Raw genomic sequence first — 72,089 nt, 5'->3', positions numbered from 1 at the left:
CAAAGTCCAAACTACCAACCCCAAATTCCCCAACTCAATGCACCACTCATCCAACCCATCCAAGAAATCCAAGCACCGCCTCCACCTCCACAACAAGCACCTCAAGTCAACCATGGAAACCAAGGGCGAGCTTTTATGATGAATGCAAATCAAGGTCAAGTGGAAAACGATGTCGTGAACGGTATGTTTTTGGTGATATATCATTTGGCTTCTATTTTATTTGATACCGGTGCCGATAGAAGTTTTATATCTTTGAAATTTGAGTCGAAACTTGCTATGCCTCGAACTAAGCTTTCCGGACCGTTTTCTGTTGAAGTCGCCAATGGCAATTCTATTACCATCAATTACGTCGTTCGCAATTGTACTCTCATCCTTTCCAAGCACAAATTCTCCATCGATCTCATCCCGATGCAAATGGGAAGTTTCGATGTCATAGTAGGCATGGATTGGTTATCTTTGCACCGTGACGAAGTCGTTTGCTTTGATAAATTCATTCGCATTCCTCTCATCAACCGTAAAATTCTTAAAGTCTTCGGCAACACTACTTCTAGAAGGCTTAATCTCATGTCGTGCGATCAATCGCAAAAGTACTTACGCCAAAAGTATGTTTCGTTTCTAGCTCTCGTAGTGACAAAAGACAAAAAGGAAAGGAAAATCCAAGATATTTCCATCATTCGTGATTTCCTCGACGTCTTTCCCGATGATGTCACCGATCTCCTGCCCGTTCGTTCGATTGAATTCCGTATCGATTTTGTGCCCGGCGCGATGCCCGTGGCCAAGGCTCCTTATCGTCTATCCCAGTCGGAAATGCAAGAATTATCAAACCAACTTGAAGAACTTTCCGATAAAGGCTTCATTCGTCCAAGCTCTTCTCCTTGGGGCGCTCCCGTTCTCTTCATGAAAAAGAAGGATGGATCGTTTCGTATGTGCATCGATTACCGAGAGCTTAACAAACTCACCATCAAAAATCGTTATCCCTTGCCACGAATCGACGACCTATTCGACCAACTTCAAGGCGCAACTTTTTTCTCCAAAATTGATCTTCAATCGGGTTACCATCAATTGCGTGTTCGCGAAGAAGACATTCCAAAAACCGCTTTCTGTACTCGATATGGACATTTCGAATTTTTGGTTATGCCCTTCGGGTTAACAAATGCACCCGCGGTATTTATGGACCTCATGAACCGCATTTGCAAACCATTCCTTGATAAATTCGTTATTGTCTTTATTGATGACATCTTTATCTTTTCTAAATCTAAAGCCGAACATGAACATCATTTGCGTTCCATTCTCGAGCTCCTTAGAAACGAACAACTCTATTCCAAGTTCTCCAAATGTGAATTTTGGCTCAAGGAAGTTCAATTCTTGGGACATATCGTAGACGAAAAAGGTATTCATGTTGATCCCGCAAAAATTGAGGCCCTTAAGGATTGGAAAACTCCAATGAATCCCACGGAAATTCGATCCTTACTCGGTTTAGCCGGATATTATTGACATTTCATTCGGAATTTTTCCAAGATCTCTTTGCCTCTTACCTCCCTCACTCATAAAGGGAAACCATTCGATTGGGGTTCGAAGCAAGAGGAAGCCTTTTGTACTCTCAAGGACATGCTTTGCAATGCTTCAATTCTAACCCTTCCCGATGGAAACGACGATTTTGTTATATTTTGTGATGCATCCCATCAAGGTCTTGGTTGTGTTCTCATGCAACGAGGTCAAGTCATCGCTTACGCATCAAGGCAACTAAAGGTCAACCAGAAGAACTATACGACTCACGATCTCGAACTTGGTGCCGTCGTTTTCGCTCTCAAAATCTGGAGACATTACCTTTATGGTACGAAATGAGTGGTTTTTACTGATCATAAAAGCCTTCAACATATTTTTGACCAAAAAGATCTCAACATGAGACAATGATGATGGGCCGAATTAGTTAGTGATTATGATTGCGAGATTCTCTACCATCCCGGTAAAGCGAATGTTGTCGTTGACGCCCTAAGTTGAAAGGTTAATGTTAAATCTGTTCTGCTTCTAAGCGTTATTGTTCAAACCGATCTCTAAATCCGTATCTTCCAAGCTCAACGTACCTCCGTTGAAGAAGGTAATATGTACGACGAAATGTCATGTGGAGCCGAGCTTCAACTCGAATCTAAACCCAATGGTCTTTTGTACTTTCTCAATCGTTTGTGGGTTCCCGATCGCGATGAACTTCGTACTTGTCTACTCAACGAATCTCACAACTCGCGGTATTCCGTTCTTCCCGATGCGGATAAAATATATTTCGATCTTCGTGCTACCTTTTGGTGGCCGGGTATGAAAAAGGACGTAGCGTTGTATGTATCTAAATGTCTTACATGCTCAAAAGTCAAAGCCGAACATCAAAGACCTTTTGGTTTACTCGAGAAACCACCAATTCCCGTTTGGAAATGGGAAGACATTGCTATGGACTTTATCACCAAATTACCCAACACCCAAAAAGGAAACGATAGTATTTGGGTGATCATCGATCGATTGACCAAATCTGCTCATTTCAATCCGATCTGTGAGAAGTATTTTGTCAAGCAGGTTGCTCAAATCTATGTTCGGGAAATTGTGTGTCGACACGGTTTACTATTGACTATCATCTCTGATCGCAATGCCCGTTTTACCTCCCATTTTTGGCGTTCACGTCAAGAAACTTTGTGAACACGTCTCGATCTTAGCACCGCTTATCATCCTCAAACGGACGGTCAGTCTAAACGTATGATTCAAACACTCGAGGATATGCTATGAGCGTGTGTTCTTGACTTCAGTGGGCATTGGGATTCTCACATTCCGTTCATCGAGTTTTCCTATAACAATAGCTACCATTCTAGCATTGATATGGATCATTTTCAAGTTCTTTACGGTCGTATATGTCGATCTCCGATTAGTTGGAATGAAATTGATGAAGCTCATATCACGGGACCCGAAATGGTCCAAGAAGTTACCGATGTGATCAATCAAATCCGTAAGAACCTCCTAGCCGCTAGAAGTCGTCAAAAGAGTTACGCCGACAAATGGCGAAAACCGATCGAATTTAATGTTGACGATCTTGTCCTTCTAAAAGTATCTCCTTGGAAGGGGGTAGTCTGTTTCGGAAAGAAGGGTAAGCTAGCTCCTCGTTTCGTTGGTCCTTTCAAAATTATTGAACGTGTTGGGAAAGTATCCTATCGACTCGAACTACCGCAAGAACTTGCCGGTGTTCATCCCAAATTTCATGTTTCGAATCTCAAAAGTGCTTAGCCGAGGGTAATCTCCATATACCTCTCGACGAAGTACATGTCGATGAGTCGATGATCATGGTTGAATGACCCGTTGAGATCATGGATCGCAACGAGAAGAAAACCAAGCGTAGTCATATTCGGTTAGTCAAAGTAGGATGAGAATCGCGGCGTGGCGCGGAATTTACTTGGGAACAAGAAGACGCAATGAAAGAGAAGTATCCACATTTGTTTGCATCATCATCTTCATCTTAATTTCGGGACGAAATTCCCAAAAGTAGGGGATACTGTGACATTTGTCAATTTCGGGTCTCGATTGTATTCGTATTTGTACTGTTTTATGTTGTAAACCGACCCGGTTTTGTAAACCGAAACTCATGATATATAAAATATTGGATTTTTATGTTACCAAATCATTCCCATTTGTTTAATTTGAAAAACCCCTTTTACGGATTCGAAAACGCATTTAAAACGAGCAAAATACAAAAATAACGAACTTCTGGACGTGAAACGAACCACGCTAGACGAGCTGGACTAGCCCCCCTGGGCACGCCGCGCCACGCGGCCAGGGTATGGGAGGCCGTTGCACGGTGCCTAGACCCATCTGCACATGTTATGGATTTTGTTTGTTGTTTTGTGCTTTGCTTGTTTGTTTAACCAATATATTTTCATGCAAACATAAAAGAGAACCTTGCAAAAATCTTTGACCCTTACCCTATATATACACACCCGTATCCTTCATTTTTACACTTGCTCTCACTCCAAATTCTCTCTCAATTCTCCATAGATTCAAGGTTGTTATTTATATGTTCTTGAAGGTTTGACTTCCAAATGTCAAACCAAGTTTAATCTTTCATTCTAATTAGTTTATATAATCTTATTAATACTTAAATATGGTGGTACAACATATATATAATACACACCCCTTGTTACCTTTGGTAGTTACTTCTCCGACTCCGGTTGGTTAAGTTTCGGACTTCGTAAGGCAAGGCTTCATGTAGAACTTTCGTGGTCCTTGATATATATACACTTATATAACTTGTTTGCACATATTAATCTTGTTTAACTTAGGGTTTTTTTAGTTTGTTTGCCATATTTATGAAGTTCCATGGTGTGGGTTTGTAGAGACTAACCTCGGTTTAACCGTAAATTGTCCAAACCGTAAACCGAACTTATTTACTAGTTTTGTTAAATAATTGTTTTAAACATACTTTATGTTAGATTTAAGTTTCTAAAATCATTTTTACAAGTTATTTAATATTTGGGCATGTGGAACCCATCAAGGAACATATTGTGAGATGGATCCCGAACCAAACCAAACTTTCGTTTAAAAGACTTTCTTGTTAACTTTTTGGTTGTAAAGCTTAAGTTTCATCATTTATAAATTATTACACAAGTTCTTTAATATTTGGGCATATGGAAACCATCAAGGAACATATTGTGAGATGGAAACCGAACCAATCCTATTTTTACTCGCTTAAGACACACAAGTGTGTTTTTAGCTATAAAGACTTGTATATTTCTTTAAAAATCATTTATAAACCGATTTTAATTATTTTCTTAACTACTTGGAAATGTTGGATCCAACTTGATCTCATAACAAAGTTTGGACCGACAAAACCGAATACTCGCTTAACGTGCGTTGTTAGTTCTAAAACAATAGAACTACAAACTTGGTTAAGTCTTATTAAGTTTTATTGAGTTATCTCATAACATTTATTATTTTGGAAAGTTGACTTGGGTTTGACCAATTATCAAGACCCGAACCAACAACCCGAACACTCGTGAAAGACCCGTTTTAGTATATTTATCCCAAAGGAACTTGCATCTTTGCATTTTTCCCACCTTATTACTTAACATAGGTTAAGTAAATATTGAGGTTAGATACTTTAACCCAGTTTCGAGCAAACTTACATTTTAAAGTGTTATTATTATAAATTCTTAAATAGTTACATTTTAAACCTTGAACTTTAATTGTTTACTTTTTGCAACAATTATTTTATTTAAAGATCTTCAATACAACCTTTCTAAATCCAAGACTTTCTTTTATTTAGGCATACGTTAAACCCATCATCCCGGCAAATCTCCAAATTAACATCTTTCAAGTTTATTACTTGAACGTGAGTACTTCATACCCCGTTTTCCATCTTTTATTTTGGGTTGACATTTCATACTTATCTAAACTAAATGCTTTATACTTGAGTCTTAAACCACAAACGTTATTGTATACTTTACTTAAATAATTGCTCGATTTGGTGTTCTATGATTATATGCCTATGTTTTTATCGCTTTTGGTTGGTGGAACTATAAATCCTAGTTTTTTTGGCATCCCCTTATAGCAAGGTGTCGTTAACATAATGCAATTAACGATAACTATAAAATCCTAGACTATTTGACATCTCCTTATAGCAAGGTGTCGCTAACGTAATTCTATTACGATTTATCTATTTATCCAAGTTATTGCTTTTATTTATTGTTTCGTAAACAAGTTTTGTTGCTTTTCTTACTATATATATATGTGTTCAAACTTATGAATTGCTCACCAACCTTAGTGTTGACAAACTTTATTTTATGAAATGTTACAGGTTTGCATCTATGTTGATTATGGAGTTTGGAGAAGAAAACGTCACAAATACCTCTAGGATATTAGCAAAAAAAATGAACAATATTTGAATTGCTATATTTTGATATATTTTGTTGTATTTGTCTTTGGAATATTGTTATGTGACATTTTGATGTTGTGAAATGAAATGAGTTTGTTAAATATTGTCGTTTTAAATAGTGTCATGTGCTTATGAGCAACCATTACACCCCGACATGTTTCGCCGCCTTTGGTCAGGGTGTGACAGCTATGGATATTGTTATGCAATTAAACTTTTGTAACAAAAGATTTAGAGACATCAGTGATATGATTAAGGTTCAATTAAGCACATAATATCAGAACATGATCAGTTTCTAATCTTGATTAAGGCTTATTTTCATTTTTACCATATCACCCCAATTTGACTTAAACCTTAGAACCAGCATATCAAAACTTTTTAAACTATTTTAACTTTTGGCGATTATAGAATTGGCTATCCACAACAAGGCATACCCCCGTTATCATGCAACACACCAAGCTTCCTTTGCCAAGGATGAGTATGCACGATTTCATCTGTCGGCTTACATACATCGTATTCCCTTGGGGTCCGTTTCTTAATGGTATTAAGACGCGCGCAAGGGAGTAACAAATGTATGGCTAACATTTTTTTATCAAGTTAGTAGTGAAATTTTGTACTTTTGTACATAGCGATCAAGTTTAATGACTTATCAAGGGTTCGCCCGCTTGAGCAGGATTTGAAATATTCTTTCGAATACCTAGATGAAAACCGCAAAATGACCTCATGGCTCCAGAAACCTAATGCATCGCATCAATACAGGATTGAAGGCCATAAAACCGTACAACAGTGAAGTGTAGACCATGTACCTGACGCTTAAAACACTTTATTAACAATTTATTTTTGCTATCTACTGAAACAAATGGCTTGATTATGACAGGCTATTACATTTCTGCCTTCATTATTAAGACTTTTGCTAGAATACTAACCCATCTTTCAACATGGCAATTTATGTTTATATCACTTATTCCCTTACTTGTTTGTTCAAAAGCCTACCCATACACCAAACATTAAGAAATAGACTTTTATTTTTCAATTTACCGGATCTGAAACAAGACAATCAATGTACTATCGTTTTTCTTTTATGCTTCAAACTCATTTTGAGGAGCAAATTTTTATTGTTTTGTATTTTTTCACAATTTTCAATGTTTTTGAAAATTTTACCAAATGCCCTAGTTAATTTCCATTCTCAGGTAAATGGCTCTCCCGAATATTTACAAGTAAATAATATCAGGACCAAAACATATACAAGTATATGTCCTTTGAATATGAGAAACTGACATAATTTTCAGCGAGATGTTATATTTGAATGTTTTTGGTTTTACTCTATACAAACTGAAATCACAATCTTTTTGTATTTTTCCCAACCCTATTTCTCCCCCTAAAATCAAAAACAATTTAAAGAAACTATTTACAAATAAATTTTGACTCTGTGAACGGTTACTCAAAGGTCGGAATCCATAACCTCGGTATCACTCACTTTCCCACCGCCCATAGACTTTATACCATTAAGCCCCAATAAATACAAAAATCTGTTTTTATCAAAAGCTTTAGTAAAAAGATCAGATTTTTGCTCATCGGTGTGAATTTTATCGACGACAATCAACTTCTTCTCGTAACAGTCACGGATGAAGTGATACCATATATCAATATGTTTTGTTTTTTAGTGACTTACCGGCTTCTTAGTTATGGAAATGGCAGAGTATTATCTACAAAAATAGGAGTAGTAAGAAAAATCAAACCGTAGTCGCGCATTTGTTGTTGTATCCACAAAACTTGGGAACAACAGCTGGAACCAGCTACATATTCGGCTTCATAGGTGGATAGCGACACAGTCGTCTGCTTCTTACACTACCATGTCACCAGCCTACTACCAAAGAATTGACAGCCGGTGGTGGTAGATTTGGCGTTCAGCTTGCAGCTACCATAGTCAGAATCAGAATATGCTCTCAGCTCAAATACATCGTCTCGAGGATACCAAAGACCGACCCATGGATTCCCCTTAAGATACCGAAGTATCCGCTTCACCAACGTTAGGTGAGAGACCCTGGACTGATTGATATCGGGCACAAAAACAAGTCAGATACATGATGTCTGGCCTAGAAGCAGTAAGATACATGAGGGAACCAATCATAGAACGGTAGAGTGTTTCATCGACCTTCTCCCGGGTAGGATCAAGACCAATTCCATGATTAACCGGTATAGGCATGCTATTTGGCGATGAGTCAGCCATGTTGAATTTTTCAAGGATATCATTGACTTATTTTGTCTGGTGAATAAAGATCCCATCAGACTCTTGTTCGACTTGCAGTCCTAAGAAAAACTTCAACTCGCTCATAACTCTCATTTCGAATTTTGACTTCATAACCTCCTCAAAATCTTTGCACAGAACATCATTCGTTGACCCAAAAATGATATCGTCTACATAGACCTGGACTATCAGAAGATGACCATCCACTTCCTTAGTGAAGAGTGTACAATCCACGGTGCCATGAGAAAAGTTATTGTCTAAAAGATGTTGAGACAATGTGTCATACCAAGCTCTCAGGGCTTGATGTATACCATAAAGAGCTTTTTTGAGCAAGTACACTTTGTCTTTGTTAATCGGATCGAAAAACCCTGGTGGGTGTCCTACAAAGACTTCTTCACCCAGTTTTCCGTTCAGGAAAGCAGATTTAACATCCAACTGGTAGACCTTGAATCCCTTCCAATATGCAAAGGCTAAGAAAATTCTAATTGCCTCAAGTCTAGAAATAGGAGCATAGACTTCGTTGAAATCAATTCCTTCTCTTTGATTATAGCCCAGAACCACTAATCGAGCTTTGTTTCTGACAATTATACCATTTTCGTCCCTTTTGCACTTGAAAACTCACTTGGTATTAATGCATCGTTTGTTATCTGGTAGATTAACAAGCTTCCATACCCCCAAGTTTTTCAAATTGCAATAGTTCTTCTTGCATTGCATTGACCCAACTCTCTTCAGTCAAAGCTTGTTTGTATATCTTTGGTTCAATTTGAGAAATGAAACATTTAAATGAGAACCGATTCTGAAGAGGAGCAACTTGAGAATAGTAACAACTCAGGCTTTGATCAATTTGGCTTCGAGTACGAACAACATAATTTAGGTCTCCAATAATATTATCTTCCGGATGATATGATAAAGTTCGAGGCATAACTTCATCTGAAACTATCACATAGTTCGGAAGATTCGTGACGTTTTCATCAGGAAAGCACCACATCAGAAAGCACAGAATCAGTAGCAACAGGATCAGAAATAACATAATCAGGTGTTGGTTGAATTACCGATTCAATCACATCAGTATGATCTTCACCATCATCGTCAAAAGAAGGTGTTGTCGGAGTATCATACACATGAGCATCATCATCTAAAATCGGATCTTTATTATAGATTGAAACTTCTTGTTCACCATTTTCTTGATAAATTTCTCCAGAATATTGTTGAAAACGCAATGTGGCCATTTCATCAGAAATTTCTTCTTCAAGAAATGAGAAGCAATTCCACAAACTATCATAGTCAAACATCCATGAATCACCCTTTCTTTGAATTGGAGTTGCATATCTTTGACAATCCACATGTTGTACTTGCACAATACGGTTGATGCTAGGTCAAAATACTCTTCTTTAATGACTAGCATAACCCACAAAGAAACCATCCACAGACTTTGCACCGAATTTACCATCAGGATCCAGAACAGTGCATTAGGATCCAAACGGCTCAAGCCACTTCAAGGTAGGCTTACGTCTATTAAGTAGCTCAAAACAGGTTTTACCATACTTTTTTACAATCAGGACACGGTTAAGAGTGTAACAAGCTGAAGCAACAGCTTCAGACCAGAAACTCACAGGTAGCTTCGAATCTGCAACATTGCTCTAGCTGTTTCAATCAGAGTATGATTCTTTCGTTCAGCAACACATTTTGTTGTGGTGTATAAGGAGCGCTAAACTCATGAAGAATACCCCGGTCATTACAGTATTGAAGCATACGGTTGTTTCTGAACTCGGTACCATTGTCGCTTCTAATTCTTCAGATTGGCAAGTTGTATAACATTTCAAGCTTTTTGAATAAAATCATCAAATTGTCAAACGTTTTATCCTTCGACTCAAGAAACATTACCCATGAGAAACGTGAATAATCATCAGTGACCACCAAGCAGTACAATTCCTCAGTGATACTTTTAACATTCACATGCCCAAATAGATCCATATGAACCCTCTCAAACGGTAAATTGATTGCATTGACAACTTTTGTCGGATGTGACTTTTTCTTTTGTTTACCTTTCTTGCAACTCAAACATTCTGAACTCAAATGAAAACCTTTAATATTCACTCCATCAACCAAATGATTGTGAACAAGAAAGTTTATTTTCCGAACATTGATGTGACCCATGCGATGATGCCGTATAATTGATTTCTTTTCAGATGCTTTGGTTACAAAACACTGAACAATGCCTTGTGCCGATGAAGCAACATTCATATTAAGCACGTAAAGATCATTTTCTCTTGGTGCTTTCATCAAGATCCACTCTTCTGGAATCTTATACCTAGGCTTGAGTATTAAACAATCTTGATTTGTGAAATGAGTTGAAAAGCCTTTGTCACAAATTTGAGATATGCTCAGTAAGTTGTTCTCCAGCTCAGTGACGTAGTTCACATTTTCAAACATTACTTTCCCAGTCGTTAACGTCCTTCTCCAACAATTTGTCCTCCTTGATTTCGGGAAAACCCCACATACCCTCCTCGAATAGATTGAACATTTTTACTAAATGAAGAGTTCCAGTCATGTGTCGAGAAGTTCCACTATCCATTATCCAACGTGAATCATTAGATCTTGAGAGCCCCTATAAAATTAAGCAGTTCAGTGAAACAAGGAAACCCAAGCATTCTTGGTCTTGGGTTGTTTCATTTTTTCATTCAAAACATCCTTTAAATCATCATATTCATAATCAGACAATGAATCATCATACGAACATAAACTCGATGAAACAACTTGTTTATCAAGATGATTTACAACCATATTTAAAGACTCAACAGATTATTCATCAACTTGATCAATTAACGATTCAGAAACTTGTTTATCAGGTGAATTAACAACTAGTTCATCAGGTGGCTTAACAACCCGTTCATTAGTTTTGCCCATTGCCACCCACCAACAGAACATTTATTTCTATAAAAACTATCATTTTTCTTAAGATTTGAAGTTTCACCAACTTCAAAGATCTTTTTGACCAATTCCTTGTCTACACCTCTCTTTAAAATTTTAACAGGTGGAGGTGTAGGTTTAACCACATAAACTTTTTATTCACCACATGTTTACCTTCTTGACAAAATATTTTAGGACACGAATAGAACAAGTGCCCTTCCTCATTGCAACAAAAACACTTTCTCTTATCAACAAATTTGTTAAGAAGATGACCATGATTCCCTTGACTTTCTCTTTCAGCTTTAAGTCTATAAACTCATCATTTGATTTCCTTGTAAAGATAGCCTCTTTTTGAGCCTCAGAGGTCTCACCTTTCACAAACACAACCTTTTGAAAACCATTTTGTGGTTTTTCAGATTTTTGATTATTCTCTTTGAAACCAATACCCTTTCGTTTATAATAAAAACTGGTTTTAGCAAATCTTGAATTTTGATTATCATTTCTACCAGTTTTACCATTTGATTTGGGTTTTGTTTTTTCAGATTGATTACCACTTTTAATACTATCTTTAGATGAACTTTCAGATTCATCCAGCACAAATTCAGCAGTTTTCTTACCAGTCTCACTATCACACTCAGAACTATGAACAGATTGAACACCAGGTTCATCACAAATAGTATCATGTTGTGGTGAATCAGACACCACATTCAACGCCTTGATGAATCCTTCGGGTTCTTTTGGAACATAAGAACTCCGGATAGGAGGCGGAACAACATGATATTTTGGAATCTCTTTTGGAATAATGTGATCCAAAACATATCTAGAAGCTGAATAACTTGTCATTTTTGTTTCATTACGTTCAACTTCATTTTTAATCAATTCCAATTCCCTTTTTAATTCAGCTTTTTTCATCTACGTGTCTATTAATGGAAATTTGCTTGTCATTAACAGTGTGAGTGAGCATTGTAATAGTTTTTTCATCTTGCAACAATTTTGTTCCACAAATTTTTCTCACACTTTTGAAGCTTGTCATAAGCCTCTTTCACATTTTGAAAATCAAGAAACATTTTGTTATAATCATTTTTAAGCAAGTTAAAATCTGTTATTAACGAACTAATAACAAATTCTTTTTCTTCGTGTGATTTACAAATGCGTTGAATTTCATCAGAAGAAAATTTTACCTGATTGGCAATGTTAGCTTGAAGTACAGAAGCATCATTCTCAACATGAAATCCTTCTTGATAAATCATTTCAGATTTGTCACTTGATTCACTCTTTGATGAAAAATCAGTCTCACTAGTTTCTTCCTCTAGTTCATCATCACTTCCAAAATCTATCTTCCCATGAGGCACTTCTTGGCCATTGAACCAACCTGCAAAACTTTCAAAGACATCAGGTGGTAAATATGATTTAAAGAATCTATTGAGAATAGATTCAAAGCTTTTTGGAGACTTCTTAGAAGAAATTTCTTCTTTAGTATCCTTCATTCCTTCAATGAAACCTCCAATTTCTTCTTCAATTTTGTCCTCTTGTTTTTTAGAACATTCACCAACAATTTCTGTCACATTAGCTTTGTGAACCACCGAATTTTAGTTAAATCCCTCATCAAGTTGAGCATGACAAGCCTTTGAAGAAGCAGCTTCTTGTTTCTTTTCAGCTTATGTTGGTGAGCTTTGATGATAAATTTCTTGTCGGTTGTAGTCTCGGTTAAACGGATTAAGTGTTGAATCACTAACTTCAGGATTGGTACACTCCCTCTTGAAATGTCATTTTTCTTTGCATCTAAAGCATCTAACTTTTGACTTGTCAAAACCCAGCTTAGCAGTAGTTCCATCCAAACAATTTTTCCCAGTTATTTCCCTAAACCTGTGAGCCCTCCTAACCACACTCGCCATGCACCAACGGATGTCCAGCATCTCCATCTCTTCTGGGTCAATTTGGTTATAATCTTTTTTTATCAAATTATAGTTGCCAATACGACCAGCAATTAAGCATTCATATGACTCCAAAATAGAACCCAAAAATGTCGTGTGCTCTTGACTCCAAAACGACCACCAATTAAGCATTCATATGACTCCAAAACAAAACCCAAAAGTGTCGTGTCCAGCATCTCCATCTCTTCTGGGTCAATTTGGTTATAATCTTTTTTGTCATATTATAGTTGCCAATACGACCAACAATTAAGCATTCATATGACTCTAAAACAAAACCCAAAAATGTTGTGTGCTCTTGAACATTTTCCATAATAAGTCCATTGTTGTTTTTAATATTCATAGTGATATTGCAATGTACAACATCAGAAGATGGACTCGTGGTCTTTGATGATTGTTCAGGAACATCGGTTGAAGCATTGGTAACAACATAAGATCACTAACTTTAGGGATGGTACACTCCCTTTTGAAATTCCTTTTTTCTTTGCATCTAAAGCATCTAACATTTGTTTTGTCAAAACCTAGCTTAGCAGTAGTTCCATCCGGCCAAACAATTTTTTCCAGTTATTTCCATAAATCTCTGAGCCCTCCTAACCACACTCGCCATGCACCAACGGATGTCCAGCATCTCCATCCCTTCTGGATTAATTTGGCCATAATCTTCTTTTGTCATATTATAGTTGCCAATACGACCAACAATTAAACATTCATATGACTCCAAAACAGAACCCAAAAATGCCATGTGCTCTTGAAAATTCTCCACAGTAAGTCCATTGTTGTTTTTAATATTCACAGTGATATTGCATTGTACAACATCATAATATGGACTCGTTGTCTTTAATGATTGTTCAGAAACATCAGTTAAGCATTGGTACCAACATAAGAACTTGTGAAATGAGGAATGTTGGTTTGACGAGAACTTCCACCAAAACTGCTATTAGTCACATACGCAGTTTGAATCTTTTGACTTGGTGCAATCACAGATTGTGAAGAATTGGAATACAGACCAATGTCTTGAACAGTAGATGAATTCTTCATTTTTTGTTTCTTTCTCAACTCAAGTTTGTGTGCCTCCAGTTTCTCAATGAATCGAGCCAACGTGAGTCTTGCATAAGCTACTGGATTTGATTGTTGAATCATGATAAAAGACTCCAGTCATCAGGCAAAGCATCAGCTAGCTTATCAATATACTCAAAATCTTCTTTGTTAATTCCTAATCTCTTAATCGCGTTCACTAGATGACAATATCTTTCAATCATTTGAGGCATTGTTTCACCTTTGACCATGGTGAAAATGTCAAACTTCTTTTTGATCAAATTCATCTTTGATTTTCTCATGTTAGCATTACCACGGTCTTTGTTCATAAGAGCCTCCCATATTGAATAACAAGATCCATAATGTTGCAGGAGTTGAAAAATCTCAGATTTGATAGATTGTTAAAATAGGTTCATCATCTTTTTCTCACGCATGAAACTAGTCTTGTTCTCCACCAGAAATTTATGATAACCTATGACATGTGCCATTTTCATTCTTCGGTATGATGTACTCAACTTCAACGGCCTCCCATACATCATAGTTCACGGCTTGCATATACATTTCAAACTTATTGGCCCAGTTAGGATAATCTTCCATTCTAACAAACGCGTTTAAATCTTCCATTTTTGAAAAATCAAACGTATAACCCCTTTTGTCCGTATAACCTTGAATTACCGTATAACCTTGATCAAACGTATAACACTTGCCAAACGTGTACCCTCAAACGTGTAACCTAAAACAACGTATAACCTAGAACCAACATGTAACCTAAAAACTGCGAGTAACCAGAAACAGATAACATCTTATGCCCCATAACAACTTATGTGTTGTACTACCTAATGCGTTCAAACTTATATGTACGTGTAACTGCCTAACAAAATACGTATACGCCAGACGGAAATGTTGACCATGTTTGAAACTGAAAATTGATTTTAAATCACAGATAAGCTAATTCACTCTTGCAGAAACATCAAGTCTATAATTACGATCACAATGACCAATCGAATTTCAAAATTCTTCCAATAATCGGTGAATAATTGATGAATTAGTGTTTGGTAAGCTCGTTGAATTTGAAAACTTCAAAAATTCATCAATTTGACCTCGAATGTGCTGTAATCAGTAGTAAATATGAGCCAAATGCTCTGATACCACTTGAAAAGTCGTTATATGGATCGACATTACGAAATGTTTACTCTACGATGATCAATGGCGGAATCACTAATCAAAGGGATAAACACATGAAATTCACACAAAGATTCTCTATTATTGATATGGACATGAAAGCTCTCAAGATTACAAGATATGACTCACTAGGATTATAAATGAATGGATGACAAATATGACATGAAAGTCTCCCATTTATACTAAAACTCTATGGGCCGTATAAGTGGGTGTGGCGTATAAGCTTATACGCCCGTATAAGCTTATACGTTTACCACTTATGCGTTCCTTACAATATATCTAATAATAATAGCTCGTTTAACCAATCCATGACCTAGCGATAGACAAAAAATGTTCTAACATTATCGTTAGTTTCGTTAAGTTTCATCGTTAGTTAAGTTAGTTTTAATTAAATAAGATAAAGAAATATATTATTGAGGCAGGACTTAGTTTAGGGTTTGGTATTTGAGCCACCTCACGTGTCTTTGTGTTCGACTTCCGGACTTCCAATAGACTGTGCTACTACGCGACCGGTACACTTGTCTTTTGTGTGAAGCTTAGTTAGGATTGTTTGGTTTTATTTATTAATATTTATATATAGCTTTTCACACATCATGAGGATATGAGGGAGCATTAATATCCTAACCGAAGGAGCACGTGCAACAAATGAAGCAGTTGCAGCTGGTGCTACACGTATTTAGTGGAAATCAAACATCGGTTGGGTTTATTATTTATTTTTATAAATATGCATCAGTATTTTATAAGGTTTGAAATACCTTATATATGTAGATCGAGAAACTCATCAGTCTCATCTACAATCACCTCCTCTATTGATCTACAAAGTTACATCATACCACATAAATCATTGATACTTTTAAATAATTATAGGAATAATAATAGTAACAATTATTATTACCTCTGTGCTTTTTGCAAAAGCTCCAGTCATGTATCGAGTTTGGCATGAGGCAACATTCGTGGGATAAAAGCCTAAAACCAACTAAACTTTATTAATAACCGGCAATATTTATATTTAGTAATCTTCATGGCATGACATAAACCTCGTATTGGAAGGTATGAAAAATAACTGAATATTAAAAATTATATTATGCACTTAAAAATAGTTTGAAAAAAAATAGAGTCTCACACATTATATTACATAAAGAAATGAAAATTAATTGAATAAAACAGAAACTTACACAAAGACCATATGATCGATATGTTAAAAATGATTCTTTAATACATTATAAATCATTATTCGAAATTTGACTATAGACCCAATTGGTCTGGGCCATATTTAAACTAAAATGCATACTAATTATTTATAACTATTAGTGTTTGAACAATTTTTCAATGTCTACATCACAGGAGCAAATAAACATATTTGTTTGCAAGTGTTTACTAGCCCTATTAATATTGTAGTGAGCAGAGTATTAAGTTTGTTTAGATAGTAAGCTCATGCTATTAAAATAATGCATACACAGTGTATGTTTCACAAATCACTTTATCATTCAACATCTTTTTTTATAATAAATCTGTAATGCATTTTTTTATAATGAATTTGTAAATCATTTAAAGATCAAACAAACCCAAATCATATATCAAGGTTGACTTTAAAAGTCAAACTACTTGGATGTCTAAAACAATTAATGCATACCATTTTTCAAAATTGACACAAGTAGCATCAACGGTTGACCGAATTTCTCCTACACAACCATCTATCATGTCATACGGGCTTACAACATCTGCTCCAGCACAAGCGTATAAAAAAATGCATATCTTCACAAATAAGCTTAGAAACACTTTGTAAGACATATAACACATCACAAATGAAAATGCAGATAACTCATAAAATATTTTTCAGAAATATTCAACATTAGTAACCACGAACTACTTTCTAAGGCTTATACTGAGAGGCCCAACTCTAGATTTACGATAACAACCTTGATAGTGATAACAAAAGGATCGAGAAAAGAAAGTTGGGAAAGCTATATATAAAAGTCAACTGTCATAACTTGATTGAAAATTTTGAATTTATGGATTTGTACTAGTGTAGATATAAGAAAATTTAACAAATGGTGAAAATAATTAAATGCTATCAGACCATCACCTCTATAATCTTTAAAGTTAACTAATGCGTTGAACACTTTTATTTTTCAACTTTTTCAACACATGGTTGTATGGTACACGCTATAATCTACACATAAATGAATTGTGTCAAAATATAAACAATTTTCATTTAAATTATGAGAAACATTTATACGTGGTGCTTACAACAAAATACGAGAGTATCAGCAAGATGACTATGCATAAAATGTGTTCATATTAAAATTAGGGAAATTAGCACTAATTACAATACAATAATATACATTGAAGACCACCTAATATTCGTCAATTGCACAGAACAGGAGGGAGATATACTTGATTCTTCAATTGAACTATGGAAAAGAATTCCACATCACAAAATTTAGAATTCTGTTGGAGCAAATCAAAACAGATTTGAAACAAAAGGGTGAATCACATAAACTTCGTTAACGATGACGAAGAGTGAAGGGTTTGTAGAGGAGAATAGTAACCTTAACAAACTAAAGATTCATATGTACTTTTGACGATTTACAAAATCAATTGAAGATGAGCTGATAAAAATGGTGATATCGGGTGTTTCGGGGATCGGGGAAGAGGCCATGAAAAAGAATGATGTATAAGCTGTATTTGAAAATCAGATCTTGATTTCAAATTTTAAACGAATATACCTTTGTTCATAAGACTACATTTATTGGCAACCTCATTTGAGACGGGTTGCCATGTGGCACAAAAAACAAAAAAGAAAACTAATTTTTTTATTGTTGATGCACGTAACCTATAGCAACCTAGGTTGTAACTCATTTACATGACACGTGACATATAATTATTGAGTCATTTATTTATTTATCTTTTCTAGTTGTTCTTTCACATAAAATTTAATTTTTGTTTATTAGTTTATAATATTTAACTTTTTTCAATAAAATCTTAAACGATAATCTTGTTTAGATTTCCCTTTTTAACATTCTGATATGCATTGTTTTTATTAAAAACAGATTTCTTTAAAAAAAATAAGTGTTTTCGTACGAGTTTAGAAAATTTTATTTTTGGTTCAAAGTTATAAATAGTTTATTAGAAATGAAATAATTATTGTAACGTTTTAATGAAATAAAATAATCATAAATCATATGTAGATAATAAAAGATCGGTTTGGATTAGGTTGTGAATAAAAGTGAAAAGTTGGGTTACGTTATGTTTTGTTGGTGGAAGAGAAAGAAATTAGTTTTTTTTAATTAAAAAGTTGGGTTGTGAATAAAGTTAGTCTAAAATTTTTAGGGGAAGACTTGTCAACTCACCACATGCTTTCTATACTTGGCACATCAGTTTGAGTCGTGGCGTGAAATGGGGAGGGGGGGGAGGCGGTGTACACTGGTCTTGTGCAGGGGGTCTGGTTGCCACGTAGGATGCGTGAGGGCCTCCACCGGTGTATACCGGTTAGACTTAGAACATCTACAATTTTGAAGGTTTTTATTTTCAAATCACCCCTCTCCTCCTCCTCCTCCTCCTCTCTCTCTCTCTCTCTCTCTCTATATATATATATATATATATATATATATATATATCTCACACACACACATTTCTCTCTCCTCTCTCTTACTTTTACCTCACAAAACTTTTCTTCACTTTTCTTCTCATGTATTTCAAAGCCCTTTTATAATCTTTCCATTAGAGATGCTATAGCACATAATAGTATAAGACATCAAATTTTGATTTTTTACGCTGACTTACACACTCATGCTATATGAAACATATTCTTGTTTGTCCATATTGTTTGTTTATTAGTTTGTTGTCTTAGTCATACATTTTTAATACACTACATCTTTCATGTCTAATGCCGATATGATATACAACTTTAAAAATTTGATACAAATACTGCATTACTTGCATATGTGAGGAAACTTCCCTTAATGCTTCAAACACAAATTTTGGTACATAATAGGTCAATTCACATTGCTTTAAACTGACGTGGATTTAAAATTTAACAAGTGTATGAAACTCAAATTAAAACTTTGACATGTGCTATTTCTCCGGTGATGAAACCTCAACCAATAATCCATCTCCATATGATTCACCAATATTATTCTTATAAAACATGGCATGGTCCTATTAGACTACCTTATGAAATGGTGTTTTTGTGATTGTCACTTGGTCAAGTGGAGAGCACCGTTATCAAGTCGATTTACAGAACCAAAATCTAGCAACTCGTATTATGATTAATGGCATGTCTATGTGGGGTTAGGGAGTGCCCAGGATACCCCTTAACTTTCCTGGTGAAGCGTAATTTTTATGTATTGTATATCACAAAACTTTTAAGATCGTCACATGAACATGTAACAAAACTCTTTGGTGATATGATTTTTTTTTTTTTTTTAATTAGGATACCTCTGGATTTTTTTTCAGGTCCGTCACTTGTTAGAAAGGTCAAATGGGTGAGAACAGTTTGTGGGCTCAAGCAATCCGAGTGCAAGAAGATATATTAAAAAACGCATGCATCTTCGTTGAAGTTGTTAGTTGTCAATCATCAATTAGGAGTTAGGGCCATTAAAGCGTAATGCTCAAAGTCTTTATTAAATTGTGATAAATTATCAAATTAAAAATAGATTGTACGAAAAACCAAATTGATACTTTATGTTGCCTTTAATCATTAATAAACCACGGTTGAGGGAAAAATATAATATGTATAATAACTAATTAAGAAACTGTAAAAAAATGTGATTTTAGTGCAGAAAAATAAACGTGACGTTAAGTTTAAGACTTTTAATATTTTACAAAGTCAGAAGTATCAAAGGAGTCACAAGAAATAACTTTAAAAAAAAATATCTCGCGTGAAAGTATATCAACGTGGTCAACACAATATTGTTTTTATAAAAGTAGACCTGCTCTCAAGTGATTTTTCTCTTCTTGCATTCAATCAATATTTAATTGTTTATATTATATATATATATATATATATGTGTGTGGACTCGGTCATAGACACAATGAGTTTATTTCTAGACTATAGTCTTTACTGCATATTCATTGACAACCCTATCTTAAACATTTTAGTCACTAGTCACACATAATTTAACCGTGTACAGATTAGTATACATGTTTACGGACGGTATGATTAGATTTTTTAGCCGTAAATATGGGTCTATGGTATTATAAGAAACTTACCCGAACTAGTAAAAACTAAAAAGGGTTCAAATTTAGTGGTATGGGTGGATCTTTTTTTTAAAAGATTGTAGTAATATTAGATATTTAAAACTGAAGTAAGTCCGTAAACTACCAGTCAAAAAGATACCAAGCATTTTACCTTTAAAAAACAAAGGTTTTAAGAAAGGAAAAAAAAGTTATAAAAAAAGGTTGAGACATGGAATCGATTAACTTAATAATCTATATGTATTGTAAATAAAAATACCACATTTATTAAGTATTATAGTTAAATTCATATACATGAGAAAAAAAAAATACTCCTTTTGTTTTATACTAAACATAATTACATTAAAATATGTTTCTTCATACTAGTATCTTGACCAGTTTATTTTATGCGCTGAAACATGTTTGGTTTACCTTGTTGGTTAAGCTTGTAACCGAATGTTGTTGATTTTCTCTTGAACGCACAACAAAAGAAATAAATTAAAAAAACACACACACACACACACCAAGAAGCTTTGAAGTATAACCGCAAATGACCAACAAATCGCAAAGACCAAAAAGTAAGATACAAGTAATAATCATCAAAAGCAAACCCAAGGTTCTTCACGCTACCTCACCCATGAGACCGACTTTCACTTTGAATGACTTTTCAACAGATTAAACATGATAAGTTTGATATCTACAATCTTTTCACCCGGTTCCGTTAAACCGTTAGCCTTATTGGCGAAACCGGGCAAGTTGGTATGAACAGGTCTGGAGGTATTTTACGTGTGAAAACAAGTTAAATTTGTTGACAAGATGATTTGAAATTAGATAGCATAGCATTATCATATTATAAGAAGTATTAAAATGAAAATGTGAAACGTGTGAAAGAAACAGGTAAAATATTAGACCCATCGTGGTTGGCATGTACTTAGTCAACCGAGAACAAGTGGTAACTTCCTACCAATTTCATTTTGCTGTCATATATGAAGACAATACTTCATTAATTTACGCTCAGCTTGCAATTCATCTTATCTATCTTTCTTCATGGGCAACTTGCTTGAATTCTTCTTCTGCTCAAGCGGATGCAACACTTACTTCCAGAACATCAGGTAATTTCATTGTAATTGATGTAATTATTGGATTCCACTAATTTCACCCCAATTCGGATTTCAAGAAATCGAATTGGGGAATTTTACCAGCAAAACGGGTCGATTCAGAAAGGGTTAATTTGGTTCGGGTCGGGACGGATAGGTTTCGGGTTGGTTTAGAAAATGGTTTCTTCTGTATATTACATAATTATCCTACTTGTATATTTATTTACTCTACTAGATTTGATTCACGATTAACACGTTAACTTTCCCCTAATACACAATATTATGTTACGGGTTTTATTATTAACAGGGATATCAAAAGTGGAAAGTAAAACCAGTGCGTCTTCTGGTCCTTCGAGCATGACGATTTCGACTTACAGTGGTGGAAGCAGCAGTATAGAAAGCATTTGTACACCGAGAACCGAGAAAGAAATATTATCATCACCAAATGTGAAACCCTTCTCTTTTATAGAGCTAAAGAATGCCACCCGAAACTTCCGACCTGACAGTCTTCTAGGCGAAGGAGGATTCGGGTACGTTTTCAAAGGCTGGATTGATGAAGCCACCCATTTGGCCTCAAAGCCCGGATCTGGAACCGTCATTGCTGTCAAAAAACTTAAAACCGAGGGGTTTCAAGGTCACAAGGAATGGCTGGTAGGAATACTCTGTGTTACCTGTATTTCTGTAACGATTCCGACGAAACCAAGTATACCCTAGCCGGTAGACAATAGTTACGTTATATTTAATGTCGGGTACATGAATTACCATAGTAATTATACGAGAATACATGGTTCACTGTATTGATTGTACGTGAATATATAATTCATCGTATTGAATATGCGATTAATCGATCGATAGTTATTGAAACCCGAACGAATCGAGGGTTCAATTATAGACGATATCTATAATAATTAGTGATGTTACGAAACATTAATGCTTCGGGATAAGTAAAGTACGGCACAGAAAAAGAATTTTCGATTTAATGGTACATCGGTACATTAAACGAAACCTTCAATACCAAACCGAGCAAGAGACGATCGATCAAGCCGAAAAAGATGCGCAATTATTAATAATATGATGTTTTAAGTTAATAAATGTCATGGTTTAAGTTTTTAAATCGGTTTTATATAAATTTCATTTCTAAGCCGAAAACGACCGTTTTAGCCTCGTTTTAAGCCGAATTAAACATTTAACCGAAAAACGAACTGAACCAGATTATCCAAAACATTATCCGGATTTCGAGAATTCAAACATGTGGCTAAAAATGGAGAGGTGGGTCCCACCCCACCCCCCTTGAGTGGTCCGATCTGATAAGGGAGGGGGATAACCCCTCCTCCTTATTTTTTTTTCACAAACACATTCAACAAATCTTCCTTCTCTCTCAACTTCATGATCTAAAACCCGAGTTTGTAGCAAGAAAACCGAGGTAAAAATCATGTTATTTACGTGTTCATCTTCGTTTCTTGAGTTTATTTGCAAGAAAATGAGGTTTCAAGTGAAAAAGGGTGAAAACCCGAGATGAAAACCGATTCTTGCATGATCAAGTGATGTATACGGGTTATACAAGGGATCTTGGTCCAAGAAAGGAGTTAAACGAACCAAAAACGAATTTTTACGGTTAAATCTTTGTTTTTAAATCATAACCGAAACCATGAAGGAAATGGCTTGATTGTGGGTGTAACTTTCTTGGTGTGGTGTTATTGTGCTTGTAGGTGTTGTATCTAGTTGTTAACAAAGGCTAGAAAGCGAGATCCTTGCGATTGGAAGCTAGAAACACAAGGTAGTTCGGTTTTTGTATAATGTTTGTGTTTTGGACAGATTGTGACACGTTTAGAGTTAGGTCATGAACTTTTTCAGGGGTGTTAGATATATGAAAATATGAGTTCTGTGAAAGTTTGGTAATTTTTGGACAAAGGATGAATATTTGGTGAATTTAATGCTTGGTTTTGGCCAAAAATGGTGACAAATAGTTAAATATCATGAAAAATTCTGGAAAATTCCAGATAAGCTATTTATAACATGTAAAAGTCACACAAAAAATTTTAGGTCCGTTGGAGAAGTCTAAGTAGGATTTTCGGTTAAACGAGTTCTAGGGTTTTCTAGCTCGGTTTTAGTGAAAATAGCATGTAAAAAGAGATTTTGGTTCTGGAAAAATTACAGGGGACTAGGTGGATGGCAGGGGTCATCCAGGAAAAGTTTGGGATTTTTCTAAGGTCGTTTGGTATTTACGACATATTTAGTGTTTAAATTGCGTTTAAAAATAGATAAATAAATTTTAAATATAAAAATTAATTCTGGAAATATTTTTATAAAATTTCCCACTGTCAAAAAGTGATTTGTGCAAAATTTGAAGATCCGAGACAAAACGGATAATTATTTGTGCTAAAAAGAAAATAAAAACAAACTTTTAAGGTTTAAAACGCGTAAACCGGTAAAGTTCGCCTAAACGAGCTGATCGGTGTATAAAAACCCTAAAAATGAACTATTTTCATATAATTGAGTTAAACAAGTAAAAATAAATCATCCGAAAATAATTCGGATGATTTGAGTAATTATGTCCAATTTAACAGTTTCCGGTGCACTAAAGACGGAAACGGGTCCCGCGGCCAATCGGGGCGTCTAAACCGAGCTCTAATGTCACAACTTTAATTAAATTATCAGTCAACAGCTATTTTTGGGTCGTGTGTGACCAAACTCATTTCTTGAAACGTAAAAACGGATAACCATGCTAGGCACGCAAAACGGGAAAAACAAACTAATAGTAAGTTTGACTACTGAACTCTAAATGATATCACAATCTGAGTCCGGAGAAGTGTTTCTGGGTTAACATTGCCCCCGGAACGGGTACAGTACTGGGTTAACAGTGTCCCCAGATGTACCGGTTAACACGGTTAAAGATTATATAAACTATAAATGTATAATAACGATCGTAGGGATCATATTACAGATTGGACGTGTTAACTAATAATGACTGTTGTTACCTGCTTGCATGTGCTAAGGTGAGTTTCACGAGCCCCTTTTTCTGAATTGTTTTTAAATATTTTCCCGGGGCGGAAAGCATGTTACTATTGAAATGTTTAGGTACATATTGAACGCATGGATTTGCGTGTATTTATAAATATTTGATTGTACGGGAATCGTACGGAATGGGTACAGTACTGGGTTAACAGTGTCCCCAGATGTCCCTAGAAGTGTTTCTGGGTTAACATTGCCCCCGGAATGGGTACAGTACTGGGTTAACAGTGTCCCCAGATGTCCCTAGAAGTGTTTCTGGGTTAACATTGCCCCCGGAATGGGTACTGTACTGGGTTAACAGTGTCCCCAGATGTCCCTAGAAGTGTTTCTGGGTTAACATTGCCCCCGGAACGGGTACAGTACTGGGTTAACAGAGGTTTCACTTGTGGGCTCAGCATAATTACATCGATAATATTATATTTTGACAATGATTTATCATGGTTTACTCGAATTGTGAAACTCACCAACTATTCGTAGTTGACCCGTTTTCTCACATGCTTTTCAGGTACGATTAAGATGAAGTGATTGCTTACGTGCTAAGTGCTAGATGTGTGTAAGATTTGCGTGCGGGGTGTTATGATACATTATATTAAATAGAATTATGTATCGTATTGTATGATGTGTGTATCACCTAGACGGTAATGAAATATAAGATAATGTAATTTGAAGTATATTAATGTATTCAGTTTTCTTTATAAACAATGTGGTTGATATCAGAGGTGTCTGTTGCATCCCGTTTACGTTTCCGCTGCGGTTACGGGGTGTTACAATTTCCCATACGCTTTCCCGTCACTGAATTTTGCTGATTGTTTAGTGCTTTTGTTTTACAGACGGAAGTAACGTATCTTGGTCAGTTGCACCATGCTAATTTGGTGAAGCTGATTGGTTACTGCTCGGAGGGTGACAATAGGCTTCTGGTGTATGAGTACATGCCTAAAGGAAGCCTTGAAAATCATCTTTTTAGAAGTAAGATTTCAAGTGTTTGTTTGATTAAGGATTGCATTATATATATAAATGTTCATCTAACGTTTATATGTGTGAACCCTCGGGTGGGCAAAAGTTTATATAAATGTTCATCTAAAGTTTATATCCGGGCTTTAACGCCCTGCTTGCGGTGCGCGCATATAACGTTTTTATGTGTGAACCCTCGGGTGGGCAAAAGTAAAATTGCACTAATTTTGACGTTATTTTACTAATCTCGTGAAAATAACGTTAAAAGTGGCGGAAGGTTAATCAGGCATCATGTGGTGGCGTTGATAGCCGAAAGACAAGGGCACATGCACCGATCAGCCGGTGTCCCGATGATTGAGTGCTATGTGCCTTATGTCCAAGGCTTGATGTAAAACTACTATCGAGCCAGGGGTCTCACCGGAAGCAGCCTCTCTATCCCTATGGGATAGAGGTAAGGCTGTCTACATCTTACCCTCCTCAGACCCTACCATTTGGTTGGATATACTGAGTACGATGATGATGATGATGATGATATAAATGTTCATCTTTTTATATGATTTTGTTTGGATTTACAGGGGGCCCTCAACCACTTCCATGGGCTACAAGACTCAAAGTAGCAATAGGTGCTGCAAGAGGCCTAGCTTTCCTTCATGATGCGAAAGACCAAATTATTTATCGCGATTTCAAGGCTTCAAATATCCTTCTTGATGTGGTACGATAACAAAAACACACTTTTTTTTAAATTGCACATGTTGGATATGTGTTATAAACAAATTATTTGATGATCACTACAGGATTTCAATGCAAAGCTATCGGATTTTGGCTTAGCGAAAGCAGGACCCACGGGTGATAGGACCCATGTGTCGACCCAAGTGATGGATACACAGGGGTGTGCTGCACCGGAATATATTGCTACAGGTTCTTACTCTTTTACTAACTTTTAATAGTACATCGACATTTGTTTTTAACATGATTATGAAATCACATAAACATTTAAACGTGCGTGTTATGACAAAAAAGGTCGGTTAACTTCAAAGAGTGATGTCTACAGCTTCGGGGTAGTTTTGCTAGAACTACTCTCGGGTCGTCGAGCTGTCGATAAAGATAAGATTGGTGTGGAGCAGGACCTTGTCGAATGGACAAAACCGTATTTAGGAGACAAACGAAGGTTGTTTAGGATTATGGATACTAGACTAGAAGGACAGTATCCTCAAAAAAGTGCCTTCACTGCAGCCACACTTGCTTCACAATGTCTTAACATAGAACCTAAATCCCGACCACGGATGTCTCAGGTTTTAGCCAGTCTAGAAGAGCTTCAAGCCACCAAAAGTGATTCAAAAGATCATCGTACGGGTTCTAGTCCGGTTCCTAGGTCACCCGTGGTACATCGTCAACGGCGGTCAACACCATCGGGATCTCCGTTGATCACACCCAGACAAAGTACCACTCAAGTACGATAATAATGATTAATAAACAAACAAATGTTGTAATTTTGTTGTCGTTTTTTATTGTTATTATTTTTTTTTGTGCATAAGATTGAGTATTCGGGAAATTAGTATCACCCACGAGACATATATATGGGCTGTGAATGCTCTTTTAGTCAGTGAAGTTGAAATTATTTGTCAGAATTTAGACTCAATAGTTTTTTGACAAACAAATGTTGTAATTGTTGTTAACTTAGGGGATATTTGGATGTGTATTTTGGATATTAAAATTAGAGTCAAAATTAAAACTTGTTACAGCAATGAAACTTATTTATCATTTACAATCAGTAAAAGTATAAAACTTACAAAATTATAGAATCTTTCTTCATCCAGTACCAAACTTTAAGCCCATTTTGCCATGAGAGACATACCTCCGGCGCCGAGCAAGACTGCTGCATAAGACTTCATTTGCAGCTTAATGTTTCCTTGAAGCTTGGGGCCCATGAAATCGGCTGCAAGAAGATCGACTAACGCCATGTAGATAAGTAATCCCGATGATGAAGTGTTGAGTAACCCGACTGTGATTAACGCGCTCGGGCTATTCTCTTTGTACGTCTTTGACAACGCGATCCCAAGAGCAATCCCGAATGGAGTCGTTACGGAGAAGAAAAAAATCATTACTGTTTTCTTCAGTCTTTTATATTCAGCCTGTTATCGTATATTCATTTATAATTTTTATCATATATATGAAGTTTGTGAGATAGAAACAGCATCTTGTAGATTTACAGGGTAAGAATGACCTAAAATTTCGACATCGCATCCAATCACATACAAAATAATGTAGAATATATAAAATACCTGAAGAATGCAGCCACCAAGGCCCATGCCTTCAAACATTTGATGGAAACAAAGAGCTGCCACCAACGGCTTAATCGTGCATACATCACTTGACGCCCCGACTCCAAGCCCTATCACTATCGAGTGAACAACTATTCCAAGTTCAAGCACCTGATCGAGTAATCCATCACCGTTAATCTTCACAAATACTGAAAAAAGAATTATTAATATTTATATGAATTAACTAGCTAGCTAACCATGGCTACGACACGGTAACGAAGAAGTTGCCGCCCTATGGCGCCATTTTGGCCATGACTGTGTCCATGAAAATGCAAGCCACCGCCACCGGTCACCGCCATCTCCTGGTCGATGGGCTCATGACCGCCTTCAGCTGCTACAACAGTGTTCTTCGTATACACGCTTGTAGCCATCGAGTCCACCATGAGTGTGAAAATAGCGGACAACATAGCAACAAAGCCCGTGAAAGGAAACTTTTGCCACGGGTTATCAGCCAAGCAACTTGATCTCAACATGTCAAAAGAGTCAGGCAACACATGCATAAATGCAGTGGCCAATATGATGCCCGAAGCAAAAGCTTTCACGATCACAAAAAGGCTGCGGTCGGGGCTAAGGGCGGGGATGGAGCGAGTGATTAGAGGTAAGCATACACCTGTCATGAGGATGGCTGCTATGCCAATGATCTTTAAGGGTAAAGCTTTGGATTTGTTGTTACAAGGGTTGTTGGTTTCATCTTCACACTGTGACAAGGCTTTGGTGCATAGACATATCATAAATAATAATATAATGAAAATTGAGACTGTTTTTGAATTGGAAGACATGTTTCTTAGTTATTTGAAGATTTCTTGAATTTTGTTTGTTGGGATGTCTTTTGAGTGATTCTCAATGGTTGGTGTATATATATATATATATATATATATATATATAAAAGCTTGTCACATTACATACACACATTAATTATGTAGGGTGGATCTCTTGTCAATCATGCATAATATAGTGTTAAGGTTAAATATTTCGGGCTACTCAACAAAAGCTCAATCAGATAAATTATCGGAAAAAAAGAACAAATGAGAAACCTTAATCGGAACTAAAACAAAAATCTTCCTTATATAGGGGACAGACCAACACAACGTTTCAACTGACTATTGATTAGAATTGACGATCATAATAGTTAACATTTAAATAGTTACATCAATGGAAACCTCTCAACCAGAAACACCATCAGTCGTAACTTAGCTACCAGCAATGCTCAACTATCGCTAACGCCTAATTATCACTGACCAACCGTAGCCACTAATAACCATTTGTCACTGATTGGTGGTAAATCATTAAACGCTCTTTCCTTGGACCCCGGTTTGAACTCCCGGTTTCGTTGATGCATAAAATAAATATAAGAATAAAAATGAACGAGCTTGCACTCAATACCTTCTAATTCGTACGCCCAACTTCCTTTGATATTAAGTAAATACAAGTTTTATAATGATACTAAATTCAACGTAACCTAATTATATATTAATTAAACCTACGTATATATTTTATAACCAAATTTATTAGCATATGTTTTGTTTTGGAAGATTATAAATATGAGTTGAAGACTTACATCTTAATTCATGTAACATGTTAAAATGATAAATGAAGGAGATAAAGAGATTGGAACGTAGAAGGATGAGGTCACGTCAAAATGGCAGAAAGCAAAACGACGACGTGGAATATAATTTACTCGCAGTGTCATGTCTTAGTCCATGTGTGGCTTGTGTTCTATGCGCACGTCGTCACCGTGTAACATTTTACATTCACAAACTTTGAAATCCCAATTGCTAAATATTATTATTATTATTATTATTATTATTATTATTATTATTATTATTATTATTCAACCAAATACATCGATCAAGGAAAAAGAAAATAGGCGGTGACAAAACGTATATATTCACCTTTTTTTGAAAGAAGGTTTCACACTGAATTGGTCAACTTCGGTTTCATAATATTAAAATATTAAATTCTATAACTTCTCATAGTTTTTGTTTCCTTGATTTTCTTTTGTGGACAATATTTTTACGGTTCATTTGGAACATGAACCAACAACTAGCTTACTTGTTTATCTTCATTTTTCAAGTAGTGAAGATCGTCTTTAGGTGACACTATATGTAAAAAAACTATCTATCTCAACCTGAAACCATATATATATATATATATATATATATATATATATATATATATATATAGGATTGATTTATTTTGAGAATCACTTTGAGTTTTAAGAACTCGAAAGAACTCAACGTAACAATTTTTTTACACGTGTGTAATACGTAAGTGTAAGTGATATACAAAAAATTACGGTATTTTTTTACACACCGAACCGATTTTTTACACATGTGTAACTAACGTTTAAACTTGTGTAATTATCAAAAATACTTATTCTCTTTCATGCTTCATTTTTTTAATTAAATTTAATCTCAGCCACATATTTCATATCATTTAATTAAAGGTGTGGTTCAAAATTTAGTTCTTAAAGTTCTTAAAACTCACAATGGTTCTCAAAATAACTCTCCCCTATATATATATATATGTATATATATATTTATCACAAATAGGACTTAAACCAAAAACCTCTCCGTTTTAGTTGAAGTCTCCGAGTGATTCATCTTAAGCTTTAAGCAAGGGATCATTGGCCTTTGAATGAAAACTTTATAATAATAATAATAATAATAATAATAATAATAATAATTATTATTATTATTATTATTATTATTATTATTATTATTATTATCTACTTAGAGATTGTTCTTAGCCAAAATTTTTCGCTCAAACTATTTTCCTATTTTTATTAAAAACTTATATATGTCAGCTAATCAAAAATCAAAAACATATCAATCCACCATTTAATCAACTAACTAATAACCTTAATATAAAGATTAACAATATGTTGGTATTTGTGTTATTATAATAAAAATATTTATATCTTGAATGAAATCATCTGTACCTTTTTTTATTAAGTCAATTTGTAAACATTTTTCAGTGTAGGAGATTAATATGGTAAAAATTAATGAACGATATTAATAAGTCTAAGTAGATAAAAACAAGAAAATATGTGAATGAATAACATTTTTATTTTAATGTATTCATTCAACCTCCATGGATATATTGAATTCTCACCCATCTCTTTCAAATATGTAATACAAAAGCGTGTTTTAGTCATGCTAATTTTCTATATGATGTTCTCTTTTAATGCCATTTACAATGACATATCTTATCATATTTGGTTACAATTCGTTATTTCATTAAAAAAAATATAATTACAACTTATAAAATCACTGGGTGTGTCTTTTTTGTGATTATGAAGAAATTGCGTAAGAATGCAACACGTATTCGTATGAATATCCACTAGAAAATATAATATGAACGTATTAAACTATTTAATTTGATAAAATACATGTTTTTTTAATTTATCATTTAACTTTTATAGTATAGTTGTATTTCTTTTAAGCTTCCTGTGCATTACACGGATTCTAAAACTAGTTATTATTATAAATCAAAATCTACTCCTCTCACAAAATATACTATTTATCATTTTTACAAGTTGATGTGCATCATGTACAAGTACTATATACTGCACGTGTTTTAATTTGAGTTCGTGGCCGATATAATAACAAATTAAATCTGATTAGTTAACATGAACTTATGTGATGCATGCAGTCCGATTTAATATGCACCACGATTTAATCTGATTATTTGATACACACTCATGTGATATATTACAACCATGGATCAGTATTAATGCACCCTTTGATCTTTCATCGAAAATAGACAAAGGTGCTTGAATAAATTTCTTTACAGTTTTAACTTGGTTATTATTTTGTGTGTTTTACGTTTCAGTCTAACTTTTATAAAATAAAACACGTCTATGGTTCAACATTTTTATATCTAATTTTAATGTCTCTGATACGTGCCAGTTGCCACTAATCCATACCCACGTTTTATACCCATGTTACTTTAGTTTAGTTCATGCAGTTATGCATGTTTACATTATTTCCTATTTTCATGTTTGGGGCAGTTTGTTTATGTCTTTAAATACCGTATAATTGCAATTAGAATAGTTAAGAAGATTATTGAAGTAAATTACTATGTCTTGTTATCTCTATTTCTTTGGAGCTTGATCCACTCAACGGATTAACTATCTTGGGAGGTTAACCATCTCGAATCGGTTACTATCAATGGTGCTTTCATCGACTTACTCACCTTCCACCATGGACTCACACACCATGTCAATGATTGACGACATGTGGAGTCTAATCGAGAAAAACCAACAACAACTCTTGTTACTTTGTGTTCAACTCGGCCTAGAACCTCCACCTCCACTGCCCACTCGCCCACCACCGTTACGCCATGAACCGCCACTGCCGCCTTCTACACCTCCACCCAAACCTTTTGCTACAAAACCCTTCCTACATCAAATAAAATCACATGTTTCCCAAAAACACACCCGTGGGCACCACACCACTACGTCTATTTTATATTCGGTTTACTGTCCCGCCGCAAAACGAGGATTTTAAATGCTAGTTATTATTAATTTTTAGAATGAAAACACGATTACCCAGTACCTAGGGGTCGTTTTCGTAGTAGACCCATGGAGGGTCACATGGGTGGTTGGTTATAATCGTTTTTTTTGTAGGCAAGGAAAAACTTATTTCACAACATGTGGTGTTTCTCATATAGTCAACTTCTAAACAAAACAAACTGTATGTGTATACTGTTATTATTAAATATTATTAATCATTTATTACATTACAAATCACAGGATTTATTATCATGAAAGGGCTGTAAAAATTGGTGTCCGTTTTGTGATGAGTAATGGAGTCGGTGGGTCATATTTTAATTTCTCGTTACGTGATATAGTGCCCCAACGGTGTATTCATTTGCCGTCTGCAATCTACTCAAATTGCATAACAATATAAAGTAGATGATCACAAGAAAAAAAACAAATCAATACGACGTGTTGGGTTTATAAAAGGCAAGAAATGAGACGCTCTTTAACAACACAAGGGTATCGATCAACCAAATTAAGGAGGAGATAAAAAGTAAATTCTATGGGTTATAAATACGGGGAAACCAGCATTAAGACCCTCATGTTGCGTTGGGGGCATAAAACCATGAAAAAGTAACGTAAAACATTTTATCAAACTTGTGCGTTGATAGAGGCGTTGGACATGCGGTTCGCGAACGGAAAGTAGTTGTAAACACGTTCAACCACACACGCCTGTTGCGGCGTGTTAACACGCAAAATTTAGACCGATGGGTAAAATGTTATAATAACTATGCCGACTTATGCCTAAACTTGAACAAGGAAAATTAGGCGTACAAGCGTTGATCCGAACACGCACAATGGATCATGTTAACTTACAAATTTAGACCGAAACATTAAATGGAAAATTTGTAAATGATGAATAGTATTGGAGACCAAAATTGAAAATGAAAAATTATCGAGGTTAAACATGAAAAATGACTTATGACAAACCTGTATAGGATAAAGAAAAAGTATAAGAACTAAAATTAAAATATGAAAATGTAACGTCTCAAAATTTCCATACCAATTTTGACAATTTAGGAAGTTGAGGGAGCAATTAGTCATTTACTTAAATAAAAATATAAAATGCTCACAAAACGACATATCTCCGATGACTAATCGGATGAAATCAACACATGTTCAATGACTAATCAAATGAAATCGACATGTGTTCGATGACTAATCGGATTAAATCGACACGTGTTCGATGGCTAATCAAATGGAATGGCATGTGTCGCCACATGTTAACATGAAAGGACATGTGTCATCACAAGAATAAATGTTGGCGAGCGGCAGTCCGACCGAGGATGTGACGATATAACTATAAATAGCGGTCACTGGCTGTACTTTGTGACGTCCCGAACACCAAACCACTCTTACTTTCTCGAAGTTTGTACCACCGAGTTGGAGTCCTAACGCCACTCAAGAGTTTCAACGTTTCATACCCCGACGTCCTACGTATAGTCGAAGAACTCCTCGTTCGTCCTTAAGTGTTATACCCGTTTATGGTAAGAGTTATGTTTAAGATGTTTCCATTCACAACTTAGATCCTAGTCGAGGGTATTGCCTAAACATTGGAAAATTTATGTATATATATAAGCTTTCTATATATAAAGGTTTACAAGAATAAATATGTCTTTATTATTAAGAAACACAAATTGTCAATTGACTTTCTAAAGGAAGGAACATTAATTTTCTTATATAAAAGAAAATATAAATGATTAAACTAAAAATGGTGACGGGCATGTGGTACCTGGAAGGGTGACAATACATGTAGTCGAGTTTCTTGTCTAAGGAAAGTAGTTTGTATAAATCTCAATCAACCGCGGGACCCGTTTACTTTCCTGGAGAGCTTGATGAGAGTGTTCGAACCTATTAGGCTAAAACATGCCACACCAAACGTAATACGAACTAAAGTAAACATTTTGTATAAAAATAACTTTTATATCAAAAGAAGTATTTTATCAAGGTTTAAAGCTATAAATCGGACTAAAGATCTGAAGCTATATCATTCGATCTAGATAAATTATTAAACTATTATTCTCAAACTATAGGTCTGAGATTATCGTTAATCAAATACATAGAAACTGTTAATTGAACAACTCATCAAAAGGTGAATAAGATCAACTCTTTTTGTGTACATGCTTATACCTTCTTACAAAGTATACAATCTTTTAAAATTATGGACATTTATCTATATTTAAAGAGATTTATCTATATTTTAAGAGTCAAAAAAGTATTGATATGAGGGTTGGTTCAAATCCTTTAAAGCAGATTGATACAAGGTAGTATTAAACACTCAAGCTAATATACACATGTGTTTGTATCCTTACAACACTACATACATATTGTCCATGGGGCAAGTAATAGTCCCTAGGGCGCGTAACCGTCCTTTAAGTGGTTTGTGCATGTGTTTAGTTCCCGATGAGATGAGATTGAGACTCACTGAGTCATTGAACGCTATTGGTGTTGTGTCATAACGAGTTATGAAAACCCTTTATTGAGTCAACGTTATTCACCAGCATATAGCTAACATATTTTTAAAAGTGTTTTCAGGTAACCAGGAGTAAGGTATAGAAGTGAATATGCTTGGTGGAGATAAAAGATTGCTATGCGTATGATACAGCTTATGGGTCAGATAATTTTGTAAATTAAGCAGATGAAAACATGTTTTATAAAACAAGAAATTTTGTAAAACAAAAAAAGGTATTTAATTCTCTATTTTATGAAAGTAAATATTTTATTAAACATTTTTCCGTTGCGTAACCAAAACTTTGATAAATTAATAGAATCGGTACCAACTATTGGTCACACATGTAGGCCCTAAGGCCAGGTGTGACAGGTTGGTATCAAAGCCATCAGTTTTAGCGAATTAAGTATTTCACATTTCTAGGGCTTTAACCAGTTTATGTTTAAGCAAGTACGGATAGGATAGGCATATGTATAGTGGATTTTTGGACATAATAACTAGTACATACTTGGTATTTCTCATCTGTAGTATGTCGAAAAGAGGAAATTCATACATTGACGTCAATAGCGAACCCTCAAGGAATACAAGGAGAAGATTCAATAAAACCATTGAAAATCCAGAAACAAATGTTATCCCTCCCACCGATGATCAATTCATTCAAAAGGAGGGTACGCGACATCTAATTGCAAAAGGAATTGCCGAAGTTTTCCTAGCAATGCTCGAGGCTATGAAGAGACAAGAACCATTGAGCAAGGAGAAATATAACACGTCCAAAAGAGATGAAGACGAACATGCCAGCTCTAACACTGATGGTGATTATGAAGAAAGGAAGCCTAAGAAAAGTAAGACGGAGAAAGGTTGTAGTATAAGACGTTTCAGACGATTAAGCATGGAGACTTTTATGGAAGTGATTGTGCTATTACTGCACTAGGATGACTTGAAGAGATAGAAGCCATTACTGTTATCAATAAGTGTACTGATGAAGAAGCAATTCAATATTCATCCTTGTCATTTATGGGCGAAGCTCTACAATGGTTGAACACCCTTATACAAGTCAAGGGTAGATTAAACATGTACAAGCTTAGTTGGGAATAATTCAAAGATCTCGTGACCAGGAAGTTTTGCCCAATGAGCAAGAAGGATGAAATGCAAATCAAGTTTCTGAACCACGAGGTGGTTGAAACGAATCTCAAGGACTACAATACGAAATTTCTAGAGTATTGTAAGTCAGTACCGCACTTGGTAACACACCAGAAAATAACAAGCTCACTCGTTATATACTGGGTTTGCCAAATGAGATTAGAGATATGGTTAGATCATCTATACCTCAAACCACCGATTCAGCCATGGAATTGGCTGGTTACATGATGAATGGGCTGATCAAAAACCGTGAAGAAGAAAAGAAAGAAGGTATTTTCAAAATATAAGTTGTCTTTAAGAGAAAAATGATAGAGAAAACAAGAAACAATATGGTGGGGAAAATAAGAAATCCCAGTCATCATTTTCGATGTGCAAGATCTGCAACCAAAGACATTTTGGGAAGTGCAGGTTTGGCAAGTCAGTCACGTGTACTAATTGTAAACAATTGGGTCATCGCAAAAAATAGTTGGAAGAACAAGATAACTTGCTATAGGTGTGGTGAGTTGGAACATTTTCAGTTTGAATGCTCGAAGAATAAGACTGGAGGAGACGGTGCAAGTGGTAGTGTCACCAAGAACGAGGCCAAGAAAGGAAACCCATGAGTATTTGTGCTTAACACCCAAAAAGAAGCATAAGTGCCATACGTTATAACCGGTACGTTTCTCGTTAATAATGTCTATGCTAGAGTTTTGTTTTACTCGGGTGCATATCAAAGTTTTATATATATAATATTTTGTAGTCTATTAAATGAACCCTTAGTTAAACTAGACAAATCCTTCTTAGTCAAAACAGCGAACAGTGGTCTAGTCAGAATATCTGAAGTCTTGAAGAATCACAAAATTTTATTAGTAGGATATGCCATACATGTTCAGTTGTTGCCCATGACGCTGGCTGGTTTTTATATCATACTAGGTATGGATTGGTTATCCGATAATCAAGGCTGTATCTTATAAGATAAGAAAGCTATTGAAATTCTTACAACAAATGGTAAGACCATCCAAATTGCGGGAGACAAGGATGTTGGTCACGTTTGCTTAATCTCAAAGATTAAAGCTAATAAATGATTGTGTAAAGGATGCTTAATAGTCATGGCATGTGTGACAAAAGAACCCAAAGAGAAGAAACTAGAGGAAGTACCAATTGTCTCAAAATTTCTCGACGTTTTCCCAGAATAATTACTAGGAATAGCACCATAGCGTGAAGCTGAATTCAGAATAGATCTAGTACTGGGTACAACACCTATTGCTCGATCCCCGTATAGACTAGCTCTAATAGAGATGGAAGAAATGAATAAACAATTAGATGATTTGTTCGAGAAATGATTCATAACACCGAGTTTTTCACCGCTGGGAGCTCCGATCATGTTCGTGAAAAATAAAAAAAGGTTAAATGAGATGTGCATCGACTACCAAGAGCTGAACAAAGTAACAATAAAAAATAAATACCCGTTTATGAGGATCAATGATCTATTTTATAAACTACAATGCGCAAGTTATTTCTCAAAGATAAATTTATGTTCCGGTTATCACAAGTTAAAAGTATAAGAGGAAGACATTTCAAAGACCGCATTAAGAACAAGATACAAACATTATGAGTTCACGTTCATGTCGTATGGACTTAGTAATGCTCCAACTACGTTCATGGATATGATGAATTAGATTTGCAAACCATATTCGGATAAGTGTGCTATCGTATTCATCTAGGATATACTTATTCATTCTAAATTGGAAGAGGAACACAAGTATCATCTCATAATAATACTTGAATTATTAAGAAAGGAGAAATGGTATGCTAAATTCTAAAAGTTTGAGTGTTGGCTTCACGAAATACAAATTCTTGGGCACATTGTGAACGCAAGTGGTATTCAAGTAGATCCTGCAATGATCAAGGCTATATCCAAGTGAGAAATATAAATCACCAACTGAATTTAGAAGCATCCTAGGTTTTGTTGGGTATTACAAAAGATTTATCAAAGATTTCTCCTGAATAGCAGTCCATTTGACTTCGATAACTCGTAAGTCAGCCAAATACGAGTGGGGGCCGAAGCAGAACAATGAATTCGAGACTTTGAAGCATAAATTAACAAATGCACTTATTTTGGCTTTGGCAGAAGGGGAAAAGCTTTTGTAGTCTATTTTGATGCTTCACACACTGGAATGGGATGTGTGTTGTTGTACGGAACTAAATTCATAGCATTTGCATCATGATAATTAAAAATTCATGAAAATATTTATACGACTCACGATCTAGAGGTAGCACCATAATATTTTCATTCAAGTTATGGAGGCACTATCTCTACGAAGTCGAGTTCGTACTTTATACGATCATAAGAGTTTAAAATATATCTTTAGTCAGAAAGAACTAAACTTGAGGTAAAGATGTTGGATGGAAGTCTTGAGTGATTATGATTGTGAAATCATCTATCACGAAGGAAAGGCTAACGTTGTGGCTATGCGTTAAGTAGGAAAGAACATGATAAACCTAAAAGAGTGCAAGTTTTAAGGTTAGAACTTCATATTGTGATGGATCAACTGAAAGTGCTCGGAAACAAGCTTTAGAAGAAAATAAAGTTGTTGATGAGAAAAAAATGGTACCATTGACCGACTGGTCAAAGGTGAGGCTGAAATTCTCGGAATGGGGAGGAGAATTTGGGTACCGATTGTTGGAAACTTACGAAGAAAGATTCTCGAGGAAGCTCGTAAATCTAAGTAGATGATGCATCCAGGAAGCGACAAGATGTACCCGAATTTAAGGAATGGTTACTGGTGGATTGGAATGTAGAAGGATATTATCATTTACGTTGCTAAATGCTTGATTTATCCAAAAGTCTAGGAGGAATATCAAAAACTAGCAGGTTTACTGCACTAACCTGAAATACCAATCTGGAAATGGGATATGATAACTATGAATTTCATTATGAAGTTACCCAAAAAATTCTCGACAAAATGATGCAATATGGGTTATTATAGATAGACTTACTAAGTATGCCCATTTTTTTCGATACAAGAATCATTCAGTGTGGATAGGTTAGAACACCTATATGTTGACAGCATAGTATCCATGCACGGTGTACCACTATCTATTATTCCGGATCGAGACAGTCATTTCATGATAAAGTTTTGGAAAAGTTACCAAAAAGCTAGAGGTACACGCTTAAATTTAAGTACGACGCATTGTCCCCAAACTGATGGACAGAGTGAAAGAACTATCCAAACCTTGAATACATGCTTTGTGCCTGTGTAATAGACCTAGGAGGAGATTGGGATACCCATCTATCCCTAATGGAATTCTTGTATAACAACAGTTATCACACGAGTATCCAAATTGCACCATTTGAAGCATTGTACGGTCGTAAGTGTTGAAAGACCAGGGGACAATCAATTGTCAGGTGATGAAATAGTTCAGAAGACAACAGGTAAAGTAACACAAATCAGAGAACGACTGAAAGCAGCTAGAGATTGACAGAAAAGCTATGCTAACATTCGCCGCTAGCCTTTAGAATCTCAGGAAGGATTACTTCGTTCCTGAAGTTATTTACTTAATCAGCGAAAAAAGTATACTATGAATCGGAATCTGGGAAGTACACCTTGATCATTTCTACCAATTTAAAGCCCCTAATTCTTTAAATAGAAATTCACTTACATAATCTATATTACGAATCCTTTGTGTACCTTTGATTGTCCATCTTTTTGAATATCGGATATCTATATAAGGCATTCTCCGGATAAATTAAATCAAAGCAATTGGATGTCGAATTCGGAAATATGTGACATGATCGATCAATAGAAAGACTCCAACACTCCACTATTCCATACATCATACTAGATAGATATCATATTCACATAATATGATTCACTTCAAGATTCCTTGGTGATGAAATGGTAGACACGTGAGACTTAAAATCTCGTGCTAAAGAGCATGGAGGTTCAAGTCCTCTTCAAGGCATAATATTGAGAATGTTCATTCAATGAGCAATTCAATAAGCGAGATCGGATAGCAATACCGATTCGATCCGAGCTCTCTTGGAATAAGTTCGACAATGGATCACGAAATCTTTGTCATCTTCTGTATCTAATGAATGGGGAGTCTGCTTTAAAATTTCAAAGCGTCCGCCATGCACCCACCCCTCAAGTATATGCATCAACATGAATCACACAAGGGTAGATTATAAACCTCTCATAAAATGACCGACCGTAACGCAACAGTGACTTTTGCACTGGATTTTCCCCAAACGAGTACTGTCGAGTCGGGTAAATTTAATAATAGACGCATGTTGGAATTCTAGCCTTTCTTCGCCTTTCATGACCACATATCTTTTTGGCTAATACAAAAAAAGTTAATTTATAAACATAAATTACCTTATATTAAAAAGGTATGAATTCCACACATAGCAAAAAGTATTAGTAGGGTCTGAGGAGGGTGAGATGTAAGCAAACCTTACTTCTGTCCCTAGGAAATAGAGATGTTGTTTCCAGTGAACCCCCCGGCTCCAAACAAGCAACATAATAGTAGAATAGTAGGTAAAGCATAAAAACATAATATTGAAAAAGTGTAATATTTAGTATTAAAGAAAAAAAGGTTGATAAGCAGACAAAATAATTATCATAAATAGCAGTATTAGTACGTAGTAAAAATAAACAATAGTAGTTTCAAAAACAAATTAAATCAAGTAGGTATGGTTATGACTCTAAGGCATATTTCTAAAACCATATAATCTCCCTAGAAGTCCTTAATCCTAATCCTACGTCTCAAAAAAGTTCTATCATCAACCATATCTTCAGAGAGATGCAGGTTTATCAGATTATGCCTAATCGTCTTATCCCAAGTCAATTTGGGTCTACCTCTACCCTTATTGCCCTCTGTAGTAATGTTTTCTACCGATCTAACAGGATCTGTCATTTGTCTTCTCTTCACGTGTCTAACGCACCTCAATCTCCCTTCCCTTATCTTATTGATATATTAGCTACCCCTAATCTTTCCCGAAAAATGTCGTTTCTTATTCGGTCAGATCAAATGAAGGGTAAAGTTAAAATGTAAAGGGAGACAAAAATGAGAAGCGTGAGAAGGATTTGTGACCACACAAAAAACCCCTTAAAAATTCAAAAAACAAAAAAATAACATAACTCAAAATATAAATAAAAAATGAAAAAATTAAAAATCTAAAATGTTTCTGCCATCATTACCGTTAAAAAGATGACGAAAGGACACAATGCCGAGATCAAAGACACGATGAAGAAAATGAACAAAAGACACAATTAAAACTAAAAAGACACAATATATCACAAGATATAATACAATGTCGAACAAAATATAGCACAACGTTGAGTGATATAACACAATATAAAGGAAAAAAAGACACAATGTTAAGGAAAAAAGACACAATCAATGACGAAAATAAACACAAAACACAATGATAAGCAAAAAAGACACAACGACTTTTTCACTTACCATTGTTTTTTATGAGAACGAGAAAGATGGTGGAAACATTTTTTATTTTTTATTAAATTTTGAGTTATAATTTATTTATTTATTTACTTTTAATTTTAGAGGTTTTTTTGTGTAGCTACAAATTCTTCTCTTTTTTATTTCTATTTATAGAATAACTTCCTATTATATCAATTAAATAATACTTTTTTAAATTGATGAGTGTAAAAGTAACAAGAATGAATTTAGTGGGTATATATTCTTCTAATTTACATTTTAAACAAACGTACAAAAAAGATATAATAATAATAATAATAATAATAATAATAATAATAATAATAATTAGAGCTATATATTTTTAAAAGGGTTTTATATTTTTATTTTAGAGTAAACTGCGGTTTTCGTCCTTATACTTTGTCCAAATCTACAATTTTAGTCCAATAGTTTCAATTTGCCCTTATGGTTTCATTTCACTTGTAATTAAACCAAAAATCATTAACCCCGTTAATTATGGTCGTTAAACCCATTAGCGTGCCCCTCACGTGAGAGGTAGTTTTGTCCTATAAACGGTTCATCCAATTTACCGTTTTAAAACGTAACGGGCTAGTGAATGGCCACCAGTATTACCATCTAGTATAAATTTATAGATCAGCTTTTAAAACATTGATTTGAATGTTATTAGATTAAATCACTTAATTTTTTATTTTGAGGTGGCCAAAATTTGCATCTAGTTTTACATCATCTTTTTTTTTCTTTAGGATCAAACAATTTGTTCAAGCTTAAAGAGTCAAATCTTCATAATTTGGGCCAGTTTTTGTCAGCCCAACCCAAGAACGTAGGTCCAAAAGATGATTAACTCGCCGGTCACCCAAAGCCGACGTATAAGATTGATCAAAACCTAACTCTCTTATTACATAAAATGCTAAGATTTTACATATTCAGTCATTGTACTTAGAGGTGCACAAATCGGGTTTTTTTAATATCCGGGTTCGGGTATGGAACTGGTTTTGGGTATGATCGGGTATTGAAAATCGGGTATTGAGATAAATCGGGTAGGGTTCGGGTAGGGTATTGAGGAGAAAAACTCAACCCTATGTACCCGGGTAGGGTATGCTCGGGTTCGGGTATTGAAACCGGGTACGACCGGGTATTAATACCCGGTTTTGAATTTGTAATCTTTTTATACATTTTTTAATTTGTTTAAAATTTAAATTTGCTTTGTAATGAATAAAAATAATTAAATTATATTACAAAAACCATAAATCCAATTAATTTCAAATTGTTTACATAGTAAAATGCATTTTACAAAAACTTAAACATAAAAGTTGTGAAGTAAACATAAAAATATACTATAAAAACTCATGTATTATTTCGGGTATTAGAAAATTAGTATCGGGTATCGGGTATAGGGTATGACCGGATCCGGGTATCTACGGGTATAAATCGGGTACGGCTCCGAGTACGGGTATTGACCTCAAAATGCATATCCTATCCATACCCTACGGGTAGGGTCGCTTCCGGTTTCGGGTATAGAATACCCGGGTATAAAAAAACCGGTTCCGGGTATTTTTTTTCGGGTCCGGTTTCAAATACGGGTTTTTTGTGCACCTCTAATTGTACTCTATGGTAAGATTTGCAAATCTTTTATTCACCCTATAAATTTACATATTCGATAAATCTTAAAAATATATAAACAAAACATTTAAAAGCTCTGTGGTTGCTCCCCTACATTCTCTCAAGCACCATATTGTTTTATTTGTAAACGAAGATTTCTCATGCATTTGACCCGAATTCACGGATATGGGTCTCACTAAACCCCGAATTCACGGATTATTTTTTTTTGTTTATCATTGTGTTTTGTGTTTATTTTCGTCATTGATTGTGTCTTTTTTTTTTGACATTGTGTCTTTTTACTTAATATTATGTTATATTACTCAACATTGTGTTATATTTTGTTCGGCATTGTGTTATATTTTGCGGTCTATTATGGCTTTTTTAGTTATCATTGTGTTGTTTGTTTATTTTCGACATTGTGTCTTTTCGCCCTTTTTTTACGAGTGGAACATTTTGGTTTTTAATTTTTTTTCCTTTTTTATTTATATAACGAGTTATGACTTTTTTTTTTATTATTTTTTTGCACTTTTTTAGTGGCTACAAATCTTTCTCACATTTATCATTTTTGTTTCACTTTGTATTTTAACTTTACGCTCTTTATTAAATCCTAAGTATATTATTGACTTTCTTACGATAAATAAAATTATATATATATATATATATATGTAAATATTAGAAACCGAATACTATAAAACAATCCCGACAGGAAATAAAAATACTTACTAACATATAAAGAACACTAGTTTAGTTTATTACAAAAATGCAATATGTATGTACGTCTTAGTTACAATTGATAACTCCCTTCTATACAATTAATAGGTTAATGACTATTTTTACAAAGTCAAGCGTGATAAATTTCCTAACATCAAAGGTTCTTCTCTTAATTTGACCGAAAAATAGTCATCTAAATACCACTTTTTTCGTATAGTTTTTTTAATGAGTTATGCAATTAACTTGATTTGCTGTAAACTAAGTTCATTGGGTAAGGAACAATTATTAGTATTAATATATATTTGTGTAAGCTTGTGGAACACCACTAGGTTAGACTAGGTAGATTAGTTCTTACGATATCGAACCCCGTGAGAGCTTTTTAGAGGGTTAGTCAAGTGTTCATCATTTAAAAAATAGTTATTACTATACGTAACGGAAGCCAGGAATTATGAGACTTGTAGACCACGTTTAATTTACTTATGCCGCCAAGTTTCGTCATCACGATAACAAACATTTCGGCAAACAAGGCTTTTTTGTCTCTAAACTTTTTTAAACAATGCTTCTTTTATAAGAAAAAAAAACATATTCATGCTCAAGAATGTCTGTTTTTCTTGCGTATATATTGTTTCTTTTCATGAATAATTGCAAGCAAAAGAAAAATATACATGACCAAAAATATCAACCACCCATTTATAAATCTTGACTTCCATGCACAAATTAATAGTATCATGTTGCATTAATAATATCCATCTTATGACTCAAACCCCTAACCGTTATTAGTTCTTCAACATCAATGATTATAAATATATATACTTGATCTACCATTGTTAGTCATTCATGAGAAGTTGAGAACCTAATTACCATGCCATATTATGCAAATCTTATTTACATCATCATCCCAATCTGCCTTCTCCTACTTGTCAATTACGAAGCTGCAGATGTAAATTCATATATGCCCTTCTTTTCCGTTTCGCGTTAATACTGGGTCTTACTATAGCTACACCACTCCCATTTGTTTTCACATAATCCAACGGCTTAGACGGTCGTTTTGACCAAAAGAAAAGGTTACAATTTGAAAATTATTGATCAGAACAGTCATCAAGAACAATACCCGAATGGTCGTTTTGATCATAAGGGTCAAACTTTTAAAAATATTAGTTAGAACGGCCGTCCAATATTCGGGGCGACCGCTCTGACTATAGACGGTCAAACTTTGAAATTTTTTTGATCAAAACGACACCCTCTGTCTATATTTGGTCAAAACATCGGTCCCTGCTTATGTTTAGCGCTCTGTCTGACGGGTGTTTGAAACAATGTGAGATTAGATGCCATATATCTGCAGCTGACCTGTTTATATTTCATTGTGTTATTTTTTTCAGTGGGTGAATCATGGTGGGGACATAGCTAACCGACGATTCGCGTCCGATGAATTCATAATCAACCCATCAACCGTGCACAAACTCAAGCTAAGGTGGAAGTTCTTCACAGGACGAGACATATCAGCGACACCCGCGGTCGCAAATGGAGTTGTTTACTTCCCATCATGGAATGGGTTCTTGTATGCGGTGAATGCCTTCACTGGTGCTCTTATTTGGCAACAAAATATAGGTCAATTGACCGGGTTGCCCGCAACTGGAGTGTCCGTGAATGTATCGGTCTCAAGGGCCACTCCAGTTGTCGCTGGCGATCTTTTGATAGTCGGAGTCTATGGGCCTGCTGTCGTATTTGCGGTCCGTCGGAACTCGGGGCAGCTCGTATGGTTAACGACGATTGATCCTCGTCCTCTAGCTCTTATTACTGCTTCTGGAACTGTTTATTCTAGGTAAGTAAACTTAGAAAATTTTTAAATATTATTATTGTGTAGGTAAATTGTTGGCAAATTTCCTACAAATTAATTTTACATTTATATTTTCTATTTTTTTATTAATCATAACATTACAAATAACACGAATAATTTATTTAATGTTAAAATAGTAATTATATATATTAACTATATTAATGATAAAAATAAAATTCAATATTAAATTGTATCATTTTTTAGTAATCTTAATAATATAAATATATTTATTATGTTTTCCTACAGTTTATTATGAAATTAATGAATATACTAGTTGATAATGTATATACAATTAATAAATGTGATTTGTTAAAATTTTATTTGTTGTAAATTTATCGACAATTTTTCAACGAAAACCGCGCTTTATTGTGGCAATATTACGGTTAGTTTTTTTTCTTTGGAAATTTGTTGGAATTACGTTACGTAAGAAGTTAGTTGAACTTTGTTTTTACGAAAATGAGTTATTTTCTAGCAGTTTATTATGAATGTATTCGAATTACTCGAACTTGTAGGGGATTTTACGTTGGAGTGTCATCTTTGGAAGAAACACTACCTGCCGATAAATGTTGTACGTTTCGGGGAAGCCTAGTGAAAGTAGACATAAGATCAGGAGCGATTCAATGGCAAACATACACCGTTCCTGACAATGGTGGTAGGCTAAACGGTTACTCAGAGCTGCCATATGGGGAAGCAGCCCCTCGATAGACGTGTCAAGGCAACACGTCTATGTGGCCACAGGAAACCTCTACACCGCACCACCAGAAGTGATAGAATGCCAAGAGAAGCAAAACAATCAAACCACAAAACCAACACAGCCCGATCAATGTACCGGACCCGACGTTAGGTTTAATTCGATAATTGCGTTCGATATAAACTCGGGAAACGTTGTTTGGTCTCAACAACTTGGTGGTTACGATATATTTTATTTTGCGTGTTTGGTTCCGAATAATCCCGATTGTCCGCTGGGGCCAAACGTCGATGCCGGTGAGGCGCCGATGTTGCTCACGATCAAATCGAACCGAAGGTTACGTGATATTGTGGTGGCTGTACAAAAGAGTGGCTTTGCATGGGCACTAGATCGTGACAATGGTGAAATTGTTTGGTTCAAAGTAAATATAATACCTTTAGTTATATTTATTCTACAAATAACTTTTTTCTATTAAAGTATTTTTATTTATCTTAAGACATTTTTGTATTAGTTATATTTAACTTTTTACAAATAATTCTTTAATAATAATATTTTTTTTACAAATAATGTTTTAATATAGTTTAAATTAATTCACAAATAACGTTTTATATTAACTATTTATTTTCTTAAAGTTACGTTTTTATATCAACAAAAAAGGTTCTTTTATTTTATTTTATAAATAAGATATATTATTATTATTATTATTATTATTATTATTATTATTATTATTATTATTATTTATGAGGCCCATAGAGCAACCACATTGGATGGTCTAACGTCATTCCAAATTTTTATTTATTTTTATTTTTAAGTTGAGAAATAGAAAGAAATGGAAAGAATTTTTAAAAAACATGTGTTTATGAGTTTTTTAATGAAAGAAAATGAAAAAAAAAGAAGGAAAACTTTTAATAATTTTCTCTCATAACTTTCATTTTGAAAATGAACGGATTTGAAGGGAAAATAAAATCTCTTCCTAACTTTCTTCAATATTCTTTTAATTTTTTTTCTTTCAAGCACGAAGTTAAATAATATATTGTTTTTTCCATCATAACGTTTTTCAATTATTTTTTTTAGCTTGCGGGACCGGGAAGTAATGAGGGAGGAGGGATATGGGGCGCGGCACAGATGGTACAAGGGTGTACACTAACATCGTCAATGGTGCTCATTTGCCATTCACACTTGCACCATCTAACCAAACCACAACCGCGGGTGGCTGGGTGGCTTTAGATGCAAATACTGGTCAAATTCTATGGACCACGGCTGACCCAAGCAACGACTCAGCTGAAGGGCCAGTGTCTGTAACTAGGGGTTTGGTGTTTGCAGGATCAGTGGCTCCCAAAGGTCCATTGTATGCGATGGATGCCCAAACCGGGAGTGTTTTGTGGTCGTATAACACCAGAGCCACGATATACGGTGGAGTATCAGCAAGTTATGGTTGCATATATGTCGGCCATGGGTACACTGTTGGTTTGGGAAAATTTCATCCTTGGACTCTAGGAAATTATCTCTTTGCCTTTTGCATTACTTAAGTGCAGGTAGTGTACAACAAAATAATGAAATAAATTTCTATTTAGAATAATAGAAAATTAAATAATACGAATTTGCATTTGATAGAAGATGTTTGACTATAATACAAAAAATATATGACTTTGTAAATTGGTTAGATAGTTAATTACAATGGTGGGACATGTGATTCAGGCAAAATAAGATGTTTGGGTATACTAACTTAAAAAGTTGAATGTTTGTGTTTAGGCTGTTGTCTATGTTCTCTATGGAAATATTTTAAAGCCGTTCACATCATTACCACGTAAGAAATGGGACTTTGTGTTAGGATAACATACACACGAACCGGACACGAACACGAAAGCAATAACGAACACGAGGATTTAACGTGGTTCGGTCTAAACTTGTCACACCCCGCCAAGGCGGAAACGCAGGCATGTGACGTCATGAATATCGTAAGCATATGATTATCACAAACATAGTAATATTAGGATACCATTAGTTTTCAAAAGAGTTTTACAAACCATGAAATATTTTTAACAAGATAATTATACATAATAAGAGATTTCTCGTATATGACCCAGATATCAATCGGGTTATACATCTGAAATCCCTCCAAAATAGGTATCCTAATTATGCATCGTGGTCCCAGTTCCATGATTTCCTTACAAGCTTGTTAATTCCCTAAAAGAAACATACAATTTAAAAGGTCAACACAATGGTTGGTGAGTCCACAAGTTTTAAGACTCGATATAAAATCACGTTATTTATAAAACGTTGAATCAGTTCACAATAAGTATACGATAATATATTGAAACAAATACGGTAATCCTCCGTAGACTGCGCTAAATCTACGAATTAATATACGACCTACGAGCCTATAACCAAACCACGACTTATATCCGTTTTGCCCTGTTCAAATCTCACAGATGGAATATACGCACCCTGTTTCGATGCAATATCGGAGGTTAGCGCGACCAACCTAAAATAGGGGGGTAATGTCAAGGCCAATAGTACTATTCGTATATTCCTGTGGCTAACTACGTTAGCTAATGGTTATATTATGCAAGCAAGGGACTTATAGCACTACATAGTTCAACTCAAGTTCGTATAAGGATCGGTTGTTTTGTTTCTAACTATCGTATAAAACAGTTGCGTATGTTTCTCCCCCCAGTTAAAAACAATAAAAACACTAAAAAGGGGGTCGTGGAACTCACCTCGTGAGTTCAGTGTTTGATTTGCTAGCAATTTTAGATTAATCACAGTTCCGCTGCCTTCACATGTCCTAAACGCGTAAGGTCAGTTAGTTCATTATCGACTCGCAAGTCAGTTTATGCTAGTCACTTTCACCTAACTAGCCGTTTCGTTTGTTGTATTTGTGTTGGTTGCTTTCACCAACCGAGCGTTTCGTTTATTATGTTTGTGTCGGTTGCTTTCGCCAACCGACCGTTCCATTTAATTTCTGGACGACCCATTGGTGATAAATTTTTATATTCATTTTGAAAATAAATATTTATAAATGTAGTTATATAAATATTAATATTATAACTCTTATTAGTGTCGGTGTAAATTGGGATATAACAAGTTTGTTTGGACGAGAAATAAATATATTTTAAAATTATATATTTATATCTCGATAACTTTTCCTTAAGTTACGACAAATATTTTTGTGAATCATAATAGGTTTATATTTTCGTTCAAAAATTTTAAAAACCGACTTTATATATAGTTTTGTTCATTTAACTTGTAAAAATATTACTTTTACGTCTAACATATATAGTCATCTCCAAAATTTATATTTATGTAAAACTATCGGTTGACACAAAATGTCCTCATAAAAAAATGATATTTATTATTTGTAAATTTTATAACATAAAACTAGTCAAAACCATAATTAAGTTTTATAAACTGAATGAACGTATTTGCAACATAAAAACTTATAAAGACCACTTTTGTTTATTTGAAGTTATAAAATACATTTGTGGCTTGAATACATAATTTTAATGCTTAAAATCCATATTTGTTATAAAGGAAATATATATATATATATATATATATATATATATATCTTTTCACTTATAACTCCATAAAACTATATTTTTACACTAAAATGGTATAAAATCTCCATATGTCCACATTTCACCCAAAACCATAAATCTATATATCTTTTTCACAAATCAAGCTCATAAACTTTTAAACTCGTGTTTAGCTCATTTATTTTTTTTATATAATCAAAACTATATAGTTTTATAGGTTTATATCCCATCTTTCAAGCATACTAAATTGTGTGAATAATTTATACCAAAATCCATCTTTTAACAACGTGAGTTTATTTGCTATTTTAGGACTTTGTAAACACCCTATAAAGAATAGCCTATTTTTCTAGCAAATATATAAACAACATTCTTAAATAAATACATTTAGTGACTTGATTATTATTTTTTTTTAAGTTATGACAACATGTATTTAATCACTATAATCAAATCTTAGAAATATGTAAACTACATTTGAGCATGCTTTTAATCCATATCATTTACCCATTTCAAGTCCCTTAGGTATTTTTCAAATATAATGAGTTTATGTTCATGATTATAAGTTTTCTTTAACATGTTAAGTGGGTAAATTTTTAGTTGGGTGTTGAAACTAACATAAACACAATATATAAAATATAAGGAAATGTGTAGAGGAATTTAGCTCACTTAGCACTAGGATTAGAGATTTAGGAATAATATAGAAAATCTTGAGCTTGTAAGCAACTTCTTAAAGCATCCTAACCCATCTTTGATCTTGAATAAAACTTGAAATATGATGAATGGAGGGTGGTGGAAGTGTAGTTGTGTTATGTAATATGATGGAAGGTGGTGAGGGGTAGCTTTGGTCTGGTCATAACACAAAAGCAGAAAGAGAGTTTCTTGGATGTTGTTTGTGTGAAGTGGTTGTGAATAACTTGAAGCCTCTCTTCATAAATTAAATATGAGCACATTCTAATAATTAAATATGTATGTATGATTTCCATATCTTTTAAAAGTAAGGAATGTGAGTATGGATGAATGATTCTACGCAGGGTAGGTGTCACACCCCGTCAAGGCGGAAACGCGGGTACGTGACGTCATGAATATTGTTAGCATATGATTATCACAAACATAGTAATATTAGGATACCATTAGTTTTCAAAAGAGTTTTACAAACCATGAAATATTTTTAACAAGATAATTATACATAATAAGAGATTTCTCGTATATGACCCCAGATATCAATCGGGTTATACATATGAAATCCCTCCAAAATAGGTATCCTAATTATTTCTTCAAGGTCCCGGTTCCATGATTTCCTTACAAGCTTGTTAATTCCCTGAAAGAAACATACGATTTAAAAAGTCAACACAATGGTTGGTGAGTCCACAAGTTTTAAGACTCGATATAAAATCACGTTATTTATAAAACGTTGAATCAGTTCACAAATAAGTATACGATAATATATTGAAACAAATACAGTAATTCTCCGTAGACTGCGCTAAATCTACGAATTAATATACGACCTATGAGTTTATAACCAAACCAAGACTTATATCCGTTTTGCCCTGTTCAAATCTCACAGATGGAATATACGCACCCTGTTTCGATGCAATATCGGAGGTTAGCGCGACCAACCTAAAATAGGGGGGATGTCAAGGCCAATAGTACTATTCGTATATTCCTGTGGCTAACTACGTTAGCTAATGGTTATATTATGCAAGCAAGGTACTTATAGCACCACACAGTTCAACTCAAGTTCGTATAAGGATCGGTTGTTTTGTTTCTAACTATCGTATAAAGTAGTTTTGTATGTTTCTCCCCCCAGTTGAAAACAATAAAAACAGTAAAAAGGGGTCGTGGAACTCACATTGTGAATTCAGTGGTTGATTTGCTAGCAATTTTAGATTAATCACAGTTCCGCTGCCTTCACACGTCCTAAACGCGTAAGGTCAGTTATTCATTATCGATTCGTAGGACAGTTTATGCTAGTCACTTTCACCCAACTAGCCGTTTCGTTTATTATATTTGTGTCAGTTGCTTTCACCAACCGAGCGTTTCGTTTGTTATATTTGTGTCGGTTGCTTTCACCAACCGAGCATTTCGTTTGTTATGTTTGTGTCGGTTGCTTTCACCAACCGAACGTTCCGTTTAATTTCAGGACGACCCGTTGGTGATAAGTTTTTATATTCTTTTTGAAAATAAATATTTATATATATATATTTATATAAATATCAAGATTATATTTCTTATTAGTGTCGGTGTAAATTTGGATATAAAATGTTTGTTTGGGCGAGTAATAAATATATTTTAAAATTATATATTTATGTCTAGATAATTCTTCCTTAAGTTACGACAAATATTTTTGTGAATCATAATATGTTTATATTTTCGTTCAAAAATTTTAAAACCGACTTTATATATAGTTTTGTTCATTTAACTTGTAAAAATATTACTTTTACGTCTAACATATATACTTATCACCAAAAACTTATATTTATGTAAAACTATCGTTTGACACAAAATGTCCATGAAAAAAATGATATTTATTATTTGTAAATTTTTATAACATGGAACTAGTTAAAACCATAATTAAGTTTTATAAATTAAATGAACGTATTTCCAACATAAAAACTTATAAAAACCACTTTTGTTTATTTGAAGCTATAAAATACATTTGTGGCTTGAATACATATGTTCAATACTTAAAATCAATTTTTTTATAAAGAAAAATATATATATCTTTTCACTTATAACTCCATAAAACTATATTTTATACTAAAATGGTATAAAATCTCCATATGTCCACATTTTCCCCAAAACCATAAATCTATATATCTTTTTCACAAATCAAGCTCATAAACTTTTAAACTCGTGTTTAGCTCATTTTTTTATATAATTAAAACTATATAGTTTTATAGGTTTGTATTCCATCTTTTAAATATACAAAATTGTGTGCATAATTTATACCAAAATCCATCTTTTAACAACATGAGTTTGTTTGCTATTTTAGGACTTTGTAAACACCCTATAAAGAATAGCCTATTTTTCTAGCAAATATATATAAACAACATTCTTAAATAAATACATTTAGTGATTTGATTATTATTATTTTTTTAAAGTATGACAACATGTATTTAATTACTCTAATCAAATCTTAGAAATATGTAAACTACATTTGAGCATGCTTTTAATCCATATCATTTACCCATTTCAAGTCCCTTAGGTATTTTTCAAATATAATAATTTTATGTTCATGATTATAAGTTTTCTTTAACATGTTAAGTGGGTAAATTTTTAGTTGGGTGTTGAAACTAACATAAACACAATATATAAAGTATAAAGATAGGTTTAGAAGAAATTAGCTCACTTAACACAAGGATTAGAGATTAAAAAGAAAAATAGAAGATCTTGAGCTTGATTTCAACTTCTTAGAGCATCCTAACCCATTGTTGTTATCTTTGAAATATCTTCAAAATAATATGTATTTGTGTTGTAGAGCCAAGAAGAGAGTTGGGTGGTGTAAATGGGTGTCGGGTTTGGGGCGTGAGAAGGAGAGACAACAGAATGTTTTGGTTTTGTGGGTGCAACTAAATATGGTTTTGTTTCATAAGTCTTATTATATATAGATAAAGTTTAGTATGGTTGAGTTCTTATGATATTATAAATAAGATAGTGGAAGTTGAGTGTGCAATAGGTGAAAGGAAGAAAACGCAAACAGGGAGTGAGGGGGTGATAATGTTCACGGTTTAGGTGGTGTGGGTTGGATCAAATCTTCAAATGTGATGGGTGAAAAGGGTAGGGGTATGTGATGATGATTGTTGAAAGATTTGTTTGTTGAAAATATTGACCAATTGCTTGTGACTCCATAGTTACACCTGTTTAAGTCTTTGATATAAATGCAAGGTGTATGCGTGTATTTTATTTCCAAGGAATAATGGTCGTGAGTTTTGTTTTGTAATTCAAATCAGGATTTAATTTGTTATTTAATGACATTCAATATTTAATTTCAAGCAAATTGACATTTTTTAATAGTATGCATTTAGATATTAGAATTATTTGTGTGCGTGATTTTTTTATGAAGATTATTTACTACTTATAACTTAAAAGTTTGTAAGTTCGCGTAGGATTTTAAATATAGCAAACGCTCTTAGTTCGTTTCGTGTTCGTTGTCGATAATAGAAATAGTTATAAAATATAATCGTATTACATAAAACTCAAACTCCTAGTTTGTTTATATATATATATATATGTATATGTATATGTATTCGTGTTGTTTAAAAGTATCACCAACGTCCATGTTCGTCAGACCAAATCCGAAATTTTGAGTAATTTAAGTAAATAAAAATAAATTACTTGTATGCAATGTATCATGCATATGCGGCCTGTGCTAGACTCGTTGTAATTAAACTTAACAAAATTTAATCATGTGGGAATTAACGTTAAGAAATCATATTTAAGCATTGTACGGAAAATGACCTGTTTTACGGAGTGTCACAGTAGGGGATGCAAAAGTCAAATGAGAAATATGATGTAATATATGATTGAGTATGGGTAATATTTTATTTTAACTGAGGGTAATGTCTTTGGTAGATTGACCAAGACACTTGCATCATCTCCAAATAGTTGATGTTGTCTTATATTTTAAATTATAATAAAGTCATGAGTTTAACAATGGTGGGTCATGTTACTTGGATGTTATCAATTTGTTTGTAGTTAAATTCCACACAAATGAAGTGGGTATATGGGTGTCGCAAGAATTGAGATGAGTTATATATTTGGGTTTAGGATTTAAATGCTCATTAAATTACAAATCAATAATATTAAATGTTAACTGAAAGCTAATTATTAATAACTTAAATTTAGATGCATTTGGATGTTTAGCTATCCAATGGTTGAATAAAGTGAGTTCATGTATTCTTAACGTATAGCATTACATACTTGTGTGTACATATATATTTGCTAGTAATAAACCTAAACACTTGAAGATCCATAGAATTTTAAACTTCCTAGATCGTTCATATATATGTTCGAGTTGTTGAAAATTATCACCAACGTCCGTGTTAGTCGGACCAAATCCGAAATTTTGAGTAATTTAAATAAATAAAAATAAATTACTTGTATGAAATGTATCATGCATATGCGGCCTATGCTAGACTCGGCGTGATTAAACTTAACAAAGTATAATCATGTGGGAATTAACGTTAAGAAATCACAATTAAACATTGTACGGAAAATGACCTGTTTTACGGAGTGTCACATTCTCCCATTGTTATTAGAATTTCGTCCCGAAATTCTGTTCGTGTCGTCCGTATTTGGCGTCTTAGGAAAAAGGTGAGGATACTTTCTTTTCATTTCATCCTGACGCTCCCAAGTAAACTCTGGGCCGCGTTTCGAGTTCCAACGAACTTTTACCAATTTAATACGACTACGTCTTAACTTTTGGATCTTCCAGTCCGACACTTCAATCGGTTCCTCCACAAAATTTAGTTTACTATCAATGTGAACTTCGTCATGCGGGTTAATAAGTGTTTCGTCGGATAGGCACTTTTTCAAATTACATACATGGAAAGTGTCGCGAATACTGCTCAGTTCTCAGTTCTTGAGGTAGCTTAAGTTTGTAAGCCACGGGACCTACCCGTGTTAATATTTCAAGTGGGCCAATGTACCTCGGGTTTAGTTTGCCTTGTTTTCCAAAACGAGCGATTCCCTTTCAGGGTGAGACTTTCAGTAGGACTTTGTCTCCTACTTGAAATTCGAGCGGTTTGCGACGGTTATCGGCATAACTTTTCTGTCGGTCTCTCGCCACTTTCAACCTTTCATGAATTTGGAAGATCTTATCGGTGGTTTCTTGGATAATTTCAGGACCAGTAACTTGCTTGTCACCGACTTCAGCCCAACAAAGTGGTGATCGGCACTTGCGACCATATAATGCTTCGTACGGAGCCATTTTGATGCTGGTGTGATAACTGTTATTATAGGAGAACTTAACCAACGGTAGGTGAGAATCCCAACTACCTCCAAAATCGATCACACAAGCGCGAAGCATGTCTTCCAGAGATTGAATGGTCCTTTCGCTCTGACCATCCGTTTGTGGATGATACGCGGTGCTCATGTCTAAGCGTGTACCCAATGCCTTTTGCAATGATTGCCAGAAACGCGAAGTAAAACGGCTGTCTCTGTCGGAGATGATAGAAATTGGCACTCCGTGCTTGGAAACGATCTTCTTCAGATAAATCCTTGCAAGTTTATCCATTTTGTCTTTTTCCTTGATCAGAAGAAAGTGAGCTGTCTTCGTTAAACGATCAACAATAACCCAAATCGTGTCATAATTACTTGACGTCCTAGGAAGTTTCGTAATAAAATCCATTGAGATTTGCTCCCATTTCCATTAGGGTTCCTCGGGTTGTTGAAGAAGTCCTGACGACTTTTGATATTCAGCCTTAACCTTAGAGCACGTCAAGCACTTGCTGACATAGGTGGCAATGTCGCCCTTCATATTAGGCCACCAATAGAATTCTTTAAGATCTTTATACATTTTGTCGGCACCCGGATGGATAGAGTACCTAGACTTATGGGCCTCGTCTAGGACTAATGTACGAAGATCTCCGCAACAGGGTACCCAAATTCGGTTCGAGAAATAAAGAATTTTATCATCCTTGGGTTCCAATTGTTTCACCTTTCGTCTCAAGGATTCCTTTTGCAAATGTTCTACTTTGAGAGCTTCTTGTTGTGCATCACGAATTCGGGCGGTGAGGCTTGTGTGAATGGTCATTCCTAATGCACGAACTCTAAGAGTCTTAACTCTTTCCTTGCGGCTTAGAGCATCATCTACAACGTTAGCTTTGCCAGAGTGATATTTAATTTCACAATCATAATCATTCAGCAATTCAACCCAACGGCGTTGCCTCATGTTCAGCTCCTTTTGGTTGAAGATATGTTGTAGACTTTTGTGGTCAATGAAGATGGTACAAAGTGTACCATAAGGTAATGCCTCCAAATCTTAAGTGTGAATACGACGGCTCCCAATTCCAAGTCGTGAGTGGTATAGTTCTTTTCGTGCACTTTTAATTGTCGAGATGCGTATGCGATAACCTTTTTATTTTGCATCAACACACAACCCAATCCCTGGTGTAATGCGTCACAGTACACGACAAAATTGTCTACTCCCTCAGGTAGAGATATAATTGGTGCACTACATAACTTCTCTTTCAATAATTGGAAAGCCGACTTCTGCTTTTCGCCCCAATCAAACTTTTTATCCTTTTGAGTTAATGCAGTCAAAGTTTGGGCTATTTTTGAGAAATTTTCAATAAAACGGCGGTAATAACCGGCTAAACCAAGAAATTGACGCACTTCGGTAGGAGTCCTTGGCGCTTCCCAATTCTTAATCGCCTCGATCTTGGCTGGGTCTACATGAATACCCTTTTTATTGATCACATGACCTAGGAAATGGACTTCCCGAATCCAAAATTCGCATTTTGAGAACTTCGCATACGACTTATCATTCCTTAACAATTCCAAAATCAACTTCAGATGTTGCTCATGTTCTTCCTTGGTTCGTGAATATATCAGGATGTCGTCAATGAATACAATTACGAACTTGTCTTGGTAGGGTTTACACACCCTATTCATAAGATCCATGAAAACAGCGGGCGCATTAGTTAAACCGAAAGGCATGACTAAGAACTCGTAATGCCCTTAGCGAGTCCTAAACGCCGTCTTGGGTACATCTTCCTCTCGTATCCTTAATTGATGGTACCCAGAACGTAGATCGATCTTAGAATAAAAACTTGAACCTTGCAGCTGATCAAACAAATCGTCTATTCTAGGGAGTGGATACCGATTTTTGATTGTTAATTTGTTAAGCTCTCGGTAATCAATACACATTCGAAGGGTTCCGTCCTTTTTCTTCACGAATAGGACCGGAGCTCCCCAGGGTGAGAAACTCGGTCGAATGAATCCTTTATCTAACAATTCTTGAAGTTGTGTAGATAATTCTTGCATCTCCGATGGTGCTAATCGATATGGCGAGCGCGCAACCGGTGCAGCTCCCGGTACCAGATCAATACGGAATTCGACTTGTCGAGGGGGCGGCAACCCGGGCAAGTCTTCAGGAAAAACTTCTGGATAGTCTCGTACGATCGGTATATCCTCAATTTGCCGTTCTTCGGGTTCCTTTTCTACAACATGGGCCAAGAACGCTTGGTTTCCTTTACGTAAGAGCTTACGGGCCTTCATACATGAGACAATCTTTAAAGCCACTGCACTCTTAAAGGTGGTCGTCTTTGAGGAAGTAACCAAACTCCTAATTTGAGGAACAAGACCCCAGATATACCTTTCAATCCGTTTATACTCAGGAGTCACCATATGAGGTACCAACCTTGACAATTCTTGGAATCGCGTGGTATAAGCAGTAACATCAGAACCAGTCATTGTGATATTCCACAAATCAGTTTCAATCTTTTGGAGTTCATTTCGAGGACAAATACTCCTCCAGCACCATGGCTTTTAATTCTTCCCATGTCAACTAATATGCAGCTTCCATACCCGAGGTTTGAACTTGTGAGTTCCACCAAGTTTGTGCCTCGTCCTTCAGGGTACATGTGGCACACCTCACCATAAAATTAGCAGCACAATTGGATATTTTGAGAACGGATTCCATCTTTTCAATCCAACGAATTATTCCAACTACACCCTCAGTTCCATGGAAGATTCTCGGGTTGCAAGATAAAAAAGTCTTGTATGAACATCCCTTTTCCTTATTGCTCGCTTCTATATTAGCTGCATTAAATATATTAATAAGTTATTAATGATGCATAGTGATTTCTCTTTCCATTTTTTTAAGGTATGAATTTCTTATTTCTTTACCTCCGGTACCTCCTGATCCGGTGCCTCCGCCGGTACCAGTCCCGTTACCTCCGCCGGTACCAGTCCCGTTACCTCCTGTTCCATTTCCTCCAGTACCGCTACCAGATCCGTTGTTTCCGTTTCAATTTGCCTCATATTGAGCAATTGCGGATGCTACGCGTTGTGTCACTAGTTGGTCAATCGCCTCAGGGCTCATCGGACCGGTGTTTTTAGGGTTGCTACGGGTGTTTCGCTTTTTCGGTGCCATGATTTTCTTTCTAATACACAAGATAAAAAAAGAAATAAGACAAGTATATAATCACAGTAATAATGTTATCACATGAACACGAAGTATAAACACACCATAATATTATACAATATTATACATCAAGAGAAAACATCTAGTACATAGTTTTGCATAGCCGATACAAAATGGATGGGGACATACCCCCCATCAGTACAAAGCTTTCATACATATAATATTGCATGAGCACACCCGCCCAGCTAGGTAAAATAAGCAACAAACATCCCAAGCAGCATAACTACTCCAGCCACGAGCATGCTAGCCCTAGTCATCATCTGGTGTGTCCCTACACGAACCTCCAACTCCATAATCCTACCATGAAGCTCGTTAAGCATATCAAAGTCATGGGCTCTCAAGAGTCGGATCCTATCAATGTCATCTCAGATCTGATTAAGGCTCACCTAAAGTGCTCGAGTAGACCTCTCCAGCGGTCCAAGCAAATTGCCCACATCCTGTCCCATCATCCTAGTAGTATCCTGACTCATCTTCCTAACATCAGATAGCAATGCCCCAACATCCCTAATCATCCTCTCAAGCTGACGGTCATGTGTGTGAGTCCTGGCGACAAGAGTCGGTATGGTTACCTCCATTGCCTCCTCAGTGTGAGGTAGTGATGGAGGTGGCTGAGAGGACTCACCGACCTCAAAGGTAGAGGGAATACCCTCAAGGTCACGCCAGTGGTCTAGTACACGTGCCATCCATCCTGGCTTCCTAGAATACGATCGATACTCAGGTCTCTTCTTTGGTGGTTGTTTAGTTTTCTCTGGCTCATCTCGTGAAGCTAAGTTCCTCTTATTAGGGAGTAAGGGATTCTTCCTAGCACTCTTCATCTTTAAAGGCCCGTTGCCTATCTTAAAGAAGATGGGCGGCTCACCTAAGGCTACGTCAGGAGGTGTAGTGCTCCTAACAATTTTCTTCCCACGGCAGGGAGATGGTGGTAGCGGGGGTGGGGATGGAGAACGTGGAGGTGGGGAAGACAATAGTGGAGAAGCTGGTAGTGGCGAGGCTGGTGGTGTCTCCATGACGGTATCCTCGTCGTCAGAGACAATCGGCGACTGTGTGGGAGGTGTGTCTGAATGCTCGGTCGGGTCCTCGTCTGAATCCATGACGGAAATTGGGTTTTCTTTAGACATGGCTGTGACAACAGTATCCGTACAATGTGATATAAGTTTTGTTTATGTGTACGCATGCAATGAAAACATTTTTTTTTGAGTCACCGGTTATAGACCAGATTATCTAGTTCGCTATAACCAATGACTTAGATACCAATCTGTCACACCCCGCCAAGGCGGAAACGCAGGCATGTGACGTCATGAATATCGTAAGCATATGATTATCACAAACATAGTAATATTAGGATACCATTGGTTTTCAAAAGAGTTTTACAAACCATGAAATATATTTAACAAGATAATTATACATAATAAGAGATTTAACGTATATGACCCAGATATCAATCGGGTTATACATCTGAAATCCCTCCAAAATAGGTATCCTAATTATGCATCATGGTCCCGGTTCCATGATTTCCTTACAAGCTTGTTAATTCCCTGAAAGAAACATACGATTTAAAAGGTCAACACAATGGTTGGTGAGTCCACAAGTTTTAAGACTCGATATAAAATCACGTTATTTATAAAACGTTGAATCAGTTCACAATAAGTATACGATAATATATTGAAACAAATACGGTAATCCTCCGTAGACTGCGCTAAATCTACGAATTAATATACGACCTATGAGCCTATAACCAAACCACGACTTATATCCCTTTTGCCCTGTTCAAATCTCAAAGATGGAATATACGCACCCTGTTTCGATGCAATATCAGACGTTAGCGCGACCAACCTAAAATAGGGGGGAATGTCAAGGCCAATAGTACTATTCGTATATTCCTGTGGCTAACTACGTTAGCTAATGGTTATATTATGAAAGCAAGGACTTATAGCACTACATAGTTCAACTCAAGTTCGTATAAGGATCGGTTGTTTTGTTTCTAACTATCGTATAAAACAGTTGTGTATGTTTCTCCCCCAGTTGAAAACAATAAAAACACAAAAAAGGGGGTCGTGGAACTCACCTCGTGAGTTCAGTGGTTATTTTGCTAGCAATTTTAGATTAATCACAGTTCCGCTACCTTCACACGTCCCAAACGTGTAAGGTCAGTTAGTTCATTATCGACTCGTAAGTCAGTTTATGCTAGTCACTTTCACCCAACTAGCCGTTTCGTTTGCTGTATTTGTGTCGGTTGCTTTCACTAACCGAGCGTTTCGTTTATTATGTTTGTGTCGGTTTCTTTCGCCAACCGAACGTTCCGTTTAATTTCTGGACGACTCGTTGGTGATAAATTTTTATATTCTTTTTGAAAATAAATATTTATATATGTAGTTATATAAATATTAATATTATAATTCTTATTAGTGTCGGTGTAAATTTGGATATATGTTTGTTTGGACGAGAAATAAATATAATTTTAAAATTATATATTTATATCTCGATAACTTTTCCTTAAGTTACGCCAAATATTTTTGTGAATCATAATAGGTTTATATTTTCGTACAAAAATTTTAAAAACCGACTTTATATATAGTTTTGTTCATTTAACTTGTAAAAATATTACTTTTACGTCTAACGTATATAGTTATCTCTAAAATTTATATTTATGTAAAACTATCGGTTGACACAAAATGTCCTCATAAAAAAATAATATTTATTATCTGTAAATTTTATAACATAAAACTAGTCAAAACCATAATTAAGTTTTATAAACTGAATGAACGTATTTTCAACATAAAAACTTATAAAGACCACTTTTGTTTATTTGAAGTTATAAAATACATTTGTGGCTTGAATACATAAGTTTAATGCTTAAAATCCATATTTGTTATAAAGGAAATATATATATATATATATATATATATATATATATATATATATATATATATATATTTTCACTTATAACTCCATTAAACTATATTTTTATACTAAAATGGTATAAAATCTCCATATGTCCACATTTCACCCAAAACCATAAATCTATATATCTTTTTCACAAATCAAGCTCATAAACTTTTAAACTCGTGTTTAGCTCATTTATTTTTTTTATATAATCAAAACTATATAGTTTTATAAGTTTATATCTCATCTTTCAAGCATACTAAATTGTGTGAATAATTTATACCAAAATCCATCTTTTAACAACATGAGTTTATTTTCTATTTTAGTACTTTGTAAACACCCTATAAAGAATAGCCTATTTTTCTAGCAAATATATAAACAACATTCTTAAATAAATTCATTTAGTGACTTGATTATTATTATTTTTTTTAAAGTATGACAAAATGTATTTAATCACTCTAATCAAATCTTAGAAATATGTAAACTACATTTGTGCATGCTTTTAATCCATATCATTTACCCATTTCAAGTCCCTTAGGTATTTTTCAAATATAATGAGTTTATGCTCATGATTACAAGTTTTCTTTAACATGTTAAGTGGGTAAATTTTTAGTTGGGTGTTGAAACTAACATAAACACAATATATAAAATATAAGGAAATGTGTAGAGGAATTTAGCTCACTTAGCACTAGGATTAGAGATCTAGGAAGAAAATAGAGAATCTTGAACTTGTAACCAACTTCTTAAAGCATCCTAACCCATCTTTGATCTTGAATAAAACTTGAAATATGAAGAATGGAGGGTGGTGGAAGTGTAGTTGTGTTATGCAATATGATGGAAGGTGGTGAGCGGTAGCTTGGGTCTGGTCGTAACACAAAAGCAGATAGAGAGTTTCTTGGATGTTGTTTGTGTTAAGTGGTTGTGAATAACTTGAAGCCTCTCTTCATATATTAAATATGAGCACTTTCTAATAATTAAATATGTATGTGTGATTTCCATATCTTTTAAAAGTAAGGAATGTGAGCATTGATGAATGATTCTACGCAGGTGAAGAGGTAGGTCCCAGCAGAGCCCAGTTGGACCCGCAAGACTCACCTTGAACAGGGACGTCTGCGCGGTTGGACCCGCAAGACTCACCTCGAAGAGGGACGTCTTCGCAGTTAAACTCGCAAGACTCACCTTAGAGGGACGTCTGCGCAAAGACCAACTGGATCCGCAGGACCAACCATGCTCAGAGACGCGACGTCCTTACGCGCAGTACGCAAGCTGTTCCCGCAGGAAAAGCCTCCCAATGGTGACGTACTCCGCCTGTTCCCGCAGCTACGGATACTAGCCATCAGGGAAGGCTACCCGCACAGCAAGGCTACACGCATCGCATCTGTCTCATCAACACCCAAACCAAAGATGGCTAAACCAACCATCACCGAACCAGAAGAATGGGCCTTCAATGGCAAATACCCCGACCAAGCGGTTACCATTGGCCCAACAATCACTGATCCTACACTCACCTTACTCAAACGCTTACTACAGAAAAACGCGGACATCTTCGCGTGGACACCAGCTGACATGACTGGTGTACCTCGAAGTAAGGCAGAGCATAAGCTCAAGTGTGACCCGGCTTTCACGCCAGTCATACAAAAGCGCAGAGTAATGGGGGCGGAACAAGCTAACGCGTGTAGAACCCAAGTCAAGGAACTCCTTGACGCGAGCATCGTACGCGTTAGCAGATATCAAACATGGGTTGCAAATCCTGTCATGGTACCGAAGTCTAACAAGCAATGGCGCATGTGCATAGATTTCAAAGACTTAAACAAAGCATGCCCCAAAGATTGTTACCCGTTACCCGAAATTGATCTTAAGGTAGATTCGTTAGCACCGTTTCGCCTTAAATGCTTCCTTGATGCTTATAAAGGGTACCATCAAATCCACATGGCCGTTGACGATCAGGACAAAACCGCATTTCGGACGCCCGATGGCACATTTTGTTATCAAATGATGCCATTCGGACTTAAGAATGCCGGGTCCACATACCAACGCCTGATGGACAAAGAGTTTCATACCCAAATTGGGAGGAACTTGGAAGTCTACATGGATGACTTGGTCATCAAAAGCCTTGACCCAGAAACAATGTTGAAAGACATCGAAGAAACTTTCAACACGCTCAGAAAGATAAACATGAAGCTCAACCCGAGCAAGTGTTCCTTTGGGATGGAAGAAGGGAGGTTCTTAGGAGTCATTGTTACTAAAGATGGCTTCAGAGCGAACCTTGAAAAGGTCGAAGCCATTATCAAAATGGAATCACCTACTACCATCAAGATAGCTCAGACACTGAATGGACGCCTAGTTGCACTTAACCGCTTCTTGGCAAACCATGCGGATAAGTCGTTCCCATTCGTGTCGACGCTAAGAAACTGTTTAAAGAAAACGCACTTCCGCTGGACACCAGAAGCGGAAGCAGCTTTTCAGGAAATTCGGTCACGCTTGATCGAACTCCCAACGCTCACAGCACCAGAAGCGGGGGAGGAATTAATCCTATACCTCTCCGCCACAGATAGAGCAACCGGGGCCGTCCTGCTAGTCGAGCGAAAAGGCATCCAGATACCAATCTACTATGTTATCCGTGTCCTAACAGACGTAGAAACCCGGTACTCTACCCTGGAAAAATTAGTCTTAGCACTTGTACAGGCTTCACGCAGGCTAAGACGATACTTCCAAGGTCACCCAATCACCATTCTCACCAACTTCAACTCGCAAACGTTCTAGGCAAACCCGAATTGTCGGGACGCCTAGCCAAATGGGCAATAGAATTGGGAGAATACGCGATAAAGTACAAGCCGCGACCAGCCACAAAAGGCCAGGTCTTGGCCGACTTTATTGCAGAAGTCCCCACCTCGCGGGAGAAAGAGTGCCAGGAAGAGGCTCAACCCTCTCCAGCGCAGGACATCGATGATGTCTGGCGACTCTACACTGATGGAGCAGCCAGCAGCGAGGGCTCAGGCGCAGGATTGAAACTAATCAACCAAGCGGGCCAAGAATACACTTACGCTATTCGATTGGATTTTCCAAGCACAAATAACGAAGCAGAGTATAAAGCATTCTTGGCCGGGCTGAGAATTGCGCGTAAGATGGGAGTGAAGAACTTGGAAGCCCACGTGGATTCCATGTTAGTAGCCAACCAAATAAACGGGACGTACACGGCCGTGAATGACACAATGGCGCTGTACCTCGCACAAGCAAAAACCCTCATGCGCGATTTTAACGATTGTAAGGTCATACACGTCAAGCGTAGCGAAAACAAATCTGCGGATGCGTTAAGCAAGCTTGCGTCATTGGCCTTCACCCACTTGGGAAAGGACATCCGCATTGAACTCCTTGGCGCACCATCAGTCCCGCACAAGGAAATCTATGTCATCCAAACCGGCACAGAAACATGGATGACACCAATAATAAATTACCTTGCGACGGGTATACTACCAGAGTCAAAAACACAGGTAAGAAAACTACGATGTAAAGCACTGAACTATCAACTCATCGATGACATCCTTTACAGACGTAACTTTCTTGGCCCACTCCTCAGATGCGTTGACGACCAAGATGCCGACTACCTCCTAAGGGAAGTACACGAAGGCATCTGTGGGATACACGCAGGTCCACGCGCAGTTGTAGCTAAGCTAAACAACGCGGGATACTTTTGGCCGGGGATGCATACAGATGCACTGGCACACATCAGAAAGTGTAGGTCTTGCCAACTCTACGCACCCAACACGCATCGCCCGAAGAATGAACTTGTTCCAGTAACCTCTTCATGGCCATTTCAGAAGTGGGCCATCGATGTGACAGGCCCATTTCCCACAGCAGCAGGGAACGTTCAGTATCTAGTGGTAGCCATCGACTACTTCACCAAGTGGATAGAAGCAAAACCCTTAGCCCAAACAACTGCAAAACATATCAAAAAATTTATTTGGGAATTTATTATTTGTCGTTTCGGACTTCCACAGAATTTGGTGAGCGATAACGGCACCAAATTTGCTGACAAGAAGCTACAACAGTGGCTGAAAGAACTTCAAATCACCCACACCTTTACCTCAGTGGCGCACCCGCAAGGTAATGGTGAGGTGGAAAGAGCAAATAAGAGCATCGTCGACGGCATTAAGAAAAGACTCCTGGAACACAGATCCGGCTGGGTGGACGAAGTTCCACACGTCATTTGGGCACACAGAACGATGAAAAAGGCAAGTACGGGAGAAACCCCGTTCAGCCTCACTTATGGCACTGAAGCCATGGTCCCGGTCGAAATTGGTTTACCCTCACCAAGGGTCTTGATTCAACCAGAGGACAATGATACGGAAAGACGGTTAGACCTTATGCTAACCGAGGAACGCAGAGACTTAGCCGCAGCGCGTGAAGAGAACTAAAAGCGACAAATGCAAAAGTACTACAACACGCGGGTAAAACTCTGCAACTTCAATGTCGGAGACTACATACTGCGTAACAACGAGGCTTCGAACCAAGAACGCCCAGGAAAGGTGGCCCCGGTCTGGGAAGGGCCATACATTATCAAAGAAGTTTTGGGAAAGGGCGCATACCGGCTCGAAAGGCTCGATGGCACCCCCATCCCAAGAACATGGAATGGAGCTAAATTACGCAAATGTTACATGTAGATCAATTCCAAACTTATAAAGAAACGGCCTAGAGCCACTTCTAATGGAAATGATTCTCCTTTATCACATTGTGTTGATCGCTTCACATTTATACTTATGAACTTTCCGGACGGATATGCCGGTATTCACCGCATAAATATGGAAAGAAGTCGTTGCGTGTGGACGGCGGCAAAACCCGCATAAACACAAAAAACGGCAAAAGTTTCTAAGGAAAAGACGAGGAAAATCTTCACGCAGGTCAGTTATAGGTAAAGTTTGGTCATCCTACTAAATGAAAGTGACGGTCCTACCCGCACAACCATGATAGAGGAAACTGAACATTAACCTATTGACAACCGCGCGTCGAAAGGTTAACTTATTCAAAACACTTGGAAAATTGCTAAGTTAAACTAAAATATGCATGAGCAAGTCATATAACGTTTACAACGCAAGTAAAAAAGATTCAAAACTAAGCGGGACTTTACCCCCTTACCTTGGCAACCAAGTAACTATAAGACAGGTGCGGGTACAGTGTCAAGGCAAAACCCTTCACATACTTAGCACCTGCAGGGAATTGAAGCCAAGATTACCTCGGCAACAAGTAACTATAAGACGGGTGAGGGTACAGTGTCAAGGCAAAACCCTTCACATACTTAGCACCTGCAGGGAATTGACGCCAGGAATACCTTGGAAGTAAAGTAACTATAAGACGAGTGCGGGTACAGTGTCAAGGCAAAACCCTTCACATACTTAGCACTCCGCAGGGAATTGAAACCAAGAAGGATCTTCTGGGCCATGCTTGCGGAAACGGAAATAACATCCCCGCATAGCGGGAACGTTGAGAACTAGATTGTTTGAAGCTCCAAGATGGAATTGGTTGTTTAACATAATTGATCACTATGTTTAAAACTACCAAAACCTCATGGAGAATCTACACAAGTGGAACTCAACGCTCCTGACTTGCGAGGAGGTTACAGACCTACCCGCATCATACCCAAAGATCAAGCAGAAAAGTCGGGAATTTCTGCACGTGACATTAGGACTTCCGCGGGAAGAATCCCCATGGAAAACCTTAAAACTAAACCCTTTTCAAAACCCCTTGCTTAAGTCCAAAAGTTCACCTCACTTATTAACAATTCATGAGAAGAACATTGGACTGGGGGGACTTGAAGAGGTAGGTCCCAGCAGAGCCCAGTTGGACCCGCAAGACTCACCTTGAATAGGGACGTCTGCGCGGTTGGACCTGCAAGACTCACCTTAAACAGGGACGTCTGCGCAGTTGGACCCGCAAGACTCACCTCGAAGAGGGACGTCTGCGCAGTTAAACTCGCAAGACTCACCTTAGAGGGACGTCTGCGCAAAGACCAACTGGATCCGCAGGACCAACCATGCTCAGAGACGCGACGTCCTTACGCGCAGTACGCAAGCTGTTCCCGCAGGAAAAGCCTCCCAATGGTGACGTACTCCGCCTGTTCCCGCAGCTACGGATACTAGCCATTGGGAAAGGCTACCCGCACAGCAAGGCTACACGCACAAGGCACTAGCTCTCAAATAATTCAGTAATGTCACCTGAAGAGGGAATGAGCAAGCCGGGAATACTCCCGCCCAAAGCCGGGAAAACTCCCGCCCAAATGAGCCAGTCCGTACGCTACTCGAGGATCTTTTGTACTATACCTGCCAAGGTATGGACAAAAGATCTGACCAAAGCTGCGACAGCTCACTGACAACAGTGTTAGGACATGAAATGTCATATATATGTCCCCAGTTCTATCAGGGTAGGTCGGCGTGAGACTAAAGATAGTGAAACCTAGTTAACGTATTGTAAATGTCAAACGAAAACTGGTTCGATCGAACAAAAGGTTGATTCGATCGAACCAGGCTCATTCGATCGAACAAAGCTTCACTCGATCGAATGAGAGACTCATCCGATCGAATGAGTCTTCGATATATAAACGTTACTTAGGGATTTTCAGAAAGGAGAGCACACATAACACACATACACAGCCGACCTGTTCCCCGGAAATCCTCTCTGCCCGTCAACCCCTTCGGTCCTTTCCTCCGCACCTGGTCGTCATATCATCCTAGGAATTGCTACCGTTTGTGTCGTTGATTACCACCGAGTCGCCGTGTTAGTAGGATTCCGCACTCTAACACGTTGCCCCCGAGAATCGTTGGGAAACCGTCTCCCGATCGGTCCTAACAAAGTGGCATCAGAGCCTTTGGTTCTTGATTCTCGGTAGATTCGTGGTAAAAATCGCGTTTTTAGAGTCAAATTCGTTATTTTTACGTAAAATTTCCGGTAAAATCTTGGTTTTTGGTCTTGTGTTCATCGGTTTTGTGTCAAAAACAGTTAATATTGTCATATTTTGGTTTTTGATCAAAGGATTTCGTGTTAAAATTCGGGTTTTCGTCAAGAACGTTCTTCGCGTTCTTCGAGTTTTTGGTTGTTTTGATCCGTTTTTGGGTTGGAATTAAGTTGTGTTTATGTTATAAGTTTAAAAATAGTCATAAAGTGGTCCTCGATCGTCAAGATTTCTTGTTTTTGTTTCAAAATCCGAATTTTCGTCAAAATCTTCTAATTTTGGAAAATCCAGATTTCCCGATCGAATCAGTCTATTTTTGGAACCCATTCGATCGAATAGCCCTCCTATTCGATCGAACAAGTTTAAACGTTGACCGAACCAGCTTTTCCCGCCTCAACATACGCTCCCTTCGTTCGATCGAATAAGTCCCAATCATTCGATCGAACCAGTACCCAACCGATCGACTTAGTCACCCATTTGATCAACCCATTCGATCAGTGTCAAATTCGATTGTCATAACCCATCCGATCGACTAAGTCAACATCAGAACCGAACCAAGACCCCATTCGATCGAACTAGTTCCCAATCGATCGAACAAGATACACAACCCGTTTCGTTCGAACCAGATACTTATCCGACCGAACCTAACACCCTATTCGATCGAAAAAGTTCCCATTCGATCGAATCAGCCTCATAACACCAGAACCTTAACCCAAACAGACATTCGATCGAGTCAGCTCACACCCGATCGAATAGACCACTCATCCGATCGAATACAACACATTCGATCAGCAGACTGTTTTTTCAACACTTAGCAAATTTTAAGTGTTTTTCAGTCTTCTCGGAGTTAAGCAAACATGTCTTCAAGTACAAGCACAACCAAGAGGATCCAGTCAATCCTCGAAAGTGACTCGGAATCGGGAAGCTATAACAAGCCTCCTAAGCTAATGGCGTTAAACGAGTTCAACACTTGGAAGACTAGATTCCAGATTCACATAACCGGTGTGAATCCTGGATTATGGGAAGCTGTTCAAACAGCTTGGGTTCATCCGACCAACGACGATGGTGAAGCTTTAAGCTATTTCAGGCTGTCTGATGAACAGAAGACAGCATTTGAAGCTGAAAAGAAGGCTTTCTCACTACTATCACAAGCCCTTTCCAGCGATTTGTTTCACCAGTTCAACCAATTCACTACAGCGTCAACACTATGGAACGCCTTGGTTGAAAGATGTGAAGGGTCGGATTCACTGAGAGATATTCACGCTAGGGAACTAAAGCGTGAATTCGATTTGTTTGGTCCGGAATCAGGAGAAGATATCGAGTCACTGCTGTCGAGATTTTATCATCTCATGTCTGAGCTCAAGGCCTACAACGTTAGAACTACTGGCACTGAGAAAGTGAGATGTCTAGCACAAGGTCTCCCACCCAGTTGGAGCACCTTTCTAACGGTGATGAGAAGAAGTCACCAACTCGAAACAATTCTTCTCTCTGATTTCATTAAAGAGATCAGACAAGAGGATGCTGAACTGAGAGCCTCCTCAAGAAAGCCAAGATCAACACCTGACAAATCGTTATACATGTCAAAATCTCCGTTGTCAGATGTAAATGATCATGCACCGATCAAGACTGCTTTCGTCTCCTCAGTGTCGAATTCAAAGGGGACTGAAACAAGATCGTCTGTTCCACCACCGTCAACTCCCGGTAATGCAAGTACAAACTCCGGAACCAAGCCCATGGAAAAAACAACGTTAAATACAGAGGGCTTGGGAGCTGTAACTGTTGAGGTTGCCAAAGAACACATGGCAACTCTGGGTACGATTATAGAGTCATACAGTTTGATGGTAGCTGGAAAGTTGGGAAATAGTCATCTGGACAGCGATGACTACGAACAATTGGATGAAGACGACATGGAACGCATAGATATTATGTGGGCACTTGGCAGTGCGTTCCGAAGGGCCAAGAAATGGACAAAGAAAACCGGTCAGGCCCTCACTATCAACAACAAATCCAAGTTCGGCTTTGACAAAAACAAAGTCAAATGTTACAACTGTGGTGAACTTGGTCACTTCGCCAAGGAGTGTTCGAAGCCCAGACGGGAAGGTCATCAATACCCTTTCCGAACCACTTCTTCAACATCCACTCCTACTGCTGCTGCTGCAAATGTCAATCTTGAGAGACAACTGGTCACTCAAAACCCAACAGCAACAAACAACATCAACAATGAAACTGCTCTTGCAGTTCAAGGAGATGAGGGTGAAACTTGGAACTTCAACATAAATATGGCTGATCTAGATGGAGACTCAGATTCTGGGTCTGTGGTTTCCTCGAAAAACGAAGCATATATAGTCGAGGAACCAGCTACTGAAGTTCAAGTAGTAGATGCAGAGGCTGAAGTGGTAGTTACGGAGATGAAAGAGGATCATGAGAACGAGTCAAACACTCCTCAAACATCTCAAAGTTCAACAATTCACAAGGAGACTGCTAAGGATGAAGAAGTCAAAGAAGCAGAAATTAAAGTAACTTCTCCATCGTTTTTGGGTAGAGCGGGGAAACTATGCTCCGCGTTCATGGCAGACACTTCATCAAATGCCAAGGTAAGTTCTAACCCTTCAACTCCTAAATCTGTAAATGTTAAATGCTTAAAATGTGAGTTGTATGAACAAGAAATTCAATCTCTAAAAGAGAGAATTGAAGATCTCGAGGCTTACAAACAAGCAGCCTCAAGATCTTTAATGGAACTGACTGACGCGCTTGCACAGAATAAGGCTTGGAAGCAGAAAGAGTCTGTTTTTAAAGAAAAGATTGATGGCCTTAAGCGTCAGAACAAGGAACTTGAAATATGTGTTCTTAATCAACAAGATTCTATCAATTTTCACATAAATAAGAATAATGTTTTGAAAAAAGAATTGGAAAACTTGAAAGCTGATTTTGAATCATTAAATTTCAAATTAAAAAGTTATTCAAATTCATCGTATTTATTAGAACACATTATTCCCGAGTTCCGAGGCAAAAAGGAAAAAGGAGTGGGATACAACAATGTCCCACCCCCGATCCTGAATCAATTTGCAAGCACACCAGGAGCTGTGCCGGATGATGAATCAAATGATTATATACCCGAGGACACAAACCAAATTTCTAAGTCTAAGGGTAAAGAAGTCATTGACCCGGCTCCTGAGTCCAAACAAAATGTTGATGCCACAGACTTAGGTTCTACAACTAAATCGGGCCCACCACCATCTAAGTCAAAGGCAACAACAACAAGAAGTTCTCAGAAGAAAAAGTTTAATCCTAAATCTGAGAAAGTCTATGTGGAACATAGTACCCAGTTTGTAAAGGAGGGTAACGTTAATGAAAAACATAATTTCCCAAAACACCCTCCTAGACAAACTTCACCCCAAAATGTCAAATC

The 72,089-nt window shown here is 36.3% G+C and overlaps 2 protein-coding genes and 1 pseudogene across 3 annotated transcripts; 2 read left to right on the top strand and 1 right to left on the bottom strand.

The window, feature by feature from the left end:
- The first annotated feature begins 21,446 nt into the window (after positions 1-21,446).
- LOC143620443 (putative serine/threonine-protein kinase PBL3) lies at positions 21,447-27,197 on the top strand. Its single transcript, XM_077092146.1, has 6 exons — positions 21,447-21,495; positions 21,788-22,131; positions 25,323-25,458; positions 26,019-26,155; positions 26,238-26,361; positions 26,464-27,197. Exons 2-6 carry the CDS (start codon positions 21,838-21,840, stop codon positions 26,901-26,903), a joined length of 1,131 nt encoding a protein of 376 aa, XP_076948261.1. The 5' UTR covers positions 21,447-21,495; positions 21,788-21,837; the 3' UTR covers positions 26,904-27,197.
- A 72-nt stretch (positions 27,198-27,269) lies between these two features.
- LOC143620454 (putative zinc transporter 10) lies at positions 27,270-28,575 on the bottom strand. Its single transcript, XM_077092152.1, has 3 exons — positions 27,962-28,575; positions 27,726-27,875; positions 27,270-27,575 (listed from the first exon to the last, which is right to left on the bottom strand). The coding sequence occupies exons 1-3, from the start codon at positions 28,541-28,543 to the stop codon at positions 27,270-27,272; spliced, it is 1,038 nt and encodes a 345-aa protein (XP_076948267.1). The 5' UTR covers positions 28,544-28,575.
- A 16,416-nt stretch (positions 28,576-44,991) lies between these two features.
- LOC143620119 (uncharacterized) lies at positions 44,992-47,842 on the top strand (annotated as a pseudogene). The gene is made up of 3 exons (XR_013151293.1): positions 44,992-45,467; positions 45,995-46,591; positions 47,245-47,842. The product of XR_013151293.1 is annotated as an uncharacterized LOC143620119 (transcript).
- The last annotated feature ends 24,247 nt before the right edge of the window (positions 47,843-72,089 follow it).

The sequence above is a fragment of the Bidens hawaiensis genome, unplaced genomic scaffold (genome assembly GCF_021521415.1).
Source record: "Bidens hawaiensis isolate Kalapana, Puna unplaced genomic scaffold, B.hawaiensis_p1.1 tig00000296_1, whole genome shotgun sequence".
In the NCBI taxonomy this organism is placed as follows: domain Eukaryota; kingdom Viridiplantae; phylum Streptophyta; class Magnoliopsida; order Asterales; family Asteraceae; genus Bidens; species Bidens hawaiensis.
This window is presented reverse-complemented; position numbering and strand designations above follow the sequence as displayed.

Coding starts and splice junctions, on each gene's coding strand:
- LOC143620443 (XM_077092146.1), top strand. CDS start 21,838: ATGACGATTTCGACTTACAGTGGTGGAAGCAGCAGTATAGAAAGCATT. Junction 25,459..26,018: donor TGAAAATCATCTTTTTAGAA/GTAAGATTTCAA, acceptor TTGGATTTACAG/GGGGCCCTCAACCACTTCCA. Junction 26,156..26,237: donor CAAATATCCTTCTTGATGTG/GTACGATAACAA, acceptor TGATCACTACAG/GATTTCAATGCAAAGCTATC.
- LOC143620454 (XM_077092152.1), bottom strand. CDS start 28,543: ATGTCTTCCAATTCAAAAACAGTCTCAATTTTCATTATATTATTATTT. Junction 27,876..27,961: donor GTTACCGTGTCGTAGCCATG/GTTAGCTAGCTA, acceptor TTACTCGATCAG/GTGCTTGAACTTGGAATAGT. Junction 27,576..27,725: donor TTGGTGGCTGCATTCTTCAG/GTATTTTATATA, acceptor ATACGATAACAG/GCTGAATATAAAAGACTGAA.